The sequence below is a fragment of the Henckelia pumila genome, chromosome 4 (genome assembly GCF_033568475.1).
Source record: "Henckelia pumila isolate YLH828 chromosome 4, ASM3356847v2, whole genome shotgun sequence".
Classification (NCBI taxonomy): domain Eukaryota; kingdom Viridiplantae; phylum Streptophyta; class Magnoliopsida; order Lamiales; family Gesneriaceae; genus Henckelia; species Henckelia pumila.
In genome coordinates this window covers 117,541,295-117,602,971 of record NC_133123.1, presented here as the reverse complement: position 1 = coordinate 117,602,971, position 61,677 = coordinate 117,541,295, and the positions used below count along the sequence as shown (strand labels likewise).

Here is a 61,677-nt window from a genome sequence, read left to right as displayed (position 1 = left end):
TTTCGGGTGTTGATTTATTTTTAAATAAGTACTTTGCTCCCCTTAGGGAGCTCAGTTCAGTTCAATAATTCCGGGTGTTGGTTTATTTTTAAATAAGTACTTTGCTCCCCTTAAGGAGCTCAGTTCAGTTCAACACCTCTGGGTGTTGGTTTATTTTTAAATAAGTACTTTGCTCCCCTTAGGGAGCTCAACTCAGTTCAGCACTTCCGGGTGTTGGTTTATTTTTAAATAAGTACTTTGCTCCCCTTAGGGAGCTCAGCTCAGTTCAACACTTCCGGGTGTTGGTTTATTTTTTAATAAGTACTTTTCTTCCTTTAGGGAGCTCAGCTCAGTTCAACACTTCCGAGTGTTGGTTTATTTTTAAATAAGTACTTTGCTCCCTTTAGGGACCTAAGCTCAGTTCAATGCCTCCGGGTGTTAGCTCAACTCGACACCTTTGGGCATTGGTTTATTTTTAAGTGATAGACTTATCTCCCCGCATGGAGCTCAGCTCAGCTCAACACCCTCGGGTAGTTTATTTTTAAGTATGTATCTTGCCTTCCTATGGGAGCTGGGCTCAGCCCGCCTTCGAGTGTTAGCATTATTTTCGGTGTTTATCGTACCTCCCCTTAGGGAGCTCAGTTCAGCTCAGCTCGCGTTTGAATATAAAGGAGATCAGTCTAACATACAATAGCGATAAGTAAATAATAAAGCAAAGGAACTTGCATAAGAAAGTAAAGAGTTCAGCGTTTACATCCACAAACTAGAATTAACTCTCATCCTCGCCCTCACCCTCTCCCTCGCCTCGCTCAGCCTCGCCCTCACCCTCCTTGGCTGCCTCTATTGAGGTAAGAGAGAGAGCAAACCCATCCAAATCCAGAAAATCCACAGCGACCCCTTCAGGGGGGGTAGCCTGCTGCCCTGAATTGTTGGGTACAACCCTCAAACCCTTTGGATAGGTAGCCATAGGCTTGGACAGCAACCTCATCCATGAACTCGTCCGACTTTAGGAAGCCTTCTTTGAAGCCTTCAGCCCCCTTAGCCAGCTCGGTTCGGGACAACTCTAACTCTTGGAGGGCTTGAGCAAGCTGATCCTGAGAACCTTTGAGCTCCCCCTGCAAAGCCTCCTTCTGCACCTCATGAACTCGGAGGTCAGTTTGCAACTTCAACCTCTCAACCTGAGAGCCCATCCACATTTCCTCCATTTGGGCTCGGAGATTGGCCACCTCCTTTTCATAACCAAGCTTTGCGTCCTCCGCTAACTGATTAAGCTCAGCAAAATGAGCTTCATAATTTCGGGTATCCTTGGAAAATTGCTTTCGAGTCATGGAAGCTCGGAGGGACAGCTCGGCGTTCAGGACGACGGCCTAAGAAAGGAAAAGAGTAAGTAAATATAAATATAAGAGAGGAGCATAAAATAATGGCGAGGGGAAGGTTACCTCAGCTGAGGCAGTGTTAGAACATTGCATCAGCTCAGTCCATCCAAGGTTCTTTACATAATCAGCATCAGCCTGAGAAATCATATCCCGAAGGACTGACCCGGCAGTTGGAGTAGGCCCGACCCCCACGATACGCAGGGCATCATGGTACATCTCAAAAAAATTGGTCCTGCACCGGACCACAGGAGTCTGAGGTTTCTCCGCCCTGAGCTGATGGATGGATACCACTTCTGGAATAGAAGACCTCCCAGAGTCCAGCTCCACCACATCGGGGTGCGGGCTTGATGTTGCCCGCCTTTTCGAGCCTTTGGATTGGGTTGTAGAGGGCTCAGGTTTGCCAGTAGCTCGGGGTGAAGGGGCTTTAGATTTGGCCGAGCTCCCTTCAGTCTTACCACCCGACGGGGCAGTCGTTTTCTTCTTCTCCAGCATTCTCTTCATGGCGGCGTTCGTAACTCTTTTTTCTGCACAATACAATGGGAGGTCAGGACAGTAAATGGTGAGAGCACTAGTAAAGCAGAGCACGGGCGGGGGAAGGGCCATACCTAAGTTTTCTCGGACAGAAACATCTGCCGAGCTGAGCCCATGATGGCAGAGCAAGTCCTCTGCCAGAAGGGCAGAGATATCAAAGCACCTTCCCCCTATAGCCCTTAGGGCTCCAGTAAACAGCTCCCCCTGACGGAAGCCCGGGGCAGGAACAGGCAGGAGAGGGAGGGTTTCCCTCCAGACTGAGCATATGTCCCAGGTATCAGTAGGGTGAACAAAGAAGAAGGAGTTTTTCCAATTTTTGTTGGAACTGGGAGAGCCCTTAAAAAATTGCAGTTAGGGCGGCAAGAGAAGTAAAAGGGGCCCTCCTCAGAACGTTTGGGGATCAAAAAATTGCATATAGTAAAACAAGTTACTTCAAAACCTAAGGTTCTAAAAAGGACCACAAAGCTGCACAAGGTCCGGAAGGAGTTGGGGGTAAATTGTCCTAAGTGGAGCTCGTAGTAACGACTGAGCTGTTGAAAGAGAGGGGGGGAGAGGAAACCTAAGGCCAGCTTCTAGCTGATCTACATAAAAAGTATAATATCCCATAGGGGGATTGTCAGCTCGGTCATCGAGGTCAGGAATGATAAATTCATAACCCTCGGGAGCATGAGATAGAGCCTTAATTTTTTCCTCATCCGAAGCATCTAGCTCAGATGAGTACAAGTCAAACCAGGGCACTGAGGGGGCCTCGGGGTTACTCCCAAAATCATCATCCAGAGCGGAAGTTGAGGCGGGAGCAGGATCCTTGCCCGGGGACTCTCCTGCTGGGGTAATTGCGAGTGAATCATAACGATCCACCTCAGCAAATACCTCATCTGAGCTCTCATGATGAGGGCGGGATGAAGAAGCCATTAAGGGGGTTTAAACTTACTTGGGGAGCTCGGAAATCAGGAAGAAATTTTAAGCAGCAAGACAGCTCAAAAAAGGGAATGGAGGAGAGAAAATCAGAGAATAGGAATCAGAGAAGGGTAAAATGAAATTTTACAGCGAGGCCTATTTATAGAAAGCTCGGATCAATTCAGGCCGTTGATTTTAGGACAAGTGGACGACTCAGATTGAGTGGAATTAGAAAAGTTACCGTTACATAGTACTTGTTAGAATGACAGCTGGGTTTGGTGGGGCACCTCAGCTCGGCATTCATTTAGGGTCATCTCAGAATAAAAACAAATTTCGAGTCTTTGACCTCAATTCGACTTTTATGGGAGGGACTTGTGATACCCGGAGGAGGAAACCACCTCAACTCATCGATGACCCTAATATAAAAGGAACATCCCTAATCATCCAGAACCGGGTCGGGAGCTCAGCTCGGGAGCTCGGAGCTCGGCCAAGCTCCCCCACCATAATTCCTAGCTCGGGTCGGGAGCTCAGCTCGGGAGCTCGGAGCTCGGCCAAGCTCCCCCACCATAATTCCCAGCTCGGGTCGGGAGATCAGCTCGGGTCGGGAGATCAGCTCGGGAGCTCGGAGCTCGGCCAAGCTCCCCCACCATAATTTCCAGCTCGGGTCGGGAGCTCAGCTCGGGAACTGGGGGCTCAGCTCAGCCCCAATATTAGTAGGGAGTTAGCTTAGTAAATGGGTTCGACAACCTTGGTAAACTAATTAAGATGTTAGGATCAATGTTTAGGGCGAGTTCAGGAGTTCAGTAATAACTCACTCACCCTTTTCATATGACCCCCGGGGGAGCAGCAATATAGAGTCTTAGTGATGACAGGTCAGCTCGGATAAAATGTACATGTCGATATCTTCACGGTCAAGCTAGATTCAGACGAGATATCCGCCTATATATTCGGGATTGCAATCCCGGGATTCTCGGGTTCCTGATAAAGAAGGTAAGCGTAAGATTCGGAGTCCTCTCCTATAAATACCAGGTTCACTTTCATTATTTGGATCCTAATTTTCACTCGTGTACACACACCACTCTCTATATTTCGCTATCCTAGCATCTGATTTGAGCGTCGGAGGGGATACGCCGGAACACCTTCCGGCCTCCTTTAACACTTTTGTTCGTGGTTTCAGGTCAGCAACAGGTCATCATTTATTGGAGGAGTTTTGTTAGCGCGGCTAATTAGCTCATCCAAGAAGATCACTTTATTGAGGCATATCATATATATATTCATTATTTGTTACAAGAACCAAAAGAAGAAAATCCGTCTAAAGGCTTGAAGCCCTGAATTTCATTATGTATTTGTATCGTTTTCAATTTACCACTTCATTTATCAAACTTTACTTTGATGTTAATAATTAATATATGGTCAAATTACAATATATATATATATATATATATATATATATATATATATATATATATATATATATATATATATATATATATGGTCAAATTACATCAGCAGCCCTTACAAAAATTTAAATATACGCATAACCTTTTTTCAAAAAAATTAATTGTATTTAAAACTCTGTGTTGTTTTAAAAGTCAATGATAAAACTCCTTACGAAGATTTATATTATTTATAATGTTTTATGTATAATTGATAAACATTTGAAATATTCATATTAGTTATAGAGATTTATGTATGCAGTTGTAGGTTGATGAATTTTGAAAGATGTATATTGTTTGTAAAGATTGATGTATGAGTATTTTTTTTTTTTAAATGATAAATAATTGTTTTAAATTTTTGGTGAGTTAACCCGTTCAATCTACAAGAGATTGTATTAAAGTTTTCTCAACTTACAAAATTGACAGACCTTTCGAGTGGTCCTTTTGGCTAGCCTAGCAATAATCACTTCATTTTTCTATTATATCATGTCCTAATCCATATCTCCAACTTTTTACCTACACACATACAGCTGCATGGACTCGAAATTTTAATTAAATATCGTTTGACTCGAATTCATTATATATATATATATATATTCACCTAATTTTCGACCATCTTCACGATTCCAACCATCGAGATTGAAATTTTTTACAAATGATACATCTTTGGATTTGTATTTTCGAGACGATCCTATCGTGAAAATTTCAAGGCAATCAGATCAATGACGGAGCCAGAAATATCAATCTACCCGGACTAAAATTTTAAGCTCTCCAATACTTTAATTTTTTTAATTGAGCTACCCGGGCTAATATCAAATTAATCCAAAATTATTGAAAATTAATATATTAAAATTTCAAAAAAAATTGTGAATCGGAGTTGTTTTGAGCACGGATGCACATTGAACCCTTAGGGTGTGAAATCAAAACTAATATATATATATATATATATATATATATATATATATTATTAATTTTGGTATCACGCACCCTAGCTAGTGTGCAGGATTTTCGTGAGCAATCACTAAAACCCACCAATGTTCCATTTTTTACAAATCACTAAAATTCACTAGTAGTGATCGCTCACGAAAATCCTACACACTAAAATGTGTGGTATCAAAACTCATATACATATATATTTATTAGTATTACATATATATATATATATATATATATATATATATATATATATTATATGACACCTGGATTGTTGATTACCCTGATGTCATGCAAGGGAAAAATATCTTCTTTGCATGAAAAAATATTTAATAGCCGGCAACACATTAATTAGTATTCTTAGCTTGTTTTATTTGGCGGAAAAATACTATTAATTAATATCTACCTTTGCATTAAGTTTGCTACCTGTCAAGTTATAATCAAAGCAAGACTATTATTATACTTTAAGCAAGTTTGCATGACCGTGTTTTGGTGACGATATGTTTTGATCCATTATATTTTTACAAAAAAATCAAAATGAAATTTGTTGAAGTAAATATAATATTTCATCCAATTGAACTACTACGGTAGCTCTTGGCTTCACTTTTTGTTATGGTTGTATGTATATCAATGTTCTAAAAAGCGTAAAATGTGTCGAAGCGTAGACATCAAACTTTAAGTTTTTTAAGTTTAAGCGCGATTACTGCGAGTTTAAGCGTAAAAAAACGTTTTAAATTTAAAATATAATTTTATTCATCTCAAAAAATCAAGTTTAATACATTAATTTTTTGTGAGATTCTAATTCAATTTATTTCATCATTCATTTTATATCTCGTGTCATCGAACATAAACTAAATTAATTGATCTAATTTAAAACATTAGCTGTAAAATCTCTCAATATGTTCTACATTCACATTATCGCTACACTTGGCCATACAATATATAAATTTCTAACAATACTAACAATCACTCACTAGTAAAAATGTTAATTTATAATCTATTCCGTTTTATTAATCAATTTTGTTTTATAGAAAAATCATATTTATGCGGATTTAATGACACTTGACATATTCAACCTATGTCTGACCGTTTTTTTACCGATTTTGGTCGAAGCGAAGCGTTTTAAAAAAACTTCAAGCTTAAGCAAGATTAAGCGAGGTTTAATCAAGTTTTTTAGAACATTTATATATATATATATATATATATGTATGAATTGGAGACAAGTAACTCTATTTTAACATTCTAATTCGAGCTTGAATTAATTTTATCATAATAGTTTGATTTAAGCAAAGTAATCCCACGAAAAAAATTACTTTGGACTCAAATTTAGTATCAAGTTGATCAGTTTTTCTCAAACGTGTATATATGACCAATTGTAGCGCGAGCTTAATGAAAAATCTTATATTCGTGTAATGTGCGTATATTGTGTTTGAATGAAAATATATTAATATTACGGATGATCTAAATTTACAACATCAGCAAAATCAAGAGAGATCATGTGATGAACATCCTAAAAAGCAAGTAGATGAACGAAGACATGATTTATTGTATCTTCAACAATATTGTTGTGTATAAAGTGTAGAAACTGATAACTTTTTAAATATGGGTTTTTTTAATTTAATAATTTAAATTTTTGAAAAAAAGGAAAATAATAAGTCCACTCGATTCACGTGCACAATTGTTAATAAAAAATGTTTTAATATTAATATTTATTTTAAAAAATAACAATAATAAAATTCCGCCCGCACACAAAATCGTCTGGTTCCCTTTTATGTAATAGGCTGGGTGCGTTCCTCTGCTTCTGGCCCATCTGGTCTTCTGCTCTGAGAGCCCAGACCCATACTCATGGCCTTCTCTCCACCTGAAAAGGAGAGTTTTTGCCCTCCATAGGATTCGAACTTGGACCACCAGGCATATATCCAAATTCAACTCAATCCTGGCACCACCTTTTATGTAATGGGCTGGGTGCGTCCCTCTGCTTCTGGCCCATCTGGCCTTCTGCTCCGGGGGACAGGCCCATACTCATGGCCTTCTCTTCACCTGGAAAGGAGAGTTTTTGCCCTCACTAAGTTGATCCTTTAGTGTAAAAAAAATCGCACACGAAAAATCCTGCACCCCTAGGGTGCAGATGATCAAAGTGCAGATGATCAAAATTATATATATATATATATATATATATATATATATATATATATAAATTTTCAGCTGCCCAATCAATGATTCCCAACTCGTTTTCGACCACTAAAACCCGATACCGTGTTTTAGTTATGCGAAAAATAAAAAAAACAACTAAAACCCAATACCGAATTTTAGTGGTCGGAGACGAGTTGGAGAAATATTGTTGGGCAGCTGAAAATTTCTCATATATATATATATATATATATAGTTTTGATAATACGCATTCCAGTGTGTGCGATTACTAAAACCTATTAGTGAGTTTTAGTGATTTTTATAAAAAAAAAAAACACTATAATTAATAACTAAGAGTGGTTGCTCACAAAAATACTAGGATGAGTGTTAAAAAAAAAAGAAAAAAAATTATATATATATATATATATATAGAAATTTTCAGATGCTCAACCAATGATGCTCAACTCGTTCCCGATTAATAAAACACTGTTTTAGTGATGCGAAAAATAAAAAAAACAATTAAAACTCTGTGGTCGAAGATAATATGAGAAAATATTGTCGGCCGCTGAAAAATCCTCGTATATATATTTATTTATTTATTGGGCGCACTGTGTCGCCATCAATCAAAGCTTATTAAATGATTATTTATTTATTTATTTATTTTTTCTGTTACTACACAACATGAAGATCTTGAGGATGACATTCTGACATTATTATACAATTTTGATTGATTTTTTCCTTCGATTTTTTTCAACGTTATTATAATAATGCTTTCAAACATCAAGAAAAAGATGACAGTTCGTGTTAGGACCATAAAGAATTATCAGTGCAACTGGAGCAGTGGATGTCTCTTCCTTCTTGACCATTACTTTTTTTTTTCCCTGTCATTTATTGTTTGGTCCAAAGCTCGAATCTTCGCTGTGTTTTGCATCCAGGGGGAGCCTAACGTTGTACAATCTGTACTGGGATGGCGTCTAACCATGTATTTAAGCTCCATGAACAGTGGTGAACAAGTTGTTAAGTGTGTAAGATTTGTGGGTTCGCTGGTAATTGGAGTATGAGGACTCATAAAGGAAAGCGTTCTGAGGTGAGTATCATGATGTGAAATGAAAATGTTTGTTGAATTGCTTGAATGGTAAAGTTGGTTATAATTTGTTTGCTTTTTTTTTTGTTTCTTGACAGCCCTTCTGGCCATCCATTGTGATGAAGAAATGGCTGAATATCAAGCCAAAGGTTAATGATTTTAGTGAAGATGAAGTTGATACAGAAAGCGAGGATGATGGTATTTGTTTACCAAAGTATTTTTTTATTCTAAATTATTGCCTTTTATTTTTGCAGAGAAGAGTGGGAATGATAGTTTGGAGTTTTCTTGAATTGTCTGTGCTAATTTGATTATTCATTTGTAGGATTATTTCTTGATTGAGTTAAGTTTTAACATATATGAAATGTCTCATCAGCTTGTTCACCGAAACATGAAGCTATGCATGAGGATTATGTCAGAGTTCCGCAAGGATTTCAATCCAAATGTTTGAATGAAACAACAAGAAGTAAGTAACTTTGGTAATAACTGTGCTTTAGTGTAGGAAAACAGCTGGCTGTTTAGTCACTGGATTTCAAAGAATTAAATTTCTGCAAGATTTGTGATTCTTAGGAATTCATGAGAGTTGCTCGTGTAACTTGGAAGTCTCGTCTGAAGTTTATAAAATATATGGAAAGTTTTACTTTTTATGTAATTTGTTTGTAACTGATTGTATCAAGTATTAATATTAATTTTTAGCAAGTATTATTATTAATGTTCTATGATGGGCATCATACATATTACATCAGAACAAATTGGAATCTGTTTCTAACAAAGCTGCTTAACTGATAAATGTACTTTATTTTGGTGTAGATGATGGAAAATGTAATCATCCAGGGATACCTTCAAAAGAGTATTCTTTAAAACACAGAAGGGGAAAATCTGAAACTCTACGAGTTCTGTACATTAACACAAAAGATGTGAGGTTTGGTGATTAACTTTTAGTGGACCTTGCTTTCATTGAGCACCTTCTCTTTCATTTTCTGTAACATAACAATATGATTCATTAACCATTCTTTTTTTGCAGAGTAACTATAGGCACTTGGAATGTCGCTGGTAGACTTCCTAACGACAATCTCGAGATTGATGAATGGTTATGCATGCAAGAGCCAGCAGATATGTACATTCTTGGGTAAGTTACATCTGAAAACATGCGAGTCCTTCTCATACTTGAAGTTAGAAGAATCAACCTAATTATTATGTGATGCTAAATTGTAACAGCTTGACTAATGCTTATTTACTTTATTTTTTCAAAATTTCTTCTTTAAAGGTCTCCTGGCAAATGATTTAAAAGCAAAATCCGTCATCTTGATTAACTTTATTTTTCCTGTTTTCTCAAGGGCTTATGCTTTACAAATTGTATTTATAGTTAATAAGAGAATGTTTTTGTACTTATAATTTTGCTTATCTACCACTGAGTCCATTCTTGATCATACATTATTTTTAGATTTCAGTTTGATTTTGAATTTCTGACAAATTTATGGTGCACAGTTTTCAAGAGGTTGTTCCTTTGAATGCTGGGAATGTACTCGGAGCAGAAAATAGAAGGCCGATATCCAAATGGGAGGCAATCATCCGCAAGACTTTAAACAAGTCCTTTGAACCTGAAACTAAACACAAGAGCTACAGTGCACCTCCCTCTCCTGTTTTAAGGACTTCCTCTGCTTCTGATGTACTTGCAGATGTTCCTGTACTGGACATAATCGGAGAAAATTCCATAGGCACAGTTAAAACCAGTGATAGTGACAAAACCAGCATTGGGAAGAATATTGACATAAGTAAAATATACGGCATTGATTGGGACAGCAGATTAGACTGGCCTGAACGCTCACTGGAAGCGACATCTGAAACTCTAGCTTCTAGAGCTAACTTACGAAGAGTTCTGAGCAGTTCCGAAAGAATTGGCTCTGGATGGGTAAATAGCAGTCTTGCCTTTAGCCCTCAAACTAGTGGTCAACATGGTTCTGCCTTTGCAAGAATGCATCATAGCTCTGGAAACTTAGGATTGATTTGCTTGGACCAGGAAGATAATAAGTTTGAAGTTTTAGATTCTCTCTCTGATGAATCAGAACAAATTTTTGAAGATGAAGAAGATTCATCAGCAAAAATTTTAGAGGTCAAACAGTTAAATGCACCTTCAAAGGATGCATTGAAATCACGGCCAATGTATGTACGAATCGTGGGTAAGCAGATGGTTGGTATATATGTATCAGTATGGGTGCATAGAAGGTTAAGAAGACATATAAACAACTTGAAAGTTTCTCAGGTTGGAATTGGGCTAATGGGATACATGGGCAATAAGGTAGTGCTTCCTTATTCTTCCTTTCCCCTTCCTTTTCCTTCCTTTCCTCTACATTTTTCTTTATCGTCTATAGTTATTCTTTCTGTTTCTTTTTTCATTTGCGTACATGGAGCATAAAGTTATGATAGCATTAGATACTATAAATTATGATATCGTGTAGAGTAGAACAGATGAATGATTGTTCTACCAGAGAGTGCAACTTATAGATACTTCAAAATGTTGCACTCCTCTGTTACATGATGGATTCCTAGCGCAAATTTGTCGTGACAAATTCTTATGGCTTCTGTACAGGGATCTGTTTCTGTTAGTATGTCCCTTTTTCAAAGTCGTCTATGCTTTGTTTGTTCTCATTTATCTTCGGGTCAAAAATTTGAGGATAAGCAAAGGCGAAATTCTGATGTATGTGAGATTTTACGGAGGACTCATTTCTCTTCTGTCTTTGACATTGAGCAGCCCCAAACAATTCCTTCTCATGAGTAAGTGCACTCTATAGTTAAGATTTTCACGTACATCTTAATCTCGTTTTATTTTTCTGCTTGGGCATATTCCAATGGGAACTATCTGTTTGGTTTGAATTTCAAGTACTTTGGTCTTGAAAGCTGTTTCCTTAACTGGACAACTATTTGAAGTCTTATAGTGTCATCTTATTCAGTTATTCTCATTCGTCGAAACCTTTTCAACGAGTCTAGAAATCAATCAACTTGTTTTACTTTGATTTATGAAACTAATTAATTTATTTCTAAGACCAATATGTTTCCTCTCAATCTCTGGTAGAAATGACATAGGAAGAGTTTGTGCTGATCCCTTGAGCTTTTGAACTTTTTCTCTGCTGCATGTGAACCAAATGGCTGAGGCCATTGTAGTGGCATTTCATTTTTCCTTAACTGGTTAGTAAATACTTAGACTCGTGTTCTGGTATTTTAGGATTTAGAGAAATCAACATGAATAAGATATAATTATACTATAGATTTAATGTTCTATAATTAGGTTGTTATTTTAGAAAACTACAAAAGATTACCAAACAAATAAAAATTGGACATATCGATAGATTGACGCTCTAATGTAGTATAAGGTAGGTATTGTAAACTAAAATTAGGCATACCAAATAGACCAATTTCATTAACTTCTTACTTAGTAAATCAAGATATTAATAGATTAATATAGTATAAGAAGGGTGATTTTTAGTAAATAAAAACAACACCACCGGAAGAGACCAAGTGTGATTACTTTGATTACTCTTGCTTATATATTGGTTTAGAAGTATGACATAGAGGTATTTATGTATGAGAAGTGTAGAGGATATTCTGTTGGTGATTTTATAATTGTCTTGCAAACAGAGTACATTCTTTGTAAGGTGCTTTTGTATAATATATAGACTAGCAAATGATTGAGTGTGTATATATAGTGGCAAAGTTGTGTGGCAATAATTAGTGACCCAATGTTTGGATGTAACAGTCAGATATTCTGGTTTGGAGATTTGAATTATCGACTCAATATGTTGGATGAAGAAGTGAGGAAGCTTGTTAATGAGAAGCAGTGGGCCGAACTTCTAAACAGTGATCAGGTATCATTGGCAGCTATAGTATTTTGTGTATGAACTGTCAAGTTTCCTATGTTAGTGAAGATAATCTTATAATGATTGTGGTGATTTATTCTGGTGAATTAATTGATGGATTATACATCTGAAAAACAGACTTATCTTGGATCAAGGGGTTTGAAACTTGGAATCTATAGATTTGCATATACTTTGATTCATCTTACAAGTAAATTTGATTCGATTTTGATGAGGTTAATCTGAAGGATAAGCTGTTATTCCCAGTGTTATTCTTTCTTTGTCATTTGATATGTACTGTGATTTGAGAGGGAGATATTCTTATACACGACAGTTGATCAAAGAGCTTCGAAATGGGCGTGTGTTCGATGGGTGGAAAGAAGGGAACATAGACTTTGCACCCACATATAAGTATGAGATCAACTCTGACAGGTATGTTGGGGAGTGCCCTAAAGAAGGAGAGAAGAAGAGATCTCCAGCTTGGTAAGTTGTAATTTTCTTCAAAAGATGGCACCGTTGCTACTTTTAATGTACATATGTTGTCAGTTTAACATGAAGAAACCACCGTTGTATATTCTGCAGGTGCGACCGTATACTTTGGTTAGGGAAAGGCATCAAACAGCGTTCTTACAGACGAGCAGAGACGAGTTTATCTGATCATCGCCCTGTCAGTTCAACATTTTTGGTTGGAGTCGAAATATTTGATCAACGCAAGCTCAAGAAAGCTCTCAACTTCTCTAATGCAGCTGTACATCCCGAGATTTTTCTGGATGAAGCTGAAGAATTTTAGTTTTAGAATGCAACTCGATGAATAATAATTTATGCTATCATCATTTTAAAACGATGGCAGTAGAAATTTTGATGTTGCTTTTACATGTGTTAAATTCGGAAAACATTATTGAGTAGATTGTTACAAGGTTACTTACGCAATGTATATCACTCTTGCAACATGTTAATATTATTGTGTTTAGTTACTTGAAGATAACGAAGGTTGCATTGGATGATTTCATTAGGACAAGATCTATTGTTGCGAATAATAATAAAAAAAAAACCCGAAGGGAAAGTGAATTCTAATTTTTACTCTTCGTCCAAATGCTTTGGGATACTTTGCGTCGCCTTCATGATTCTATCAACTATCCACTGAAACTTTCGGGGGTTTATCTAAAGCGCACCGAAAAGTAGCGGCCGCGGGTTTTCACGTCACAAAGTATATATATATATATATATATATATATATATATATATATATATATATATATATAGTTTTTACTTGTTTGTTTGTGTATTCAGCTGACATATATTGACATGTTAATTTTTATACGTAAAAATTTATATTTTATTTAATTTAGGCTACCCTAAAAAGAGTATTTGGTTTCATCCCTTGTCATGTGTATCATTTGTCTTTCATGATTCATTAATGAATATCCCCAGTTTATGGTAATTGCTGAAATTCGTGTTGCTTAAGCTTTTCTGGTAAATAGTTGAACTCGTCCTAGAGAAGCAGTTTTTTCAAAAGGAGCAGGTTTATATGTGATGCGATCATGGATGGCTCGCATGCTGATAAAGTGACTAAGGATCCGTTGGAGATGCCACGAGGACCGGTTACGAGAGGCCGAGCTCAGAAGTTCAAGGAAGCACTTCAATCCTTGATGTTGAAGTCGCAAGAGGGCGTTGGATTTCTTGATATTCAATTTGGAGGTAGTTATCACCGTATTGAGGTCAAAGGCGGTCAAGAAAGTGAAGAAATTGAAGACCTTGTTCGCAGCCCAGGCGCGCCCGCGCCCTTATTTTGCGAAGAAGAAGCGCGCCCGCGCTTACGGATGTCAAATTGACGAAGAATTGTGCGAGCTCTCGGCGCGCCCACGCCTTACAATTGGCGCGCCCGCGCCTTGCCCTGCGCAACAAAGGCGCGCCCGCGCTTAGCCCTAGCGCGCCCGCCCCGATTATTTTACATGCACCGAAGGTGTTTTGTGTGTGTGTTCGGGATTTTTAATATTTTGGCATTATTTTGCTTATTTTAGGTCTCTATTCCTACTAGGAAACTTTAAAAGATATCTTTGATATCTTTTTGATTTATTTTGCATTATCTTTCAATATTTTGGGTTGTAATATAAATACTACAACATTCATTATTTTAAGGGCAATTAAGATTTCAGATTATTGATTATTCCATACAAAATTCTCTCTAGAATTTTATTAAGCTTTTGCTTACCCAAAAATCAAACTTATCAAAGTTTTCAACTTTGTGGCGTTTGTCGATTGATTATCCTCGTGGGTTGTCAGAAACAGGTTTTCTGAAGGTCCCGTTGTGATCAATTGTTTTCTTCGTGATTACTGTTGCTAGTTTCGTTGTAAGCTAGAGGTGGTTAATCCAAAACTTTTTACTTGTTTTCAAGATCGGGCAATTTCTTGATTTTTTTTGTTATTGGATTGAGGGTACGATTTTAATATAGTCGTGTTTGCCTTCCATACATTAAGAATTCATATCATTTGGTATCAAAGCCAAGGTTTTGAATCAAGTAAGTATCTATCTTCATCTATCTCTGTTCTTCGTGTTCTTCGTTCTTATTTGAGTCTATTCTTTATCAAATTTCTGTGTCGTTTCTTTCAAACTTGTTACCCAAGTCTCGTGTCTTGTGCTACAAGTTATAAAATAAAAAAAAAAATCGGTCAAAAAAAAAATTAAAGGACCGAAAGCTTCAAAAAAAAAAAAAATAATAATAATAAAAAAAATAAAAGGAACAAGATAACTTGTGGTCAGTTAAGTAATTCGCTCTTGTTCATCCTTGAGTGCAAGTCAGAAATTCAAGTTCATAAAAAAATTCTTCATCTTGTTTTTGTCAGTCTTCGAGAGTCAATCTTCAAGTGTCTACGAGTTGTAAACTTGAAAGTTTGATTGAATTCTACATAAAGCAAAAGCCTGCATAAATTGAGTGAAAAAAAAAAAGAGTGGTTGAGTGAATTTTTTGGAGTGAATTGTGAGAATTTGTGTGAGGTAATTTTATTACTAACGTTTTCTTGCAGGTACGATGAGTTCTTCTAGCCAAAACTTTTCTCAAGGTCAAATGGATGAATTGACCAAGATGATGATGACGGCTTTGGGGCCAATACATGAGAAGTTGAATAAGCTTGAAGTTAGTGGAGGTGATGGTAAAAATAAAAAAAAAATATTTGAGGAAGATGATGATGGTGGAGAGGATGAAGAGAGTTTGGGTGAAAATTGGGTTAGAAATAGGAGGGTTCATGAGGGTGAAAGAAATAGAAGGGGAGCTGTGAGAGGAAGATACATCGAAGGGAGTCGAGAGGATGAGAATATTAGTGGGATTAAGATGAAGATTCCTTTGTTCCATGGGAAATCTGATCCGGAGGCTTATTTGGAGTGGGAGATGAGAGTTGAATCGGTGTTTGATTGCCACAACTACAATGATGCGAAAAAAATAAAACTGGCGGTGGTTGAGTTTGTGGATTATGCTCTCATTTGGTGGGATCAATTTGTTACTTCTAGGATGAGGAATCGAGAACGTCCCATTGAGACATGGGAGGAGATGAAGCAAATATTGCGAAAGAGATTTGTGCCTAATTACTACTATCGTGATATGTTTAGGCGTTTACAAAATTTGAAGCAAGGTTCGAAGAGTGTTGAGGATTACTTCAAGGAGTTGGAGGTCACCATGATTCGAGCTAATATTGAAGAGGATCATGAAGCAACTATGGCTCGTTTCTTATGTGGTTTGAATAGGGAGATTCAAGAACAAGTGGAGCTTAGACATTGCATGGATCTTGAGGAGATGGTACAATTGGCCATGAAAGTGGAACAACAACTCAAAAGGAGAGGTATGGGTCGAAACTCTACTGTTGTGGGTTCTTCTACTCCTTGGCGTCCAAACGTTGGCAAACGAGAGGATGTCAAGCCGGTGTCCAAACAAAAAATCGACACCAAGCAAGAAACACCAAAGCAAGGAGTGCAAGGTAAATCTGAAACTCCTATTAATCGTTCTAGAGATATCAAATGCTTTAGATGTTAATGTCTTGGTCATATTGCTAGTCAGTGTCCTAAAAAACAAATAATGATTGTGAATGATGGTGGTGAGGTTGAATCGGAGAGTGAGGAGGAGAATTATGATGATATGCCTGCGTTGGAGGATCCCGATGACGAGGGATATAAGGTAGTCGTTGGAGAGTTGTTGGTGACTAGGAGAGTGTTGAATGTGAAACAAAAGGAAGAGGAAGAAAATCAAAGGGAAAATTTGTTTCATACTAGATGCTTTGTGAAAAACAAAGTGTGTAGTGTCATCATTGATGGGGGTAGCTGTACCAATGTTGCAAGTAGCGAGCTTGTTGAGAAATTGAGTTTGCCTACTTCAAAGCATCCTCAACCCTATACATTGCAGTGGTTTAATGATAGTTCTGAAGTGAGAGTGACTAGGTGAGTTGTGGTGCCTTTCTCAATTGGGAAATATGGAGATGAAGTGGTGTGCGATGTGGTGCCTATGCAAGCGTGTCATATCTTGTTGGGTAGACCGTGGCAATTTGATAGGAAGGTGACACATGATGGGTTTAAAAATCGTTATTCCTTTACTATGAAAAAGGAATCTGTTGTATTGTTATCTATGACTCCAAAGCAAATATTGAAGGATCATTTGCAAAAAAAAAAAGAAAGAAGAGGCCGAAAAAAAGAGTGAACAAAAAAGTGAGATGACCTTAAAAAAAAAGAATGAAAGAAAAAAAGATGAGAAAAAAATTGAGAGGAAAGAGGCCGATAAAAAAATATATATGACCCAAAAGAGTGAGTTGCGAGAGATTTTACATGTGCATACTCCACTTGTGTTGATTTTCTATAAGGAGATTCTCCTTAACACAAGTGATATAGCCGGAAATCTTCCGAGCAATGTTGTTTCTCTCTTGCAGGAATTTGAAAAATTATTTCCGGAGGATTTACCTCAAGGACTACCACCTTTGAGGGGAATTGAGCATCAAATTGATCTTGTGCCCGGAAGTGCGTTACCGAATCGTCCAGCTTAGGAGTAATCCGAAGGAAACAAAAGAGCTACAAAGGCAGGTAAGTGAACTTCTCGATAAGGGGTTTGTGCGTGAGTCGATGTCTCCTTGTGATGTACCTGTTTTGTTAGTGCCTAAGAAAGACGGTTCATGGAGAATGTGTGTTGATTGTAGAGTCATTAACAATATTACCATCAAGTATAGGCATCCTATTCCTAGGCTAGATGATATTTTGGATGAATTGCATGGTTCTAGTATCTTTAGTAAAATTGATTTGAAAAGTGGTTATCATCAAATTAGGATGAGAGAAGGAGATGAGTAGAAAACTGCTTTCAAAACGAAATATGGATTGTACGAGTGGTTGGTTATGCCATTTGGGTTAACTAATGCACCTAGTACTTTTATGAGATTGATGAATCATGTCTTGTGTGCTTATATTGGAAAATTTGTTGTGGTATACTTTGATGATATCTTGATATATAGCAAAAATTTGAATGAGCATGTTGAACACTTGAGAATTGTGCTAATCACACTAAAGGCTGAGAATTTGTATGCTAATTTGAAAAAGTGTGTGTTCTGTACAAAAGAACTTGTGTTTCTTGGTTTTGTTGTGAGTGCTCAAGGAGTCAAAGTTGATGAGGACAAGGTAAGTGTAATTCGAGATTGGCCAACGCCTACTTCAATTGGCCACGTTCGGAGTTTTCATGGTCTTGCAAGTTTCTATAGGAGATTTGTAAAAGACTTCAGCACTTTGGCGGCTCCTATGACTGCAGTGATCAAGAAGAATGTTCCATTCCATTGGGGCGAGGAGCAAGAGAAATCTTTTGATATCATTAAGCAGAAATTAATTAATGCTCATTTACTTGTATTACCTGATTTTTCTAATACTTTTGAAATTGAATGTGATGCGTCAGGTGTAGGAATTGGCGGTGTGTTGATGCAAGGTGGACGACCAATTGCATACTTCAGTGAGAAGCTAAGTGGAGCAGCGCTGAATTATCCTACCTACGACAAGGAATTCTATGCCTTGGTTCGTGTGCTTGAAACGTGGCAGCATTATTTGAGGCCAAAAGAATTTGTGATTCATACGGATCATGAGTCTTTGAAACATCTCAAAGGACAACAAAAGCTGAACAAGAGGCATGCCAAGTGGGTGGCGTTTGTGGAGACTTTTTCCTATATTATCAAGTATAAGCAAGGGAAAGAAAACGTGGTAGCAGATGCTCTATCACGAAGGTATGTGCTTCTATCTACTCTGGACTCTAAGTTTTTGGGATTTGAGTATGTGAAGGAGTTGTATGCCAATGATCATGATTTTGGTGAGATTTATGTGTCATGTTTGCATGGTCCGAAGGATAAATTTTTCATGCATGATGGATATCTGTTTAAGGAAGATAAATTGTGTGTTCTTAAATCGTCCATACGTGAATTACTTGTTAGGGAATCACATGGGGTGGTTTGATGGGGCATTTTGGTGTGGTTAAAACTTATGATACTTTGTATGAATATTTTTATTGGCCACATATGAAGCATGATGTTGAGAGTATTTGTGAGAGATGTGTGACTTGTAGGAAAGCTAAGTCTAAAACACAACCGCATGGATTGTATAACCCACTTCCTGTTCCTAGTTAACCATGGGTAGATATTTCGATGGATTTTGTTTTAGGATTACCAAGATCTAAGAAGGGGAGGGATTCTGTGTTTGTGGTGGTTGATAGATTTTCGAAAATGACTCATTTTATTGCTTGTCATAAATCTGATGATGCATCTCATGTTGCGGACTTGTTCTTTAATGAAATTGTCAGATTGCATGGCATGCCTAGGAGTATTGTTTCTGATAGAGATACTCGTTTCTTGAGTTACTTTTGGAAAACATTATGGTGCAAGCTTGGTACTAAATTACTGTTTTCGACTACATGTCATCCTCAAACGGATGGTCAAACTGAGGTTGTTAATAGGACATTAGGAACTTTGTTGCGTGCTATAATTAAAAAGAATTTGAAGAGTTGGGAAGAATGTTTGCCATTTGTGGAGTTTGCATATAATCGTAGTGTGCATTCTACTACAAATTTTTCACCATTTGAAATTGTGTATGGTTTTAATCCTTTAACCCCGTTGGATTTGATGTTTTTGCCTATGAGTGAAAGGGTTAACATGGATGGTAAGAAAAAGGCGGAATTTGTGAGAAATTTACATGAAAAAGTGAAGGCGAACATTGAGAAAAAGAATTTGCAGTATACAAAGCAAGCAAATAAGGGAAAGAAGAGAGTTGTGTTTGAACCAGGAGATTGGGTGTGGTTGCATTTGAGGAAAGAGCGGTTTCCTGAAAAACGGCGCTCCAAGCTTCTACCTAGAGGCGATGGACCATTTCAAGTATTAGAGCGCATCAACGACAACGCCTACAAATTAGATTTGCCAGGTGAGTATAATGTCAGTGCTACTTTCAATGTTTATGACTTATCTCCGTTTGATGTAGGTGAGGAACAAGATTTGAGGACAAATCCTTTTCAAGAAGGGGAGGATGATGCGATCATGGATGGCTCGCATGCTGATAAAGTGACTAAGGATCCGTTGGAGATGCCACGAGGACCGGTTACGAGAGGCCGAGCTCAGAAGTTCAAGGAAGCACTTCAATCCTTGATGTTGAAGTCGCAAGAGGGCGTTGGATTTCTTGATATTCAATTTGGAGGTAGTTATCACGGTATTGAGGTCAAAGGCGGTCAAGAAAGTGAAAAAATTGAAGACCTTGTTCGCAGCCCAGGCGCGCCCGCGCCCTTATTTTGCGAAGAAGAAGCGCGCCCGCACCCCTTGATCGCGCGCCCGCGCTTACGGATGCCAAATTGACGAAGAATTGTGCGAGCTCTCGGCGCGCCCGCGCCTTACAATTGGCGCGCCCACGCCTTGCCCTGCGCAACAAAGGCGCGCCCACGCTTAGCCCTAGCACGCCCGCCCCGATTATTTTACATGCACCGAAGGTGTTTTGTGTGTGTGTTCGGGATTTTTAATATTTTGGCATTATTTTTCTTATTTTAGGTCTTTATTCCTACTAGAAAATTTTAGGAGATATCTTTGATATCTTTTTGATTTATTTTGCATTATCTTTCAATATTTTGGGTTGTAATATAAATACTACAACATTCATTATTTTAAGGGCAATTAAGATTTCAGATTATTGATTATTCCATACAAAATTCTCTCTAGAATTTTATTAAGCTTTTGCTTACCCAAAAATCAAACTTATCAAAGTTTTCAACTTTGTGGCGTTTGTCTATTGAATATCCTCGTGGGTTGTCAGAAACAGGTTTTCTGAAGGTCCCGTTGTGATCAATTGTTTTCTTCGTGATTACTGTTGCTAGTTTCGTTGTAAGCTAGATGTGGTTAATCCAACACTTTTTACTTGTTTTCAAGATCGGGCAATTTCTTGATTTTTTTTGTTATTGGATTGAGGGTACGATTTTAATATAGTCGTGTTTGTCTTCCATACATTAAAAATTCATATCAATATGTCAATGAAAAAGGAGAAATAATTGGCATGAGACAAATTAATACATATGACCCGATTTTGTCCTTGAATTAAGAGTCGGATTATTGCAGATCTTCCTAGCAAAATGGTATATTGCAGATGCTTAGTCGTAAAATAAGAAATTAATAAACATAAATTTTTTTTTGCCTCACAAAGAATTACTCAATTATAAATTAACATGTTTTAGTTGACAACATTTTCTATTCTTACCGGCAGTGAACCCATATGCCTTAATTGTGCGAATATTATATTTTTATCATTAATTTTTTTTTATCATGTATCGTTTGAATGAAATGAATTAAGTTCTTAATTTGGACAAGGTTTTTAAATCATCAAATTCTAGGATACTTTTAAAAAATAATTCACATCCAATATTATGTTTTAATTATAAATTTGACAAAGCTTTCAATTTTACCATACCAAGATGGCGAGATTCAATTCTATGTGGTAACTCAATGACATGTGGGTTGTTTTGCTTTTTACCCATGCATTTCATATATACATGACATTCATATCTCAAAAGTCGAAATATTGATCAAAGGAAAATGGAATAAAAAATTAATTTATTTCTTTTTAAAGAATGGAAAATGACAGAATTATGGGTGCAGGAGTGGGGCTTTATTACTTTATATTCAAAATTTTTATAAACGAAGTGATCGATTAATTCCTTGACCAAACTTCTTAATTTGTCATTAATTTTGGGACCATTTTAGTTTGCAGTAATGCAATTTCTTAATTTAGCATACTAGTCCACGTCCCGACCTAGGGAACTGTTATTTTGTAAAAGTCATTAAGAAAACTGTGTTATTTACATTTTATTTTAAAAAATGTTAATTACACTCGACATATATATATTTATATTATAGATTGACATTATTATTAAATTTTACACAATTTTTTTTCTATTTTATTTCATTTCATGCCAAAATATTATATTTAATATAAACTATAAAAATACAAATTTCATATATACAAAAGAAACTAAATTTCAAATTAGAGAATGCATGTTTTATATCATAAATCATCTTCAAATATCATCGTATTATTATGAAATATTTTATTTTAAAAATATCTCAAATAAGTTATGTCACTAAAAATTTATAGTATATTGCTTGATTTGATTATCAGTTAAATTAAATATGTTTAATTTATTTCAAACAAATAACATCAAGTCAATATTATTATTAAATGAAGATAATTTGTTTTTTTTTTGTTGGAAAAACAGTATAATCAATACGATATTAAAAAGAATATTTCCGTCTAGAACTTTATCAAATATGTTTTTTGAATTTGAATTTTTTTAATGAATTGAAATAAAATAAAAAAAATAATTTTAAAATGAAAAATAAAGTATGAGATAATTAAATCCTGTTAATTATAAGTATCTTTATTTAATACTGGGTAGTTAATTTGATTTAATCCTATGGACGTTCGATAGAGCTTGAGATATAAATATAAACAAATTAAAAACTTACAATTAAAGGAAATTGTACAAATTTGATATGTATTAAGTTTTGAATATAATAATAAGACTAATATAGTTAATATATATGAGAAAGTATAAGTTTAGATTTTGGTATGTACAAATTTGATATCAATTATTAATTTATAAAGTTTTTATTATAATATAATTATTTTTAAAGATTTACGCTTTGTTTAAACAGGTAACTTTGCATGGAGCCATCCACTCTTTCACTCCATGAACCTATTGAGTAAAATTTAATTTGGTACACGAACTATTGGTTAAATGTCAAATTGATATACGAAATTTTGTTAATGACTTATTTGGTACATATTCACCGGATTCCGGTCAATTTCCGGTGACATTTATGTAAAATGTCCAATTTGCCCTTTATTATAAAAAATGCATATTTTATTTTAGATTTTAATTAGATATATTTGTATATTATATTTTATACGTAAAAACTGATTTGACTAAAATTTTTATTTGTTCATAATATTTATTATATTAGATAGATTATATATTTTAATGAGAAGGATTAGATAAATTATATTAAGACATACAATATCTAAATAATTATAAATAAATAAATTGATACCATAGAAAATAAATAAATATTTTTTTAGCTAAAATTCTGATTTCTGTATACATAATTTTCTCGATAATATTTTGAAAAAAATTATTAAATAAATAGTGATTGTGATAAAATATTTTTAATATTTTAATATATAAAAATTTATTGAATATATATTTTAATAAAAATATTACGTAAGTTCTGCTAAAAATTAATTTTAATTTTCAAATCATATTTATAAGAAAAACTCATCGAAATACCAATTAAACTTCGATAGAACATGTCACGGTTTTTTAATCAACGAATAAAAAATTAAATTGCGTTAGTTCGAGGGTTTAACCGGTGCGTACCAAAAGGTAGCGGCTGCGGATTTCTACGTTATAAAAAAAACAAATAAAAAATTAAAAGTTTATTTAAACACAATAATTTTATAAGAGAACGTGCTAATCAAAAAATTAAAAGTCGTTCTTGATTTTTATTACGGACAAAAATGATGAAGCTGTTTTTGAAACTAAAATAATATTAATGTTTTAATTAATTTATATCATCAAAAGACTATTATATATACCCTTTTCTTCATCATAATTTAGACATGTATCAATTAAGCCATTAACAAAAATTCGTGTACCAATTTGACATTTAACCAATAGTTCATGTACCAAATTAATTTTTACTCGTTATTAATTTATCAATTATTAATTTATAAAGTTTTTATTATAATATAATTATTTTTAAAGATTTACGCTTTGTTTAAACAGGTAACTTTGCATGGAGCAATCCACTCTTTCACTCCATGAACCTATTTTATTTGAAAATTGATAATTTTTATTAGGATTTTTAATTCGAAGGGAGATAATTACTAACAAAATTGGCTGTATTATTTGTCGATGAAAATTTAAAAAGGATGTATTCAATTTTACATTCATCTTCGATCTCAACATCTTCTTCTTAAAATTTTACAAAATATTATTTATCAAAATATCATCAAATTCCAAATTACATTTTAAAATTTTTCCGAACACAAAAATAGAATTTCAAAAGAAGGGAAATTAAGTTTCCTGAAATTATTTTTATGTATAATTATGAGTTTTATTTTATTACATTTGAAATTTAATTTAATTTTATCTACGAACTTGTGGTTTACTAGTTTAGTTTTAAAAATAAAAGATCATGAGCCAAATTAATTGAGAAATTGACTTGGAATTTCAGAATAAAATTTATGAGCCAAAAATAGACCATAAAATCTATTTTAAGCTTTAATTTTTAATTTTTATTTTTAAAAAAAAACAACCAGGGAAAATCCGAAAATTTCCAAACCCCGCTGCATTCCCCCCTCCCCCCTTGAAACTCTCTTGGCATGGTCAAGCCCTTTGAAACACCTTATTTATATTTGACTCGAATACTCAATTCAATGTATGTATATATACATATACATATAAATGTATTTATTTATAGTACAAAAAATTTAATTATAATTTACTTTTGTTGAATCATGTAAATTTGATGAAACGAAGAAAATTATTACTATGAAGCTAATTTTATTTTTGTAGGATGATGATATTGGAATAAATTATTTATGATATTTTATTATATTTTATATGATGTTTAGTTTATTATTTTTTATCTTTAATTTTTTTATATTGTTTCTTTAGAATTTGGTAAATAAGTATAATTTTGTCGAAATAATTCAAAATTTTTAAAAAATACAATTGTAGGTGATAATGGGTACGTAGGATATATATATATATATATATATATATATATATATATATGTATGATCATCCGATTGATATGAAGATGATAATGAAAATCGAATATTCGACGGGATGAGATGATATGAGGATGTGTATGGGGTGATTACAATAAATGTGGACGAGGATGGTGACATAGAATCATATTCAAATCCGACTCATTGTCATCCCTAATTATGCATGACACTAAAAGTAGGTATTTTAAGCTCATTTAAACTATTAAAAAGTAGTTACTATAAGCCTATTATTTTTACAATATATATATATATATTATAGATTTTTTTTTAAAGTTTCCCGAATGTCCAAAGTTTTTACTGCCTTAGGGCCAACATAAATATGAGATTTTTGTAACATATCCAAAAATATTTAAAAAATTATGAAATCTGAAATTTGAGGTGAATGTTATGAGAAAAAAAATATTTGAGGTGAAGAATTTATTAATGACGGCCGGCGGGTCACCGGAATAAAAATTGGTAAGGAAAATTAGTAAATAATCGAGAAAACTATAAGAAGTCGAAATTAATTGAAATATGATTAGTTAAGTTGCATTTTATATCTATAGGTTTTTATGCAGATCATATGTAAAGAAATTACGTATTTCCGAGCTAAAGACATGCACGAAGTCTTGTGCTAACTATCGGAGTATCTAAACACTGCATAGTTTTTGGGATTAGCGCGTATGTATATATGTTCATGTGGCTTACGAGATATTTATGTGAATGAGATTTTATATATGACTTTGCATGTGTGATATTATTTATGTGAATGGTATTTAATTTATATGTTTTGCAAGACATTTTATGACTTTGCATGTGTGATATTTCTTGGCTGGGTCTCGCCGGCCTTCTCAAGTCTTTTGTTGAGTGCAATAATATTTCCTTATTATATATGAGCCTTAATTTGTATGCCTCCTATACTATGAATCATATTCCCTCCCCTAAGTGTAGGATATAATATATATAGAATTACCGTGATATATGGATATTTCCTTGGTTTTACTTTCCATATATATGCTAGAGGGCTTGTCTTTGTGTAATTATTTTACCATGAATTATTGTTGGATTAATTAATTAACATTTATTCTTAAGTTATTTTGTTTTACAAGTAGATGCGAGTGATGTTAGGGAAAAAGTTACCGTGGTATTATTATGTATTCTTCAAAAATAAAGTTGCAGAGAGCTCATAAATTCATCAATTCGTCGTAGTTAATGCACACAAGAAAGTTTTGAAACCTCCTTTTTTTTGTACGCACATTCATGAACTGCCTCATTAGGAAAAAACATCGCTTTCCATGCTTTTCCTTTATGGATTTTGAAACCAATTAAGATCATCCAAAAAATTGTCCTAGCTAGTTAAATTAATTTCAATTTCATGCACGTCATGAGCCCTAAAAATATATGTATGGATCCTATTTTGGGTTTAGTACATGCCGCCCGCAGGGCACTACCCTGCGGGTGATGTGTAACCCCATGATTGGTCAAAATTAGTGGGTCCCGCGTGGAGCCCACTGATTTTAACCAATCATGAGCCGCCACGTCACCCGCAGGGCACTACCCTGCGGGTAGCATCTACTCAACCCCTATTTTGATACATGTTCGAAATGGACTTGAAAACGACTTATGACATAATTAAGACCGTAAAAATATTTATTTTGATTTTTTTATTACTTCATTAATCCATAACATCCACCAATTATTCAGTTCTTGAGAATGCCAGAAGCTAGCCATAATTTCATACATTCCATATAAATTGCATCTTAACTTCATTTAATTAATTTGTCTCGGGAAATTCTTATAAATCTAAAATCTTTCGTATGATATCTAATGATTTCGTATAAACCTTTTAATTGACATTATAAATACGTATATCTGAGTCTATATATATATATATATATAAGCATGCACTAGTGGAGTTGAGATCATTCATCACCTATAAGCGAATTGATCATTAATGTGCAATATGGGTTGATTTGCATGTTTATTTAAAATCGAATGTTTTCACATATGAAGTTAACATTTAATTATCTTATAAAATATTTATAAATAGAGAATTTACTAATTACGACACAGCATATTACAATTGGAACGAAAGAAAGATTCGCCCATAATTAAGAATCCTTTGAAGCTAAGGTATGATGAATCCCATTAAACGAATATATGCATCTTCAATCAATAATTTGAAGCAGCTAGCTAGCTAGCTTTTTCATTAATTATATTTATTATAATAAACCCACGCACTTAATTTTTTGTCACTATAAATATGTGTGTTGGATATTGCATGCACCTACGTTTTCTTCTACCACAGTTCTCTAGTTTCTGTTGGTTTCCGATCGATCGATCGATTGTCCATTAATTATTATATTTATAAATATCTCGATCCTCTTCTCGGCCTGTTTGCAATTATATATATATATATATATATATATATATTCCACACGTACGTTTTCTTCTGCAGTTTCATTTCACTTCCAGTGTGGCTACGCTAGCTAGCTAGCTCATTTCTTCTGGTCGGCTTACTGTAGCTTGGAATTCACACGATCGACTGCGCACTCATTGGCTTCCTAGCTCTAATTACTTACGTCTAAAAACAATCATTATGTCGAGGATTAGGTCTGCGATTTGCGTGACAGCGCTGCTCCTTGTGGTTGGAACCATAGTCGGCATCTCCATTTACTTTTCTAGAATGCAATCTAATTCCTCCCACATGCATCCTCATGTTCCTACCACACCACCAGCGCCGGGGTTACAATACAGTATGATCTTATCCAAAACGCAACCCGGGGCCTTTAGGACGGTCGGAGATGCCTTGGCTGCCGCTCCTACCTATCTTCCAGACATGTTCTACATTCATGTCCAAGCCGGTGTATATCAAGAGCTTGTTGTGGTACCCAAGAACCTAACCAACATCGTGTTAGTTGGAGACGGAGCCGAGGTGACCAAAATCACCATGAATCGACATGCTCCAGAATTTGGAATTTCTATAAGCCAGTGAGTATAGTTTCAAACTTCTTTCCTACCTTCCAACTGCATGATATATAAGTTTTCTTAACATATATAATTTTCTTTTGATTTATCATCTATTCTTGGAACTGGTTTCGTGGCCAAGTTGATTACCTTTGAGAACTGTGCCGGGCCAGGATCCCAGGCTGTTGCTGTTACCAATGAAGCGGCTCAATGTGCATTTTACAAATGCACATTTCTTGGATTTCAGGATACATTATATGCCAGATGGGGCACACAACTCTTCCGAGAATGTGATATCTATGGTACGATAGATTTCATATTCGGAGATGCCACCGCCGTGTTTCAGAGCTGCAATGTTTTTGCCCGAGCATCAAATCTTATATATTTCACAGCCCAAGGAAAAAAGGATTTGCTCGACTCAAGTGGGTTTGTCTTCCAGAATTCATCGTTCACTGTGGCCCCAGGGTTCGAGCCACAAAATTCAGAATTTTTGGCATAACTTGGCAGACCCTGGTTCGACTACTCTACGGTAGTTGTGATGGAGTCGTACTTGGGTGCCATCATTAGCCCAGCCGGATGGGGTTTATGGTCGGGTCATCCAACTGACAAGCTCGCATATGTCGAGTACAGGAACAGGAACAGGGGTCCCGGAGCTGACACGAGCCACCGAGTGAACTGGACAGGCTACAAATCATTGGAGCATGATGCAGGAGCAATACAACAGTTCACTATCCAAGAGTTTCTACACGGCGATACTTGGATACCACGAACTGGCATCCCATACACTGCTGGGTTTATATATGATTAGGCATGCAATCGTAGAATGTGCATGTACACACTCTTTTATACCCCACGTACACTTTGTACACATCTATGTGTAGAGAAATTGCAGTTGTTTTTAGTGGAATGTAATATTTACATGATGATTTTTGTTTAAAACGTTCTTTTTAAAAGGAAAAAAAAATTATGAATTAATTACCAAAACCAACGTCGTGACAAAAAAAATAATACTTAATATATACTAGCATTTTGTTGCACACATTACATGCTAAACAATCCGTTTTTTATAATAAAATTATATTTCAATTAAAATTGTAAAATAAAATGATTGTACTATATATTAAATAAAAAAATTGGGAGGAAAAATGAGAGAAATAGTTAAATGAAAAAATGATTGTACCAAGAGACCAAGTAAGTTTCTTTTAATATATTGTATAGATATCCAACAGTTTAATTCATTAGCTTTTTATAAAAAAAAAAACACACACATGCACACAAAAATTGGGAGGAAAAATGAGAGATAGTTAAAATGATTGTACTATATATTAAATGTTTATATATATATATATTTTATATTTTTGTGGGCATACCAAGAGACCAACTAAGGTACTCTTAATATATTTTATAGATATCCAATAGTATAATTCATTAAATTTTTTATAATTGAAAAGTTTTCTGAACAAAGATTTGAAAATTACTCATCATATTATCGAGTGACTCGTCATATGTCCTTGAAAAAAGGCTAGTCGTATTTCATAGGAGGCTTGGGTCATATTCTCCTCCGCTTTTCATAGGGATTGAGATTAAATGGATGAAAAATATATAAAATAATATTAATTCAAAGCCTCACCAGGCATATATTTATCCCTTAAATAAAAAAAAGTTGTCGAATTTGTTTAATTTCGATGTAAGAAATATAGGGTACTGCTTACATGTGCGAGCTGATCAGTCATGTTATTTTTGGTGAAAAACTTGAAAGTTAATGTATTTAGATGGTTGAGTTCGAAAAATTTCAATGAATTGGGTTATGATAATATCCAATTAATAGTATACTGACATGGATTTTAAGATGAGTTCTTCTGATTACGGTAGATTCAATTCGAAAAATTTCCAAGTCGTGCTAGCAATTGAGATGAGATAATCTCGATCGTTATGTTAAAACTATTTCCAAACCATCAAAGTTCTACTAAATGGATTATCTGCTATGGGAATAATTCGGAAAACAATGTGCGGTTTGGTCGGTTTTTTTTCATGAAATTTGAACGGAATTGTTGTGTGCCATTGCGTTAGCAAGATTTTTGAAATGCTATTTCATTTTTCCCCCTAACATACTTCTTCCCCTGTTATCCTCCGATGGCCAGTCCTATGGTTTGTGAGGTATAAGAGTTTCTAAAATTTGTGCTGACTTGAAATGCTATCATTTAAGTAAGATTTAAAGACCTTCTATCTCGTATGACTCTCAGTGAATAACTTTAATTGGACAATGAGTCGTCTATCAGATTTTCTTGGTTTCTTGGCTTCTAAATTAACTTTAGCCTATAAATAGATGCAAACATGAAAACATGAATCTAATTATGTAAAAATAAATGACAACCAATGTCGAGCTCTCTCTATCAGTGAATCATAAAATATATTAGTACTTACATGAAACTCATCTTCGTATCCTTCTCCATATTAAATTCAACCTCGTTATTTTCTTCATATATATATGTGGATTTTTTTTTTATTTTTTTGTGTAGATGAAATTGAAGATGGGGTTAAATTGGGTTTCACATTGCATGTAGAACACCTCATAAGATTGGATATGCTAATTCATTTATTTGTTGTCATTTTTTAGACGTTTGGGATTTGTTGATCATGTTCTTTGTTAAATTCTTGTTCGTTTAATGTTCGATTGATACTGCTGTTTTAAAGTTTCAGTGGTCGAATGTCATTTAGGTGATCCACATTTGTTGGCTTCTCTATTTGTGTGCCATTTTTTTTTAATTAACCTTGGTGGGTTAAGAATGCACTTCAAAGCCAAAAAAATGTTGTGTATACGGAGGTTAAGAATTGCTTTGAAACTTTGTTATTTGTTGTATTTATTTGTAACTAAAGGTATAAGTAAGTGTATTGTTTATTGTTTTTGTTTTTTTAATGACATGAGAATCCGTAACTTTTATTTTCATGAGTGTGAACTGAGTAAATCTCCGGACTAACGTAATATCCTACAAATCATGCTAGTCAGGTATATTAGATATGCTTTAATATTGGTCATATAAAATGTTCATGGTGTTGCGATATTTTTGTGCCCGCAAGTGCACGGTGTCAAGTTTTAATATACGATGAGTAGAGTATCGTTCCCACGAGAATTGAAAATTTATATTCACACTAAATACTATAATTAAAATAATCTCAACTTTGTTCAGAAAATCAAAGTTTAAAATTCAATAAAAAAAATAAAATAAAATAAAATAAATCCATAATTTTAAGGATGGCTTTGGGTACACGATATGAGACGGGTTCTAGATACAATATATCAATCGATTTTCATTCATGCAAATCATATCAATTGATTATATCATCTATTCCAATTTATAGGCCAAGAACCCTTAATTGTTATTTACTGCCTCTCCCGAGCACCGAGTAAATGTTATTATTCTAATGCTAATTTCGGTATCCCTATCAGAAATCAAACAACAAAATAATTTATCAAATTCTATGGTTCTCTTTCAATGACCTCAAAGAAACTTGTAAGCCTCCCGATTCTACAAAAATCCTAGGTTGTGTTTCCTATGATCCTATTCAAAATCTCCTCTCACGAGCGCCAGATTTCAAATAAATATAACAATTTAATTAGTGATCAAGTAATTGAAAGACAATCAAATCAAGAATACACAAATAAATTGTTAAGAACAAATAATAATAGGCAAAATAATAGTTAAAACATGAAACTCCAATCAAGATCCGTCAATATCTAGAAACAACTAATAAGTTTATAATGAAATAATCAAACACATAGACATATCCAAAAATCTCAGATTAATCAAGGAAAATAATAAAAATCACAGAGTAGAGTTGATTCTCCGTCCCCAGATGAATTTCCTCTGTCGTGTGATTCGATTATCCCTTGTCGTTCGCTCCCACGTCTCAAATCCGTGTCCCAAGCCTACTTGAATGCGTAGTTGTGTGGTTCTCTTGTTTGGGTGCCGCTTCTTCTCCTCTTGATTCTCTCCAAAACGTGCGGCTGATTTGTGCGGCTCCTCTTGATTGTGTCCTTGAAGTCCCTTTTATATGTCCTCGAAGCCCGTCAAAGAAAGCCCGACAAATCGAGAGTTTTAAAGTTGCAAAAATCTCCCAATTTCTCGCACAGAGCGGCGCGGGCGCGCAATATAGTGGCGAGGGCACGCATGAGCCTCGAATTTACACTTTTTTTCACGTCCATGGACGGCGCGGGCGCGCCTGAAAGCGGGGCGGGCGCGCCTTTCTCTCGCATGAGGAATTCTGCAACGCGCGACAATTTTCAAAAACTCATATCTCCCAAACTTACCGTCGGATTGAGCTGAAATTTTTACAGCACCTTCAAAACATCCTAAAATTTATTATGAATGGTGGAGATCGGATTTTGACGCTTCAATAATTCCCAGTAATTTTTTGAAGTTGATACTCCATAATGCATCATTCCGCTTCTTCTTGCTACTTTCGCGCCAATTCTTGAAACTCAGAAAAACAACAACAAATACGCATAATATCCACTCGATACATCACAAAAGTCAATTCATCATATATAAATTAAGTGCATAAAATTCACTTATCAAATTCTCCAAAACTTAGACTTTTCCTAGTCCCGAGCAAAACAATAATGAGCAATATAGTCGGCCTTCGAATTTTTACATTCCAAGATTAAATACACACGTCCGCTAATTTTCTCAAGAGTTATCGTGTGTGTGTGATTCACCAATCTTGTCTATCCTCCTCGCTTTCGATACACTAGTGCAACAAGTTTGTTTCATAGAATCATCAACTCCGCTCTCTAGTTTCAAAACACTCTCCACCATGTTCAACTTCTACTCAATAGGATAAAAAGGACTTTTCAAGTTATATCAAAGATTTTTCATAACATCGCTGGATTTTGCACCCATTTTTATTTTAGCCCCATAAATTACCCGCAAACTTAGCTATAACTAAAGATAGGATTCGGATTTCAATCCTCTCGTCTATAGCCCGGATGGAGCATCAACCCCATTTTGTCCGCAAAATTAGCCATGGATTGATGATTAGAATTTCAATCCCTTTCCAGGCCCGGATGGAGTTTGCTTTAACAAAAATTAATTTTTTTTTCACTTTTGCAACCCCATTTATTCCGCATACTTAGCCAAGGACAAGGGAATTAGGATTTCAATTCCTTATCAATGACCCGGATGGAGTTATTATTAATTTTTTTTATATTTTAATGCCTAAATCATTTCTAAGCTCGTAGAAGTCTACCTCAGTTTCAAGCATAAATCACCAAAGTTAAGAATCAAATCATCCAATTCACTTCCAATATCACAAAGCTTCTCTAATCACTAGAGTCTAGACAATCAAGGCATAGTGCATATGGGTGAGAACTCAAGATTAAATATAGCTAACATTAACATTTTTAACACCAAAAATTATTTTCATCATAGGCCAAAATAATTACACATCATGCATTTAAATCACACTAACTCATAAATATTTTTTCATAATTTTCAAACTTCACATATCCCCCCAAACTTAAAATGTGCATTGTCCTCAATGTAAAATAAACAAATTAAATAGCAGAGAAATAAACGTACCTGTGACAACGACCATCAGTAGTCGTCATTTTTTTTCATCGTAATTTGTAGCGCATTGGGGATATAGTAGGGGTAACACCACCAAACTTCATCTCTACACAGCCTAAAAAAAATGACGAGGGACAAAAATTTAAGAAGTAAATATATAAAAATCAAATAAACATAATAAATAAATAATACTAAAAACTCTTGGGTTGCCTTCCAAGCAGCGCTTAGTTTATAGTCCTCAGCCCGACTGCATCTGCACTTTCAAAACTTTAAGATCTGTGAATAAACTGCAGACATAGACAAAACAAAATAAATTAATCCAAAAATAATGATAATAATAAATAGACAATAAAAATAAAAATTCTAAATCAAAATCAAGATCACTTGGTAACAATATTAGTGCACAATAAATTGAATCAATCCCCGGCAACGGCGCCAAAAACTTGTTGCGTAATTTTCTGAAGTTGCTGCTCCATAATTCATCGTTCCGCTTCTTCTTGCTACTTTCGCGCCAATTCTTGCAACTCACAAAAACAACAACAAATATTCATAATACCCACTCGATACATCACAAAAGTTAATTCAAATCATATATAAATTAAGTTCATAAAATGCACTTATCAAATTCCCCAAAACTTAGGCTTTTGCTAGTCCCGAGCAAAACTATTCAAAACAATAAATTCTAAAAACTCAATCTATCTAAAACCAACAAGAATAGTCAAGAAATATTATGGAGCAATGGCCTCAGCAATGATTTCAAAGAATTTTCAAATCCAATCATATCACATTCAACTAACACTTGAAAATTTCAGCCAATAACAAAATAACCGCATAAACTCACAATCTCCACAACTCACGTTTCAAAACACCATTGTCCAAATTCAATTCAAGCATTCATAGATCATGAGGACTTTTCAAGGTAGCATAGGATCAAATTATAGGATATTGAATCAAAAACACTCACAATAAGGTAAATGCAACGAATAAGCGTGTGTGCGTGTTTCGATCAAAATTCATAATCATTAAAAGCATCAATCAACAGTCCATAAACTAAATTCTCGCAACTTTTCTCCACTAGTATATTGGGCAACTGAGACTCGGTCAATAGGATTTCATCAGCTTATAATGTAAGGCCTGACTTATGGCTACAAATGAAGGATAAGAATTCAAATAAGGAGTAATTTATATTTATGCTTAATCTAACTTCAATCTCAACTCCTTTTCATTCACAACTTCACACTTTTTTTCTCAATTCACTTCATTGTTTTTTTTTTTTCAACTTTTCACTTTATCTTTCACAATTTTTTTTTCTTTCTTTCACAAATTTTTCAACCACATTTTTCAACTCTTTTTTTTTTCTACTACCTTTTTTCATCATTTTCAATTCATCCACCACACCATTCCATTTTTCACAAATAAAACTAGGATAATATAACATTTTAGCATTCAAATTACTCCTTTAAAGGTAGGAATTAGTGTATAGGCTATTCAGGTAGTCAATGTAGGACCTTGAAAAAATGACGAATGGGGGTTTAATCACACGTTTACACGCATGTCATTCGATTTTCAATAAGCTCAAATAAGGTACTAGGGATAAAAAATAATTAGGTAGCTTGAAAGGCTCAAACGAATTCAGAAAAATTGCCTAAATCATTCCTAATCACAGTATTGCCCGTATTTCGCCTCGAAGAGTGTACGAACTAGTTCTAGACAAGTCTCAATCCACAATTAAATCATACAAATTTCCAATCAGTGCAAAAAAAAAATAATCATCAGCAGTTAACGATGATTTTCACAACAAAATCAGATTTTCGCACCTCAATGTACTAATATACGTGTAAGCTCAAATGTGCAACTAGGAATAAATTAATTCAATGAAAATCAAGTCCAAAAAATCCAAACAATGCCTCAATCATATCTATGTCTGTATGTCTTAAAAAATCAGATTCAAGTATTAATCACAGAGTATATAGGAAATTGTTCATTCAATTGGTTCCATTTTTTTCTCAAAAATATTTGTCAGATAGGCAGACAATCATGGATTTCAGTTATAGCACAAAACAAAAAATTTTCATCATTGGCCATGCATCCATTTCTTTCTCAACTTCATTTAAAAACTCAACTCACTCACTTAAACAACAAATAAACTCAAATAAAAAATTTTATCTATGAAGCACAATAAAGCTCAACTACTCAACTATCAACCAAACAACTAAATCAAACATTGATTCATCCCCCCAAACTTAATGTAATCATTGTCCCTAATGATTAAAAATAAACAATAAAAAGAACAAGGGACTCATACCTTCGACACCGAGCATCAGGCTTGGCTTCATCATCATCATCTCCATGGAAAGAAGGTGCAGCATCAGCAGTATCATCAGGAGACCACTGCGGAGGAGTTGGATAAGGCAGAACTGTAGGAGGATAATTCTGGGCGAGAGCGGCAGTGAAGTCATGCATATATGTCATATGTGCTCGCATCATCTTCCACTGCTTCTTCATCTGAGCAAGCACGGCCGTAGACTCATCACGAGTAGAATACTCAGTGGCCGGATGCGTTGGTAGTGACATAGGTCCTTCCAAATGGGAAGGTGCTGGCTCAAAGTGTGGTAGTGGCTCAGAGTGCTGCGGTGGTTCAGCTGCCTGTTCAGAAGTACCGGTCGCTTTCTTCTTCTTGTCCCGTCTCAGTGCACCAGTAATTTTTATAGGACCTCGAATTGGAAGAATCTGCTCCGTATCATCCCACACAACACCAGCTAACCGACAAAGTTGAGTAATCAAAGACGAGTGGGGTAAACTGATAGTCGAAGAACCCCTAACTGCAGCAATAATAGATTCCTGAATCACCCTCCCAGCATCAACATATTTTCCAGTGACAATGCAGTACACAAGACCAGCTCTAACCTTAGTCACATCGAATGTATGCCCAGATGGAAACATCCTGGAAGCCACAAACTCATGCCAATTATTCGCTTCTCTTCTAAGAAATATGGATGGAAATGTAACAGCTTCATCCTTCGCATTCCTCTTCCATTCCGCCCCATCCTGACACAAAGTCTGAAGTACTAGATTATCTGGAAATGACTCATTCTTGAATACCTCATACTCATCATCTGCAATGTCCAAATCCGGCATGTCATAGAGACTGTTAATTGTACTCTTATCAAAAGGCACCAATTTTCCTCGAACTCGAACTTTCAGATTCACGTCTTTGACCATCAAATTTGCATAAAACTCATGAATCAATGATAAAACAGCATTTGGTGGACTCCTCACAAATGTCTCCCAACCTCTTCTCTCAGCTTCAATTAACGCCGGCGCATTACACTCTCTCAAGCTCATTCCTCTTTCTTTGTGCATCCCTCTCTCCATTACATCAAAACAATACTCCTCTGCTGTGGAGTTCCAATCTGTGTCTATCATATGGAGCAGCAGAGGACAAAGAAAGTGCTCCCTTTCCTTTGGTTTTCGGTGGCATTATAACACAATAATTCAACTCAAATCAAATGCCTCAAACAATGCACTAAACTCTAAACAATTCCAGCAACGTTCAAACACAACTTTAACCCAAGCAATTCAACAAACACTTGGTATGCATGAAGAAAATGATATCGAAATTCACTGCATCAAACGTACTTTACAGCACAGCTCAGACAACTCAATAGCCTCAAATCACAACACGACTCAAGTGTAATAGATAAAATTTCAGCTTTTGCACCGTTCAAGAAGACAATTTTCCAAATCCTCCAAAATTTCCCTTTATGGACGAGCGTAGAAGGAGCAAGACAAATTCTGGGAATCTCAGCCTTGACATGAAGATCAAAATCCTAGAGATGTGATATTTTGTTGAGTGGAAAATTTACAATGATCGTGACAGAATGTGAGATTTAGAGAGGGAATCGAAAGAGGGATCGTGATTTCTGAAGTCTGGGATGTTGCGCAATAGCGCTAAGTAGTGCGCCGTTGAGATGCGCGATAGCGCTCGGGTTTGCGCGGTTGACGTAGCGCGATAGCGCTTGTGGGAGATGCGCGTTAGCGCTCGGGTTCGCGCGGTTGATGTAGCGTGATAGCGCTTGTGGGAGATGCGCGTTAGCGCTTGCTTAGGCGCAGTTGAGAGAGCGCGTTAGCGCTGATGGGCACGCAGTTGGGGTGCGCGATAGCGCAAGGGATGGCGCTCTTTGTTGGCGCGTTAGTGCATGGATGGCACAGCTCGGAAGCGCCATAACGCTTGGTATTGCGCACTTGACGATTGCTGTTGGAGTAGAGAGAGCGCGGACGCTCGAGAGAAGTGGCGCGGGCGCGCCTCTAGTTCGCAAATCAATACCATTTTCTTCCAGGGTATGGCGCGGGCGCGCCGCTTGCTCGAATTTAAGATTTTTGGAGCCTGAAAAAAATAGAAAATTAAGCTCAAAAAATTAAGCTCAAAAAATTAAAATAAAAAAAATACTTAAAACAATTAAATAAAAAAAATTAAATAACTGAAAATAAAAGCAAATAAAATAAAAGAAAATAAAATAAAATGCTCGGGTTGCCTCCCGAGTAGCGCTTGGTTTAGAGTCGTCAGCCCGACTTTCACCGGTATTAGATTTTTCCTTTCTCTTTTACTCGCCAAATAAATTCCACGAACCGCCTTTTAAATTTTACTTTCTTGTTCTTCGTGGCCTTCTTCGTTGATAAAATTGGCGCTTTACTCTTTGATTCAACCTCAACATTAGCTCTTGGACAACTCTCCAACTTCACAACCGGTTCAATTAAGCACAATTCTTCAATGGGTGGAGTGAGTGCTTTCATGAATAAGTTGAAGACCACTCGTTCGTACTCCACACCCATCGATAATTCACCCTTCTTGACATCTATTTTGGCATCAGCAGTAGCCAAAAACGGGCGTCCAAAAATCAGCGGAGCACCATGATCCACTTCAATATCCAAGATCACGAAATCCGCTGGGAAGATAAATTTATCCACCTTGACTAGAACATCTTCAACAATTCCTAGTGGATATGTAATGCTCCGATCCGCCAATTGCAATGAAATCTTAGTCGATTTCATGTCTCCCAACTCCAAGGCCCTGTAAATAGATAATGAAATTAAGTTAATACTGGCTCCTAAATCACAAAGTGCATTATTAAAATGAGAACCACCAATAGAACAAGGAATAGTAAAACTCCCTGAATCTTTAAGCTTTTGTGGCATCTTCTTTTGAAGCACCGCACTGCACTCTTCATTCAAATTTACCACCTCGTTCTCTAGCACTCTCCTTTTCTTGGACATCATCTCCTTGATGAATTTTGCATAATTTGGCATTTTCTCCAAAGCGTCAGCAAAGGGGATGTTGATGTGAATTTTCTTGAAAATCTCCAAAAATTTGGGGAACTTCTCATCCAATGCTTTCTTCTTGAACCTCTGCGGGTATGAAAGAGGAGGCTTGTACATCGGTTTTGGCTCAGGTTTAGACTCCTTCTCTTCGACTTTTTCCTCAGATTTCTCCTTTTCAAGAGCAGGTTCTTGGACTCCAACTTCTTTTTCACTTCTCAACTCTATGGCATTGCACTGTTCCTTAGGATTCACCTCAGTATTGCTAGGGAACTGGCCGCGGTTTTTGTCTTTCAGTGCGTTTGCCAACTGCCCAATGCTAGTCTCCATGGATTGCAACACCGCACCCATGTTGGCCATGTGCATCTCCAAGCTATCAAGGCGAGACTCAGTTCTGGCCATCCTCTTACCTGATTCCTGCACAAAAGTACTAACCACATCCTCCAAAGACGGCTTACTCTCACTCTTATTTTTCATGAACCCCGAAGGATTCAGCACATTATTATTGTTAGCATAAGAAAAATTTTCATGATTTCGCAAGCTAGGATGGTAAGTATTAGGGACAGGGTTACCTCTGTAAGCTCCATAACCTCGGTAGCCATTAGGAGTGATATAATTAACTTCCTCTAGGGCGTGTGATCCTTCAACTCCAGTTGAATCTGAAACATTAATCTTATTCAAAGAAGCTACTTGTGTAGTCAGTGCAGATAATTGAGCGATGATGGATGTGAGAGGATCCACTGCATACACTCCAGCCGGTTTCTTGACTCCCATACGCTCAGATGGCCATTGAAAACTATTAACCGTCATCTGTTCCAGCATATCGTAAGCCTGTACGGAGTCCTTTGCAAAAATAGTTCCTCCAAAAGAAGAATCTACGTTCATCCTTGTAGGCGCATTCAGTCCGTTGTAAAACCACTCGATCTGTTCCCAATCTGCAAAATTGTGGTTAGGACAACGTCTAAGTAATTCTTTGTACCTTTCCCACGCCTCTTATAGCTCTTCAGTGTCCAAATGCCGGAATGTGCTGATCTCTATCTTCAGTTGGGTGGATTTGACAGGTGGAAAATATTTCGCAAGAAATTTTTCTGCCATTCTCTCCCAAGTAGTGATGCTTCCTAGCGGCAGTGATTGCAACCAACTTCTGGCTTGATCCCTGAGAGAAAAAGGAAACAAGCGTAAGCGAATAATATCCTCAGACACACCATTAATTTTTACCGTATCAGTTATCTCCAAAAAGGTGCGTAGGTGTAGGTGAGGATCAGCAGTGGCGCTCCCATTAAATTGGTTCTGTTGAACCATGTTGATCAAAGCAGGTTTCAGCTCAAAATTGTTGGCGTTGATAGTTTCTCGAGCGATTCCAGAATAGTGAGCCTGAATCGTCGGCCTGAAGTGATCTCTGATTGGAACCAAGGGAGCTTGATTTACTTCTTCAGCCATTCTTTCAATTTCTTCTCTTCTAGCTCTTCTTAAAGCACGTGCAGTGCGCTCGATCTCCGGATCAAACAGTAGAGAATTAGCACTTTAAGATCGCCGCATAGACTGCAATTAAAAATAAGAAGAAATTAATTAGTAACTAAAAATAAAATAAAATAAAAACTCTAAATTAAAATCTAGACTAATTGGTAACAAGACTAAAAAATAATCAAAATTTACTCCCCGACAACGGCGCCAAAAACTTGTTGCGATATTTTTGTGCCCGCAAGTGCACGGTGTCAATTTTTAATATACGATGAGTAGAGTATCGTTCCCACGAGGATTGAAAATTTATATTCACACTAAATACTGTAATTAAAATAATCTCAACTTTGTTCAGAAAATCAAAGTTTAAAATTCAATAAAATAAAATAAAATAAAATAAATCCATAATTTTAAGGATGATTTTGGGTACACGATATGAGACGGGTTCTAGATACAAGATATCACTCGATTTTAATTCATGCAAATCATATCAATTGATTATATCATTTATTCCAATTTATAGGCCAAGAACCCTTAATTGTTATTTACTGCCTCTCCCGAGCACCGAGTAAATGTTATTATTCTAATGCTAATTTTGATATCCCTATCAGAAATCAAACAACAAAATAATTTATCAAATTCTATGGTTCTCTTTTAATGACCTCAAAGGAACTTGTAAGCCTCCCGACTCTACAAAAATCCTAGGTTGTGTTTCCTATGATCTTATTCAAAATCTCCTCTCCCGAGCGCCAGATTTCAAATAAATATAACAATTCAATTAGTGATCAAGTAATTGAAAGATAATCAAATCAAGAATACACAAATAAATTGTTAAGAACAAATAATAGTAGGCAAAATAATAGTCAAAACATGAAACTCCAATCAAGATCCATCAATATCTAGAAACAACTAATAAGTTTATAATAAAATAATCAAACACATAGACATATCCAAAAATCTCATGATAAATCAAGGCAAATAATAAAAATCACAGAGTAGAGTTGATTCTCCGTCCCCAGATGAATTTTCTCTGTCGTGTGATTCGATTATCCCTTGTCGTTCGCTCCCACGTCTCAAATCCGTGTCCCAAGCCTACTTAAATGTGTAGTTGTGTGGTTCTCTTGTTTGGGTGCCGCTTCTTCTCCTCTTGATTCTCTCCAAAACGTGCGGCTGATTTGTGCGGCTCCTCTTGATTGTGTCCTTGAAGTCCCTTTTATATGTCCTCGAAGCCCGTCAAAGAAATCCCGACAAATCGAGAGTTTTAAAGTTGCAAAAATTTGCCAATTTCTCGCACAGAGCGGCGCGGGCGCGCAATAGAGTTGCGAGGACACGCTTGAGCCTCAAATTTACACTTCTTTTCACGTCCATGGACGGCGCGGGCGCGCCTTCCTCTCGCATGAGGAATTCTACAACGCGCGACAATTTTCGAAAAATCATATCTCCCAAACTAACCGTCGGATTAAGCTGAAATTTTGACAGAAGCTTCAAAACATCCTAACTTTATTATGAACGGTGGAGATCGGATTTTTATGCTTCAATAATTCCCAATAATTTTCTGAAGTTGATACTCCATAATGCATCATTCCGCTTCTTCTTTCTACTTTCGCGCCAATTCTTGAAACTCAGAAAAACAACAATAAATACGCATAATATCCACTCGATACATCACAAAAGTCAATTCAAATCATATATAAATTAAGTGCATAAAATGCACTTATCACATGGTTATGGAACTATAAATTAAATGAGGGTGTATTCAATCTATAAGAGAAAATAATTTTATTTGCTACAAGGGAATTTATATGTTTTTGTTTTTGATCGGTGAAAATGTGTTGAGGAGGGTGAATGCACATTTCAAAATTTTCCGCTCTTTAGCAAAATTGAGTTCAGTTGAGTTGGCAACTGAATTGATTCTTTCTCGTTTGTCGACGTCAATTGACTAACTAATAGTGTAGAATGAAGTTAACTAACATATGAAATTTAAAACAAGATGGTATACATGACATTTATCTGGGTTGATTGGAAGCAATGTAAATAAGTCGAGATTATTTATGGATGTTCGGAGACTCAACTGCTCCTACGTCACATCCTTCTTCTACACATGAAGGATCCACTAGAAGACTTTGAATATTACAACACTTATAACACCCCACTCCAAGACCAAGACTTACCGCACTGCTATCCCGGAACTCCTATATTTTTATAAGACTTTGAATATTACAACATCTTGAAATAACTCACTTTAGTTTTGGACTTAAACACTGCCAAAATTGAAAGTCCTAACTTCAAGAATACCAACTTTCGATTGATTTGCTACAACATATTGACTGAATAATAGATTACAACTCAATTATTTGCACAATAATCCTTAATGAACAAATAAAAACTTTATGTTTGTGGTTGAATTCTTCAGCTAAAAATGATTCTTCAATGTAAGCTTGAACTCTTCGAAAATGGATTTCAATTGCCTTGATAAGATAATAGAGTTCTTTGTGAGTCAGAAACTTTCACAACTGGTCTTGGTCCCTATATATAGATGAAGATGCAATGGTAAAGTGATTAAAAATCTACGTAAAAAAGAGGCTGTTGCCTTGTCTTTTCTCAACGTTATCAATCTTTGACATCCATACTAAAAGTCTGAATCTACACATTCTGCTTTGCTACAGTGTAGGGGAAACCTTATCCAAATGTTGTTGACTTCAATTGATTGTCCTACTTGGCTGATATCTTGAAGATTGACTTGAAAATTTTTAGTTGAGTAAACTGATCAGTTTTGCTCAAATGATTAAGTTTAGCTTTGTCCAGTTCAATTGACTTTCACGTCCAGTTTAAATTATCTTCAGTTAAGCTCTCTATGAGTTCTGCTCTTGACTGGTTGACTTCAGTTGAGAACAACTGGTTCTTTTATGTCAAGTTAAGTTCGTCCTGCTGATCTTCATTTAGTTGTGAGTGTTCAGTCGAGTAACTTGTCTAGTTGAGAATTCATCTAGTTCAGTTGCTCAAATTCATTTTCATAATTTGGTTTAGTCTGATTTTTCCTTATGGTATTTTGATTACCATGTAAAGATGTAATTACAGTTGTTGTAATAAAACATGGTGTGATGTTTCATATTGTTATCTTGATTTGTCTTTAGATTTTATTTTGCGGACAAAATGTCTAAAGGTGGGGAGAATGTAGTAACCCAAAATCCATTTTAAGATAATAATATGTTAAACATGATTAAGGGTTAGTAATTAAACAATTTCGAGGTTTAATCGGACTTAAGAACTAAGAATTGGATTGTCATTATTTGAGCCAGTTCGGACGGTCCGAAGAGAACTTCGGACGACCCGAACTCAGCACCCGAAGGCTTCAAAGTAGGGCTTGTTGACTTCGGAGTTAAGGCACGCTCGGACAGTCCGAACTAGGATCGGACGGCCCAAACTCCTCCTGTGCCAAGTAGGCAGGATTACTCAGTCATGGTTTTTGAAAAGTGTTGGATTTAGGACACTTCGGACGGCCCGAAGTGGCGATCGGATGGTCCGAACTCGACGTGTCTCGCATGCAGGCAGTGAGTTGGATCGGACGATCCGAACTCGAGTTCGGAGGATCCGAACCTAGGCCGGGTCTTGGCCTATAAATAGGGGCCTCTGGAGTTCATTTTTGAATACGAATTACCGAGTTTCCTTATTCAGTTATATAGTGTGAGATATACACTTGAGGGCCCTATCGGTTATAATAGAGGTTTTGGAATAACCAAAGTGTGGTTATAGTCATCCGGGACTAGCGACTCCAAAGGGCTAACTACGGACGAAGGTATGGTCCAGAAATATGTTTAAGATTTGGGAGTACTTAGTAGCTTAGTTAAGGCTTATAGAACTTGTGTAGTGATACGGTGAACTTTTGAATATAGGCTTGGAACCTAGGATCCTACTAGACTTGAACTAGCCTAGAGATACGTACACATTGACTGAGATTGCCAGCGAGTATACATGTTTATATGTTGCATTTATTTGGCATTATTATGTGGCATTATGTATGTTTTACCGCTTTCTATACTCATATATCATGTGCACATACACGTTGAGCCTATACCTTGTTATACCTGATTATAGAGCCGCTCAGCTCTATACTCGATAGTCTGTCACTGAGAGTACCGCGACGGCGGGGACATGTATATCTGACTACTCTGGTGTACTATACGAGTGTGGTTGCACCCAGAGGTTGATCCGTGCGGTGGCAGCACTCATGTGGCGACGGTACTGAGCATGACTTTTCAGATGACCCTTTACCAGTCATCATGTTGCATGCATCATATAAATACGTGTACTCATGTTTATGTACTGGGCGTTAGCGCTCACGTCCTAGTTGTTATCTTGGACACCCTATTCAATGGGGCAGGTCGCAGGATGGACGGAGCCGATAGTTCGAGGCAAGACTAGGGAGCTGGAGCTTTTCAGGGGATTTTATACAGCAGGATTTGTTTAGCTGTATAAATGTTTTAGACAGTTTACTTTAATTTTTTCGATATGGTTGTATAACTACAGTATTAAGCCTAGACTTGTTTTACTAAGCTGACATGTAAATTATGGATTATGTTTCCGCACGTTTTACTCTGTTAAGCTTTTTGCTGTATTAAGTTTAATGCATGCTATTAGTTGTCAGTTAGTAGGTGATTCCATGCAGGGTCACTACAACATAAAAAACGTTGTCGTTTTTTAAATAAAAAACAAAAAAAATTAAATCACAAATTTTTAATATTATAAATCACTGAAATTCAAAAATTTTAAAATAAAATTTAATATACAATCTTCCAATATTATATATTATTCAAATATAAAAAATAATCGAATTATAAATTAATGAATACTAGAAAAAAAATATGCATTAATCTTGAAAAACTTTGATTCCTCACTTCAGCACATGTTAGCATCCCGAGCTTTCATAAAAGCCGCAACAATCTCTTTTCCTTTAATTTGTATCTCCATACTGTAAATTATTAAAAATAAAAACAAATATAAAACAAATATGAATAGATTACAATGAAAAGTAAACTTAAACACATTTATAAGTAAAAGAACATGAACTACGAATGACGAATTATCACTAAGCGATTGGAATTATCAAAAGATCCATTTAAACACATATTTATCTTATTAACAGCACAATCATTTGTAAGTATTCTCTTCGGAAGCTTCCTAGACCTAAATCACTTCTCTTCCGATCAACACAACTAAATGTCATGGTAAATATAGCATAAGGCATAAGGAAATAAACTATACTTTCATGTAGATAGTCCACTTCATTAGGTAGCACAAAAAATTAAATAATTCAAAGCTTTGGATAAAAATTTAATAATGCAGCTTGGTGAACCTCTAATGAGGGAAGGCAAAAGCAATATTGAAAGCAGGGATGGAATTAGATTGTTCACTTGCATGCTCTCTTCATAACCATCCTTCGAAATTTTTTCTAGTTCTGGATCCAAAGAAATGAGCAACTAGGATGCAATCAAATAAATTATCTTTTTTCTTTGCTTTAAGTAACAAAAATAGTATCAGCAAATGAAATAATGTAATCCTTTGGACCAAAAAAATCACAGGAAATAATTGGATACATCACATTTGAGTTAAAATCAAAAACATTATCCAACTTCAAATACATACACAAGAGGCAGTGCAAACTTTCATCCACGAAAGATTAATGCAACTCAAAATAAACTTACCACTGCCAAATTTTTATGAAGAAAAATTTATGCACAGATTTTAACTCGGGAGAGTTTGAAAAATAACCTTGGTCAACCAAATTTTTTTATTTATGACCTTTCTTCAAAAAAAATTTGCAAAATGACCTTCAAATACAAAGAAAATGCAAAAACAAAACAAAGGAAAAACATTCAAAAAGTTATATTTCAAAATCATGGTCAAACAAATGTTATTTAGTTAAATAAATCCATTTTAACTCGCTCAGATTTTGCAAAGTATAATAAATTTGCATCAAAATTCAATCTTATCAGAAAAATGGTTCATAGAACTCCATGGAAATATTCACGGCATAGCCTTCTTAGTTATACATAAATAAAAACATAAACATGTTATCGTTCCCAAAACACACCAACAAAATAAAAGTACACGACACTTTTACCATTTTCTTCCCCACAAAGCACCTCTATGTTTCACCATCTGAACACAAATATCAAAGTTCAACTCTCTTGGCATAATTTTGCGATATTATCACTATTAATAAACATCAGTAGAAACACAAAAAAATCAATGATGGATTGGCACGAAACACAAAAAAAATATAAATAATGTTTTTCAAACCGGTTCAATTGAATTAGAATCATCAAACCAGAGCCATGCTAAAACATGCTCAAAAGGTAAAAATTATTCTATACAACATCACGTTTCTCAGATTCAATAAAGAAGATTTATACAAACATGCTCACTAAAAATCCAATAAAGAATATTAATCAAGGACCAAAATAGAAACCAAAACAAAGAAATCAATAAAATAATATATTCGAAGCAAATATTATTATTTCTCAGATTGGGTTAAAGAGAATTACTTCTGCGGGTGCGTTTCTTGTAAAGAATATGGTAACCGCATTCACGACACTGAATCACATCCCCTGACTTCAGAGTGTTCTCTTGTCCGCATTCTGAAATCCCAAATTCAAATTCATCATAAATCCAACACAAAAAAAAACTCTCACGCCCACAGATTCATGCGTAAAGAACCGATCAAGATGAGCGCGAATAACAGTAATAGATTAAGCATACCTCCACATATATAGCTAACTGGTTAATGCAAATGGCTAGCGAGAATCCTTTAGCAACTCATTAGAAATTTAGCAGCCTTTGATAGGAGGAAGGCGCATCGGGTTCTGCAAATGGCTAGCGAGAATCCTCTGCAACAGCATCTCGTAAAAAATATAAAACCAACCAGTTAGCCAATCAAGCAGTTCATGGAGACAATAATTTAGAAACACCCAAAGTTGGACAGCTGGCAGAATGGAAGAGAATGACAATCAGCCCGATAAACACCAGATGAAAAGCATGTACTTAACTTTGAATGATTTAACACAAGAAGCCAAATCAGTAACACGAGTTCCTGAAAATATACACAGAATAAAATAATTTTGCAAAACACAAGAGGATGTTAACATAAATGCCTGATAATGAGAAATAAATAAGAAAGTTAACTTAATACACAAATAATTGATTTTAACGCTGAATTTGTCAATTGATTACATCTAATCCTCATGCACGATTAGACATGTGAGGCCCCAGGACACAACAAAAGCAGGAATGGTAGCATGTATATTATAAATAATGTTCAAATATCCAAAGCACGTTTCATGCCAAATGCTCAAGGTTGAGAATTAGTATGAATGTAAGACATTCCTCCAACTATTTGTAAGGTAATAGCTTTGGGAAAATTAGCAGTCTGGTGGGCATCTAAAATAGTTTCCTTCAAGCACGCAACTCGATAGAAATTACATGAACTAAATAATGATTCGGTTTTGCTCTTGGCAACAGCCATACAAAAGTTCCACCTCGAATCGATCACACAACACATATCAAGATCTGAGCTTTTAATATCTGAAAGCTCTAAGTAATCACCTAAACACAGGAGTTTACTATGCCCTGAACAGAAATTCAATATCGTCAAGTGAAATGACTTAGCTTTTGCACATGAGATATATACTCATCATATCAAGCTTAAAAAAGCCAAAGGCCCAAATGGAAAGACTAAGGAGAAATTCAAAAAAACGTAAGAAATAATTTCCCTCACCCACAAACCTTCACTTGAAAAAAGATGAAAATCAGAAAATCCCACCAAAATTTGAACTCAAAGAAGCATTCCTAGATCAAGTCTTTATTTCTTGACAAGCTAATTCAAATCCTTTGCAATTTCACTAGCAATCTGCAGCAAGCTAACCCAAAAAATAGCCCCACTTTCGACAGCTCCAGCAACTTTTACAAGTACAAGCTATATCACTCGATTTGTTGACTCTACTTCAAACTCAATAGTTCAAACATTTGGTACTACAAATAAATTTTGTACACCACCCAAGAGTATGCACACAACTCGAAACATGGACGAAAATCAAGATTTAAGACACAAAAGAGATGCCAAGAAAAGAGCAAAACAACTTCGTGCCATCAGATTTCCATGTTAACAGATAAATAAGTTTCAAAATATATTTCACGAAACAAAACACTAAAAGCGTTCACTAATATATGAAACTCACTCTGTATTTTCCACAACAATCGAAGCAATCACACCTGAAAAACGAATAACAACAACTCGCACAAGTATGGTCTAATAGGTCCGACGACTTCGAAGCTTCAGGTCACGATTTCTTGCTAGATTGGCATCAAAACGAAGCTTAGGATGAGCTCTAACCAAATTATAGCTCCAATCAAAGAATTCCGACGCCCGTGGCAGTGAATCAACGACAAGAAATGGGTGGGTAGGGTCGGGTCTTGGGGGAATCGTGAGACTCACGAGAGAGAAGGATAGGATTTTTCTTTAAAAGAAACGTAAAAAAGAATAGATATATAAAAATCGGGAAAAAAAAAGAAAAGATAAGTAGATATTAAAAAAATGCTCATCCACAACGCTTTTTAAAAAGCGTTGTGGATGACAAAAAAATGTTGTCTTTTACAAATTTGAAAAAATAAAGACAATGATTTATCATAAAAGCGTTGTATTTCTTTTTTTAACAACACTTTTTAAGCGTTGTCTTTAAACTGTTGTCAATGACCATTTTTGTTGTAGTGGCTCTGAACTAGAGTTTGGAAGGTCCAAAAAATGTCGGCAACTGTCAGTTGTTCTATTAGGGACACACGTTCAGGGTTTAGAGTTCAAAAGCTTCGATGGAGAGATCGAACGCTCCGAATTGCATTTGGAATCTCCGAACAAAATATCGGTGGTTCCAATCATCGCCTATATATTGGGTTCAAGACTTTCACGTCTCATTGCCAATTCTTCAGCTTCTCCCTCGTTCTCATCCTATATTTAGTGCTTTCAATGCATCGTCTTTAGGGCCAGATGATAGCAAGGCACTATCGAGATCGTGACGGAGTTGTGGCTAGTGGTTGGAGCATCTTCGTCAACGGGTAGTCGACAGAAGTAGGTGATACTCTGAGTTCTTTAGTAGTTTGAGAGTATCTATTAGCTTATATAAGGCTTTTAGAACGATTTAAGTGATAAGGTACACCTTTAATATAGGCTTGGACACTAGGCGGTTCACCTAGACTTTACCTATAGAGGTACATAACTACTGAGTGAGATATCCAGCTGAATATGCATTCTTATATGTTGCATTATATCTGCCATGATATGCATGTATTTACTGTTCATACGACACATAATCATTTTTCACATTGAGTCATATCTCCTTTGAGATAGCCATATTATAGTTCGACAACTAAGCCCTATTTTTTGGACGATTGGACATAATGAGTCACATGGTCGAAGGATGATATTTCCATGATATTCCCATTCCACATCACGATGTTTGTGCAATAGTCCAAAGGGGTACTTTTGAGTGATACTAGACACTTTGGCGTCTCCAGGCTGAGCATGAGTTTTCTCGTTGATCCAGTCACCCTGTCCACATCATTTTGCATGCACATATAGGTTTTTATACTCATATTTATCATATTGTGTGTTAGCGCTCACATCTATATGTTTTTATCTGGACACTCCATTCCATGGGGCAGACTTCAGGTTGGATGACGTAGGCAGGAGTGAGCCACGAGGCAAGGAGTAATTCCATTGAGATTCTCGATTGTCTGGTATAGTAGATTTTATTTTGGTTTGATTGATACAATGTTATTTGATTTGGTTTTACCTTAAACAATATTTTAGACTGTTGTTTCATATTTGAGATTTATGTTTTCTGCCGAATTACCTTATTATTGTCTTTTAAGATTTAATTGCATGCGTAATGATGGCTTAATAGGTGATTCTGGTGAAGGTCGTTACAAAACCAAAGTCTTCTAGTGAATTTCTTCCTAGATGGAAGAATGGTGGACGTTGATAAGTTTATTTTATACACTTAATTTATATATGATTTTAATTGTTAATTATTGGTTTCGAGCAGATTTATGTGAGTTTTGTTGTTTTTGTGCTTGCAGAGAATTATTGAATTATTTTGGAAGAAGAAGAAAAAATAGAATTGAGAAAAGAAAATAGTAAAATAAAAGAAGAAAAGAAAAGTTGTAGAAAGGGAAAAGAACGAGAAAAGGCATTGGGCCTTTTATTGGGCTTTAAATGTTTGCGATAAAGAGGTCCTAAAGAAGAGAAGAGAGAAGTGCAATCGCGCTTGAAGATGGATTTGAATTAGCGAATAGAAGGCGCGCTCGCGCCGTTCACTGAGCGCCGCCCCCGTGAAGAGATTTAAGCGTTTTATTATTTCGGGCAATTATTTTCTTGGGCTTTTCATTGGGATTTTATCTGGAACATATAAAAAAGATTAGACGTCAGAATTTAGAGGGGAGGAGCCTCCACACACACACATACATCATACGTATATCAGAGATTGAAGATTGAACATGATTGTATGAATTTTCTGAGGAACGTGCGGAGCTTAACTTGAAGAATGAAGACGGAGATCGATAGTCCGGACACGGCATTGCATCGACGGATTTGTTTTCTAATTTCTATTTAATTCTGAATATGTTTGGATTTTTGAACATGATTTGTTTTATTCAGAATTTTATTATGAACTAATTTTTTAGAGTCTAGAGGTCAGATGAAACCTGATGTAGACGCTTTCATGAATTTTTGATTTTATTGAATTGAGTTTTTTCTAGATTAATTGTTTTTTTCTAGAATTGATTGTATTTTCAATTATCTGATCAATAATTGATTTGTTATATTTATTTGAAATCTGGCACTCGGGAGAGGAAATTTTGAATAGGACCAATAGAAAGTACACTGTTAATTATTTATATAGCTCGGGAGAGTGTATAATTTTAACAGAGCTTTTAAAAAGAACATTGTTTTGATTAGATAACTGTAAGTAGATTATTAATAGGAATATTGGAATTGAATTGTAGTTGATAAAAAATTATTTGTTGCTCTGGAGAGGGAAATAATAAACTTAAGTGTTCTTGGCTATTAATTGACTGGAATTCATGAAGATAAATTAATTAAAATTTATTGTTGTTGAAACCAGGTGAAATCTAAACCTCTAAAACATTTTTCTCTGATTGATTATTTCTAAAAGTTGTGTACGTGCTATCAAAAACTCATTTAATTAATTTATTTTTCTGCAAAATTATGAGATTTTGATTTTCTAAATAAAATTAAGACTATTTTAATTACAAGAACTGAATATTTTTATTTTACTCTCTGTGGGAACGATACTTGATTTTTCACTATATTAAAATTTAACACTCGTACGCTTGCGACCATTTTTCACAACAAGTTTTTGGCACCGTTGCCGTGGAGTAAATTTTGATTTTGTTTAGTCTTGTTACCAACAGTCTAAGTTTTAATTTAGAGTTTTTTTATTTGATTTTAATTTTTAATTTATTTCTTCTTATTTTTAATTGTAGTTTATGCGACGATCTCAAAATGCGAATTCTTTACTGTTTGATCCGGAGATCGAGCGCACTGCATGTGCTTTGAAAAGAGCGAGAAGAGAAGAATCTAATAGAATGGCTGAAGAAAATCAAGCTCCCTTGGTGCCAATTAGAGATCACTTTCGACCGACGATCCAGGCTCACTACTCTAGAATAGCTCGTGGAACTATCAATGCTAAAAATTTTGAGCTAAAGCCGGCATTAATCAACATGGTTCAGCAGAACCAGTTTAATGGAAGCGCCACTGCTGATCCTCACCTACACTTACGCACTTTCTTAGAGATAACAGATACGGTAAAAATTAATGGTGTGTCTGAAGATATTATACGCTTACGCTTGTTTTCGTTTTCTCTCAGGAATCAGGCCAGTAGTTGGCTCCAATCACTGCCACGAGGAAGCATCACTACGTGGGAGGACATGACAGAAAAATTTCTTGCAAAATATTTTCCACCTGCCAAATCCACCCAACTGAAGATTGAGATCAGCACATTCAGGTAGATGGACACTGAACAGCTATACGAGGCGTGGGAAAGGTACAAAGATTTTCTTAGACGTTGTCCTAACCATAAATTTGCAGATTGGGAGCAAATCGAATTGTTCTACAATGGGCTGAATGCGCCTACAAGGATGAATATGGATTCTGTGGCTGGAGGTACTATTTTTGCAAAGGACCTTGTACAGGCCTATGATATGCTGGAACAGATGACGATCAATAGTTTTCAATGGTCATCTGAGCATATGGGAGTCAAAAATCCAATTGTAGTGTATGCAGTGGATCCTCTCACATCTATCACTGCTCAATTATCTACACTGACTACATAGGTAGCTGCGTTGAATAAAGTGAGTGTTGCAGAACCAGCAGGTGTTCCGGGTGCTATGGACGAATCTCACTATCCTGAACAAGTGCAGTACATAAATAAGAGAGTTTATGGAGCTTACAGAGGTAATCCTGTATCCAATACTTATCACCCTAGTTTGCGTAATCATGAAAATTTTTCGTATGCTAACAATAAAAATGTGTTGAATTCTCCGGGGTTCATTACAAATAAGGGTGAGGGTAAGCCGTCTTTGGAGGATGTTGTTAGTACATTTGTGCAGGAATCTGATAAGAGGATGGCAAGGACTGAGACTCGCCTGGACAGCTTAGAGACACATGTGACCAATATGGGTGTTGTATTGCAATCCATGGAGACTAGCATTGGGCGGTTGGCGAACGCACTGGAAGATAATAACAGAGGCCATTTTCCTAGCAATACTGAGGTGAATCCCAAGGAGCAGTGTAATGTTATCACATTGAGGAGTGGGAAGCAAGTGGATAATGAATTGCACCAACCTAAGAGCAAGACGCCTAAAACAGCTACAGTTGAGGAAGCGGTCGAAGAGAAGAAGCCTGAAGTTGAAAAGAAATCGATGTACAAGCCTCAACTTCCATACCCTCAAAGGTTCAAGAAGAATGCCTTGGATGAGCAGTTTTCCAAATTCTTGGAGATTTTCAAGAAAATTCATATCAACATCCCTTTCGCTGATGCTTTGGAGCAAATACCAAACTACGCAAAATTCATCAAAGAGGTGATGTCCAAGAAAAGAAGACTGCTAGAGAACGAGGTGGTAAATCTAACTGAAGAGTGTGCTACAAAAGAAGATGCCACAAAAGCTTAAGGATCCAGGGAGTTTTACTATTCCTTGCACGATTTGTTCTTCTTATTTTAATAATGCACTTTGCGATTTAAGAGCTAGCATTAATCTAATGCCTTTGTCTGTTTTCAGGAGTTTAGGACTTGATGAGGTGAAGCCCACAATGATCGCATTGCAGTTGGCTGATAGATCTATTACATATCTTCTTGGAATCATTGAAGATGTTTTGGTAAAAATAGATAAATTTATTTTTCCTGCGGATTTTGTTGTGCTAGATATGGAGGAGGATACAAATATGCCACTGAGATTGGGAAGACCATTCTTGGCCACTGCGGATACCAAGATCGAAGTCAAGAAGGGTGAATTATCGATGTGTGTGGAAGGCGAGAGAGTGATTTTCAAATTATTCATGAAGACACCTACTCCAACCTTCGAGGAATTATGCTTAATTGAACCGGTCGTGAAGTTGGAGAGCTGTCAAAGAGCTGATTTTACGGTTGATTCTTCAAAGGAGAGAGCGCCAAATTTACCAAAGAATAAGTTCACGAAAAAGAGAGCAAAATTTAAAAGGCGGTTTGTGAAATTTATTTGGCGTGTGAAAGAAAAGGGGAAGACTTAATACCGGTGAAAGTCTGGCTGACGACTTTAAACCAAGCGCTACTTGGGAGGTAACCCAAGCTTTTTATTTTATTTTATTTGCTTTTATTTTTATTTTATTTAATTTTTTCTTATTTAATTTTTTAAGTATTTTATTATCCATTTTTGAAGCCTAATTCTTGTCATTTTTCAAAATTTTTCAGAATTAAAAATCTCAAATTCGAGACTAAGGCACGCCCACTCTTTTCTATCGCGCGCCCACTCAACCCTGGAAGAAATCAACGATGAAGTGAAAACTAATGGCGCGCCTGTGCCACTCCTCTTGAGCGCTTGCGCACTCTCCGCGGTCCACTTAATTCCAAGCAAGCCTCCCATGTGCAGACGCGACTCTTATTAGCATAGACATAGGGGAAATCGTGCAGCTCTTCTGCGCAAATCAATGCGCAAACAAGGCTTCTCAACCACACAGCTTACTTGCGCAATCGTGCACATCATTAGCACAACATCTTGCGTAGACAAGTTTCCCAACAACGCAAGATCATCCGCAAATGCGCATCCCTTAAGCGCAATCGCGCGAACTATCTGCGCAAAACTCAGTGCAAACAACAACACCAACAGCGCAGCATGATGCGCAATCGCGCTCCTACCAGCTGCTGCAACCTTGTGCGAACAAAACCCCCATATGGGCTTCACCTTGTGCAATCGCGCAAGATAACCCCTTCACCTAGAGCAAACAGCAACTCCATCTGCGCCTCTCGGAGTGCAAACGCGCAACCTCCTTCTTGCTCATTAGCGCAACTCTTCTGCGCAAGACTTGGGCAAACGCGCACCCTTGCCAAGCCCTTCCTTAACCACTCTGAACCATGCGCTACCCAACTCCTCAAAGACGAGTAACCTATAGAGAAAGTGCAAAACATTCCTTGAGATACTGCATCTCCAGCTACTACATCCCATGCGCAATCGCACTAAGGAAGGGCACATCACTCATGCTCCAACAGCTTCACTTTCATGGGCCATCGAGTCTCCTCTTGGGCTTGTCACATCAAGCACACCCTCTTCTTTCCCATACATTAAGCATTGTATCTTGTTTGCTTTGGTTTTATTTTTGTTTCTTCACCGTGTGCATGTATTCTTTTCAGGTTAAATTGGATGTTAAGTCGTGTATCTCCACCACCTCTCCAATGGTCATGCGGTTGCGAATTATTTTTCATGCATATGATGATGGTTACGCCAAGTTTAGATGCTCGGTGTCGAAGGTACGCGTCCCTTGTTATTTTTCTTGTTTTTAATTATTAGGCACAATGATTACACTAAGTTTGGGGGGTGAATCAGTGTTTGATTTAGTTGTTTAGTTGTTTGATTTAGTTGAGTAGTTGAGTTTTATTGTGTGCTTTATATTTAAAATTTTGTTTGAGTTTATTTGTGTTACGTGAGTTGATTTTAAAAAAAGTCAAGAAATAATGGAATGCATGGCTGATAAAAAAAATTTTGTGCTATAACTGAAATCCATGACTGTCTACCTATCTGACAAATATTTTTGAGAAAATAGAACCAATTGGATGAACAATTTCCTATATACTCTGTGATTAATACTTGAATCTGAATTTTGAAACATACAGACATAGAGATGATTGAGGCATTGTTTGAAATTTTTGGGCATGTTGTTTGTTGAAAAATTTATCCTTAGTTGTCAATTTGAGCCTACACGTATATGAGTACATTGAGGTACAAAAATCTGAATTTTGTTGTGAAAATCATCGTTTACTGCTGATGATTATTCTTTTCTGCACTAATTGAAATTTGTATGATTTAATTGTGGATTGAGACTTGTCTAGAAATAGTTCAAACACTCTTCGAGGCAAAATACGGGCATAACTGTGATTAGGGATGATTTAGGCAATTTTTCTGAATTTGTTTGAGCCTTTCAAGCTACCCATTGATGCATTATATCCCTAGTACCTTGTTTGAGCCTTATTGAAAATCGAATGACATGCGTGTAAACATGTGATAAACCCCCATTCGTCATTGTTTCAAGGTCCTATATTAACTATCTATGAATAGCCTAAACACTAATTCCTACCTTTAAGGGAGTAATTTGAATGCTAAAATATTATATGCTCCTAGTTGATATTTGTGAATATGGAATGATGTGGTGGATGAATTGAAAAAAAAAGGTAGTAGTGAAGAAAAAAAAAGAGAGTTGAAAAGGGGTTTGAAAAAAAAATAAAAAATGATGGATGAAAAAGTTGTGAAAAAGGTGAAAAATCATTGGGAAGAAAAAGTGTGAAGTGTAAATGAAAAGGAGTGGAAATTAGAGTTTAAGCATAAATTACTCATTCTTTTGAATTTTTATTCCTTCGCTTATAGCCATGAGCCAGACCTTACATTATAAGCTGATTAAGTCTATTGACCGAGTTACAGTTGCCCAATATACTAGTGGAGAAGAGTTGCAAGAATTTAGCCTATGGACTGTTGCTTGATACTTTTAATGAATATGAATTTTGAGCGAAACACGCACACACTATTATTCTTTGCATTTACCCGATTGTGAGTTTTTTTTATTCAATACCTTATATTTTGATCTTATGCTATCTTGAAAAGTCCTCATGATCTATGGATGTTTGAATTGAATTTGGATAAGGGTGTTCTGAACGTGAGTTGCGGAGATTGTGAGTTTATGCGGTTATTTATTTATGATTGAAATTTTCAAGTGTTAGTATGTTGGATGAAATTGGATTTGAATTTTTAAAATTATTTCTGAAGCCATTTCTCCATAATATTTCTTGTTGGTTTTTGGTGATTTGAGTTTTTGGTATATGTTGTTTTAATAGTTTTGCTCGGGACTAGCAAAAGTCAAAGTTTGGGGGTATTTGATAAGTGTATTTTATACACTTAATTTATATATGATTTTAATTGTTAATTATTGGTTTTGAGCAGATTTATGTGGAGTTTTGTTATTTTTGTGCTTGTAGAGAATTATTGAATTATTTTGGAAGAAGAAGAAAAAAATAGAATTGAGAAAAGAAAAGAGTAAAATAAGAGAATAAAAGAAAAGATGTAGAAAGGGAAAAGAACGAGAAAAGCTAATGGGCCTTTTATTGGGCTTGAAATGTTTGCGCTAAAGAGTCCCTAAAGAAGAGAAGAGAGAAGTGCAATTGCGCTTGAAGATGAATTTGAATCAGCGAACAGAAGGCGCGCTCGCGCCATTCACTGAGCGTCGCCCTTGTGAAGAAATTTAAGTGTTTTATTTCGGGCAATTATTTTCTTGGGCTTTGCATTGGGCTTTTATCTGGAACATATAAAAAGGATTAGACGTAAGAATTTAGAGGGGAGGAGCCGGCACACACACACATCATACGTATATCAGAGATTGAAGATTGAACGTGATTGTATGAATTTTCCGAGGAACGTGCGGAGCTTAACTTGAAGAACGAAGACGGAGATCGATAGTCCGGACACGACATCGCATCGACAGATTTGTTTTTTTATCTTTTATTTAATTCTGAATATGTTTAGATTTTTGAACATGATTTGTTTTATTCAGAATTTTATTATGAACTAATTTTTTAGATTCTAGAGGTCAGATGAAACCTGGTGTAGACGCTTTCATGAATTTTTGATTTTATTGAATTGAGTTTTTTTTCTAAATTAATTGTTTTTTTCTAGAATTGATTGTCTTTTCAATTATCTGATCAATAATTGATTTGTTATATTTATTTGAAATCTGTCACTCGGGAGAGGATATTTGGAATAGGACCAATAGAAAATACACTGTTAATTATTTATATAGCTCGGGAGAGTGTATAATTTTAACAGAGCTTTTAAAAAGGACATTGTTTTGATTATATCACTGCAAGTAGATTCTTAATATGAATATTGAAATTGAATTGTAGTTGATAAAAATTATTTGTTGCTCGGGAGAGGGAAATAATAAACTTAAGTGTTCTTGGCTATTAATTGACTGGAATTCATGAAAATAAATTAATTAGAATTGATTGTTGTTGAAACCAGATGAAATCTAAAACTCTAGACCATTTTTCTCTCATTTATTATTTCTGAAATTTGTGTGCGTGCTATCAAACACTCATTTAATTAATTTATTTTTCTGCAAAATTCTGAGATTTTGATTTTCTAAATAAAATTAAGACTATTTTAATTACAAGAACTGAATATTTTTATTTTACTCTCTGTGGGAACGATACTTGATTTTTCACTTTATTAAAACTTGACACTCGTACGCTTGCGAGCATTTTTCACGACAGACTTAGAAAGATATTGTCTTTGAACTTCTATATATTTTGTTTTATTTACTTTCTTGCTCTATTTAATCTTGTTGTTGTTAGAAGTGCGTATTTGCCCTCATTTTACGCACATCTCTGATCCTAACAACGAGTAAGAAGTTAAATAAATTATATGTACGTCTATATTCATATTCATTTCTAAAATATAAAAAAATTCATAATGCACTCATGTTCGTCATACACATGTATCATACATGTTATATATATATATATATATATATATATATATATATATATATATATATATATATATATATAGTTTTGATGCCACGCATCCTAGGGTGCGTGGGGTTTCACGTGTACTCGTACCCAAAACAACTCCGATTGCTTTGAATTTTCACGGTAGGATCGTCTCGAAAATGCGAATCCAACGATATATCATATGATACAAATTTCAATCTCGATAGTCGAAAATGAAAAGATGACCGAAAATTAGGTGAAATAAGCAATTTCGGTCATCTTCCTATTTCCGAACACCTAGATTGAAATTTATATCATATAATATATCATTGGATTCGCATTTTCGAGACGATCCTACCGTGAAAATTTCAAAGCAATCGAAGTTGTTTTGGGGACTGGTACACGTGGGTGCGTGGGATCAAGACTATATATATATATATATATATATATATATATGTGTGTGTGTGTGTGTGTATACATATATATATATATAAAGAAATGATTTCGTGCACACTATTGTGCAGATGATTAATGGACATTGCTGAGCTGGCAGCCACCTAATTTTTTTTAATTTTTTTGAAAAAAACTTTGGGCCCAAATAAAATTAAAAGAAAAAAGCCCAGTTCATTTGGCATTCCGAGAACGTGAGAGCGAGAAGGGGAACATAAAGGAGGAGAAGAAGAAGAACACCGGTTTATTCAAAAATAAGAGGCTCAACTCCGATGGTGATGGTCGTCGTGAGACTTGTAGGTGATAGAATAGGGTAGTGAAGCATCGTATCGCTGGCCACCTTACTACAGCAGATTTGGAAACAAGCTTTGCTTTGGATTTGACCAAATCAAATATGAAATAATTCTTGTATTGATTACAACAATTAGTTATACTAATTACAAAATATTAATAAAATTATTGTTTTTAACAAAAAAAATTAATGCATAACAAATTTATGTAATACATATAGTTTTAACAAAATCAAATTATATTCAATAATAGAAAACAATAAAGTATGTAAATAAAAGGAAATATATTCTTTTTATCCAGCTTTTCATCTTTTGATTTTGGTTTATTAATTTTTCAAATTTTGATTTTGGTACATTATCTTATAATTTTCAGTGATTTTTGGTCCAACTGCATACGTGTTAGCTTGACATTGACACACCTCAGTATTTCATCGCATGGTTACTAAAATTTGAAAACTAGATATGGCTTGATAATTATGAGAAATTAAGTTAGGAATTTATTATATTTCTTGACTTAAGGATTTGATTGTGTACCTTGATTTTAGTCTTTTCCATATTTGTCTTTAATTTCTATCATTTTTTGTCTTTCTTTAAAATAATCAATAATTATTATTTTTAAAAAGAAAAATAAAACCATAACCGTATTCATTGAAATTTGACATTATTTACTAGATTTTTGATACTTTGGAAATATTTTTGACATAAAGGAGATTATGTAATCTCAATTGCAAGCATGAATTGGAAAAGTTTCAAATTAAATTTACAATAATCAGAAGATCTTATATTAAATTCATGCATGGCAGATTTACTAATTACCATAACAATATTGATTTAAATCTTTTAAAATCGATCGTCTAAGGGAATGTTTCCAATCACTAAAAAAATGATTTTTAGCTTTTGGCTTAAAAAATATTATTTTTGTGTGTTTCTTAAACCTAAATTATGTGTTAACTTATGCTTAACTTAATTGAAATCCAAAAGCTAGTGTGATTATGATTCTCCAAAAATGATTCTAATACGAAGATCATTGTTAAAATCACTCTAATCATTTATTTATCAAACACTACCCAACTTTGATTTTTTAGATTTTCACATTTGTTTCCAAACACTACCAACTTTTGATTTTTCTTAACATTTTTATAATCTATAAATTAATCACTTCTACAAAAGCACAATCTATTGCAAACACTCCCTAAATGTACGAAATTTCAAGATTTTTAGCATGAGTCGCCACTAGCATCTATATATAATTAAGCAGCACCCTATATTGCTTACATCGAAAATACACAAATTCGAAACCAATTAGAAACATGCGTGCTTGGACATTAATTTTTGTGGCCTTGAGCACTTTGAGATTTATAATTTACCAAACAAATGCAGATGCTGTATCCTGGCTATGGTGCCAACGCACAAATGTTAGGAACCTATGCATGAATATCATCAGGGCCGATCCCCGCAACTACCTGAAGACCAGCCCTGAAGGATTATGCCAAATTATAGCCGATAAAGCCAAACTTGTTTCCGCAGCCAATCTTGCAAAGATATCCAACCTTCTCAAGACAAGTACCGGCAGCTACAATCAAGCCTTGTCTGTTTGCTACCAAGATTATCATCAAGCTCTGGATTATCTGCGAGGTGTAGATTTGTCTGTTATTAATCGTGATACTTACAAAAATCAGGCAATACTTATAGGATTTAGTAGCGGAGGCGCTTACGACTGTGAAGATGTATTCAAACAAATGGTACCTCCCTCTCCGTCTACATTAACTAAAGAAAACCAGAAACTCCTACACAATATTTATGCCCTCCAGGAGATTCTAAATCTTAAAGCGTGTGGCAAAATAGAAGCATGCTAGCTAGTTAAGGCATACTTGATCCATTTGATCTCAATTGCTATGAAAAACATATGATCTAGATAAATTTGATCATGCATTGATGTTTTGTTTTACTTATTTTGTGTCTTGTGGAATTATTTTTGTTGGATAGTGGTCTAATCATAAATTGGTCATCTTAATAAGCAAAGGGCCAATTCGACAATACAATTATTAGGCCACCAAAGGCACAAGATTTGAGGAAAGCATTTGTATATTCTGATATTCTGCACTTCAAAGCTTCTTAATTTCTCTTTTCTTTCTCTCTTGTTGGCTTGGCAGGGTTATAAGGTTACACCATTTTATAAACTAAAAATAGAAACATGTGCGGAAATTAGAATGACGTTGAAAATCACGGTAGAGTACTCATTGTTAGTGGGCTCATTAGCCAATAAGCTTGCAACGTATGCAGCAGAAGCATCCAAAACGTCTGAATCATCACTAGCATTTTCCGTAAGGTCATTTACGCCAAACCCTATAAGCGAAAACAGCAACCGTCATTTTCCGAAAGGTGCTACACAGCCAATAACTAACATTCAAATCTTAATTTTTACAAGACTAATTAAATGATAGATGTGAGGGTGGTTCTCCGCATAATTTTCAAGTTTCTAAAGGCAAATAAGTTGGATAGAGAAAGCAAAGTAAAAAAACATTGTGAATCAACATTAACAATCAGCAGCACATCCTTTAAAAAAAAAAACAATCAGCAGCACCTTTCCCTTGTAAATACCCAAATTAACACTGTCCCCTTTACTATCCTGAAACCATCAATTTTCGATCAATAGTAAAAAAACCACCAGTATGCCAATATAAAAAAGATGTCTGAACAAATTCAATACTCAATTAAGGGACTGTTTCACTCATATGAAAGAAACAAAACACAATTTCAACTGGTGGCAAAGGACAACATAATTTCAAAACTCATTTTTCTTTCAGCGTGAAAA

The 61,677-nt window shown here is 35.4% G+C and overlaps 1 protein-coding gene, 1 long non-coding RNA gene and 1 pseudogene across 3 annotated transcripts; 2 read left to right on the top strand and 1 right to left on the bottom strand.

Annotated features, from left to right (window-relative positions):
* Nucleotides 1-7,895: 7,895 nt before the first annotated feature.
* On the top strand, nucleotides 7,896-13,199 carry LOC140863370 (type I inositol polyphosphate 5-phosphatase 2). The gene is made up of 10 exons (XM_073266746.1): nucleotides 7,896-8,369; nucleotides 8,465-8,564; nucleotides 8,740-8,829; nucleotides 9,174-9,285; nucleotides 9,388-9,492; nucleotides 9,852-10,662; nucleotides 10,954-11,138; nucleotides 12,118-12,226; nucleotides 12,549-12,697; nucleotides 12,797-13,199. Exons 1-10 carry the CDS (start codon nucleotides 8,340-8,342, stop codon nucleotides 13,002-13,004), a joined length of 1,899 nt encoding a protein of 632 aa, XP_073122847.1. The 5' UTR covers nucleotides 7,896-8,339; the 3' UTR covers nucleotides 13,005-13,199.
* A 2,341-nt stretch (nucleotides 13,200-15,540) lies between these two features.
* Nucleotides 15,541-22,438, top strand: LOC140861611 (uncharacterized; annotated as a pseudogene).
* A 22,164-nt stretch (nucleotides 22,439-44,602) lies between these two features.
* On the bottom strand, nucleotides 44,603-48,306 carry LOC140867254 (uncharacterized). Of its 2 annotated transcripts, XR_012145088.1 has the most exons (5): nucleotides 48,064-48,306; nucleotides 46,876-46,919; nucleotides 46,589-46,716; nucleotides 46,375-46,467; nucleotides 44,603-44,798 (listed from the first exon to the last, which is right to left on the bottom strand). It is a non-coding gene; the product is annotated as an uncharacterized lncRNA (long non-coding RNA). The 2 variants fall into 2 exon arrangements; XR_012145087.1 differs by having other exon boundaries at nucleotides 46,589-46,919.
* Nucleotides 48,307-61,677: the final 13,371 nt, after the last annotated feature.

What these genes read in the sequence shown, in the direction of transcription:
- LOC140863370 (XM_073266746.1), top strand. Translation starts at nt 8,340, where the DNA reads ATGAGGACTCATAAAGGAAAGCGTTCTGAG. An exon ending in ATAAAGGAAAGCGTTCTGAG is followed by an intron (nt 8,370 to 8,464) that starts GTGAGTATCATG and finishes GTTTCTTGACAG; the next exon opens with CCCTTCTGGCCATCCATTGT. An exon ending in ATTAACACAAAAGATGTGAG is followed by an intron (nt 9,286 to 9,387) that starts GTTTGGTGATTA and finishes CTTTTTTTGCAG; the next exon opens with AGTAACTATAGGCACTTGGA.